The sequence below is a fragment of the Malus domestica genome, chromosome 06 (assembly GCF_042453785.1).
Source record: "Malus domestica chromosome 06, GDT2T_hap1".
Classification (NCBI taxonomy): domain Eukaryota; kingdom Viridiplantae; phylum Streptophyta; class Magnoliopsida; order Rosales; family Rosaceae; genus Malus; species Malus domestica.
In genome coordinates this window covers 7,752,808-7,813,284 of record NC_091666.1, presented here as the reverse complement: position 1 = coordinate 7,813,284, position 60,477 = coordinate 7,752,808, and the positions used below count along the sequence as shown (strand labels likewise).

General features: G+C 39.6%; 2 protein-coding genes, 1 long non-coding RNA gene and 1 pseudogene across 3 annotated transcripts in view; 3 read left to right on the top strand and 1 right to left on the bottom strand.

Annotated features, from left to right (window-relative positions):
* Positions 1-3,433: 3,433 nt before the first annotated feature.
* On the bottom strand, positions 3,434-6,380 carry LOC139196996 (uncharacterized). Its single transcript, XM_070823431.1, has 2 exons — positions 4,506-6,380; positions 3,434-4,383 (listed from the first exon to the last, which is right to left on the bottom strand). Exons 1-2 carry the CDS (start codon positions 5,160-5,162, stop codon positions 4,243-4,245), a joined length of 798 nt encoding a protein of 265 aa, XP_070679532.1. The 5' UTR covers positions 5,163-6,380; the 3' UTR covers positions 3,434-4,242.
* Positions 6,381-10,747: 4,367 nt separating this feature from the next.
* Positions 10,748-13,553, top strand: LOC114825615 (transcription factor KUA1). The gene is made up of 3 exons (XM_029104541.2): positions 10,748-11,320; positions 12,252-12,460; positions 12,816-13,553. Exons 1-3 carry the CDS (start codon positions 11,044-11,046, stop codon positions 13,314-13,316), a joined length of 987 nt encoding a protein of 328 aa, XP_028960374.2. The 5' UTR covers positions 10,748-11,043; the 3' UTR covers positions 13,317-13,553.
* A 1,864-nt stretch (positions 13,554-15,417) lies between these two features.
* On the top strand, positions 15,418-19,002 carry LOC114825435 (O-fucosyltransferase 30-like; annotated as a pseudogene).
* A 34,106-nt stretch (positions 19,003-53,108) lies between these two features.
* Positions 53,109-60,477, top strand: part of LOC139197256 (uncharacterized) — a 12,927-nt gene continuing 5,558 nt past the window's right edge. The window contains exon 1 of the long non-coding RNA XR_011582494.1: positions 53,109-53,377. This is a non-coding gene — a long non-coding RNA (uncharacterized lncRNA). The remainder of the gene's footprint in view (positions 53,378-60,477) is intronic.

Sequence of the window (60,477 nt, the reverse complement as noted above, 5' to 3'; positions counted from 1 at the left end):
TGGGTGAACGATGAACGAAGAACACTTTCTTCAAGGGCCGTCGGGGCTTGATCTTGAAAGAACGATGAACGAAGAACGAAGAAGGCTTTCTTGATTCTTCGGGAACCTAGATGCTTGAGAGCTTCGGAGTTTCAGAGCTTCAGAGCTTCAAGGTGTAATATGAATTGGTCCTCCAAATGAATGAATTGGCTTCTATTTATAGAATTTTCCAAGGCCTAATTTTGAATATAATATTCCAGATGAAATAAGTCGTTTCTGCCAGGTGTTGACACGTGTCCTATTTGATGACTTTTCCAACTTATTTCAATTTTCGTTGAGTCGCACGCTACGTGTAAAATTTATGTAATACATGAGCGTTGACACTTTAATTTATCGGTCAACATTTATTTACCGAAATTTCGATGTCTACAAATGCCCCAACTTCAAGGCACGTCGTATACATGTGCTTGTCACGTGTAGGAGATGCGTTTTGAAGTCCCTTACTGTAATGTCGATCCAAGGGCCGTCGAGGCTTGATCTTGAATTGGGCTGGAGATTTCTTCAAGGGCCGTTGAGGCTTGTTCTTGAACTTTTATTTGAAATTTCTTCAAGGGCCATCAAAGCTTGATCTTGAAGGTTGAAATTGGACCACAAGGAGCTTCATGTGGTAGATGATCTTTGGCTTTGGTAGTGGGTGAATCGGCACGTGTTTTGTTGCGCTTGTTGACTTTCCACAGCTTTGATCTTGAACTGGGTTGAAGGATTTTCTGGATTCCTCCAATTGTTGATTTTCCACAGCTTATTCTTGAACTAGGTTTTTGATTCAAGAGTGGTGGACACTTGATCTTGAATCGGACTTGTGATTTCCTCAAGGGCCGTCGAGGCTTGATCTTGAAGTTGGCTGGAAACTTCTTCAAGGGCCGTTGAGGCTTGATTCTTGAAGGTTGACTCGAACACATGGCAAGCAGGCACGAGGTAAATGTGATAACCTGTTTCTTTGTTCAATCTTTCTAATTCACACCTGAGCAGTTTGGTCAGCGGTATGATCTTCAAGATTGATGGGCTTTTCTTCCAGTTGGTGACTTGATCTTTAAGGATTCGATTCAAGGGTGGTGAATCGGCATGTGCAGCTCACAACGCCTAGTAAGCCGACCCAAGAATTTGAGGGTCAAAATAAGTTCACCGTCCTCAGGCAGATGCAGCATCTTCTCGAGTTCTTCATCTCAGACTCTTTCTGCCGAGTTGACTGAGCATGCTGCATTCTTCTCTGCTTGTTTCTTCAGGTAGATATGGTAGCTTCTCGAGTTCTTCAGCTCGGACTCCTTCTGCTGAGTTGACTGTGCAGGCCGCATTCTTCTCTGCTTGTTTCTTCAGCACGTTGTCTCCACATGCTGCAAGGTATCATTTTCACTTGCCTTATCTGTTCTCCAGGCAGATGTGACAGCTTCTATGGAAGTACAGCAGCAGTGGGAGACGAGTACTCGAGAGCAGTGCTAGGCAGGCAATCAGGGAAGGGTTCCAAGCAGTCGGTTCCTTACCCGAGTTTGAGTGGAAGTTCCGGCATATTGTTTTCTTTATCCTTGTCTTTGTAGGTAGGAGCAAGGACAAAGGAAACGACAGGGAGAACGCATGATATGAGATACTCTTGCTTTCTACCCTGGTGATATGAAATACTTTTGCTTTGAAGTTATTGGCTTACAGAGGTACCCCAAGGAATAAGGAACACTAAGTGACTCGAGAGGCTTCGTTGGGAAGGCATTCTCGGAGATGAAGAAAGGTTCTGTATGTCTGCCTTGCTATGGAAGGTGAAGGTGGACAGTTATAGGAGGTCCCTTAATACCTGTAGAGGTACTATTCTTTCACTTGTGTCGGCAACTAACGCGTGATTGAACAGTAAACTTTCACGTGCTTTCTCCTTCACCGAAAATCTTCGACAAATTGCCCGTGATTTGCGCAAAGTTGAGTGTGCATATGACAGGTGATGACGCGGCTGAAAAAGACTGGCTCCTCTTCGATATCTGGGATCAGCGCTTCGACAAATTACCCGTGATTTCCGCAAAGCTGAGTTTGCGTGTGACGGGTGCCGACGCGTCTGGAAAAGCAAGATGCTTCTCCGATTTCTGAGCTTGCCTCTTCGATTTTTGAATGGCCTCTTCGAATTCTGAGCTCGCCTCTTCGATCTCTGAAATCCCGTCGAGTGCTGATTTTTTATAGAGGCAGGCAGTTCATTTCAAAGCACACTTGAATTTTTTCTTGTACCTTCTTGCACTTCTAAGATCTCGATTTGTCCGACCTCTTCTTTCTTTAACACCTTTGAAAATGTCTGGCCCCTCCGATCGTCGTTTTGACTTGAATCTTGGTGAAGAGGCAGTCCCTTCTTCTCCAGACAACATATGGCGCCCATCCTTCATATCCCCCACTGGTCCTCTTACCGTTGGGGATTCAGTGGTGAAGAATGATATGACCGCTGCGGTGGTGGCCCGGAACCTTGTCACTCCCAGAGATAACATACTACTTTCCAAACGGTCTGATGAGTTGGCTGTTAAGGATTCTCTGGCTCTCAGTGTGCAGTGTGCAGGTTCTGTGTCTAATATGGCCCAACGCCTATTTGCTCGAACCCGTCAAGTTGAATCATTGGCGGCTGAAGTGATGAGTCTCAAACAGGAGATTAGAGGGCTCAAGCAGGAGAACAAACAGTTGCATAAGCTCGCACATAGCTATGCGACAAACATGAAGACGAAGATTGACCAGATGCAGGAATCTGATGGTCAGATTTTACTTGATCATCAGAGGTTTGTGGGTTTGTTCCAGCAACATTTGCCTTCGTCTTCTGGGGCTGTACCGCGTAATGAAGCTCCAAATGATCAACCTTTGGCGCCTCCTTTTCCTGGAGTTCCGCCGAGTGGTGTGGCTTCAAACAGTCAACCTCCGGCGCCTCTCATTTCTGGAGCTCTGCCGAGTGGTGAGGCAGCCCGCGAGCAATGAAGGCTTATTCCTGTTTGTTTGCACATTTTTTTGTAATTTTTTTTTTTTTTTTTTTTTTGCACGTGGAATGCGAATTTATGTAATTTTTTAGAGAAATAAATAAAAGATGGACTTTACTCCACTAACTGAGTTATATATATATATATATATTTTTATTATTATTATTATTATTATTTATTTTTTTATTTTTTTATTTTTTATATATGGTGCCAGATGCACCCAAGATATACATATATAATTATAATCTCCGCTATCTTTTGGGGCTGGATGACCATCCATTTTTTTATTTATTTTTTTATTTTTTTATATTTTTCTTTTCTTTTTGCACATGGTGGTGCTGATCCACCAAGATTTTTTTTATATTTTCTTTTCTTTTCTTTTGCCAAAAGCATCCCTTTTTTTTTCAGGTGGTGACAGCACCACTTTGCTTTGCTCCACCATCCTTTATTTTTTTATTTTTTTATTTTTATTTTTTTGTATAAATTTGGGTGATGGGTAGAGGAATTTGCAGGGAGCGGACGAAGACGGACGGAGAGTTGCAGTCGAGGCTTCATGACCGGCTAGTCGTTTGACGGCGGTTATTGAATGTGCTGGCAGCTGCGAGGTAAGAGACGGAGGAGGTCTTTGTGTGTGTATTGACAAACTTCGGTTTTGTCAATCTCATTCAAAGGCAGCAGCCATGGCGGAGGTGCAGAAGAAGAAGCTCCATCACTACCTTTACCGAGCACAGCCACTGAGCACAACCACTGAGCACAGCCATTGCACTGCCTGCCGAGCCCAGCCATTACACAACCGTTGCACTGCCATTGAGCACGGCCACTGAGCATAGCTACTGACCATAGGCACAGAGCACAGCCATTGCCCATTGCACTGCCTGCCATCGCGGAGGAAGGCGAGAGAGAGAGAGTGTGGAGGAAGAAGACTTTGCTGCTGTTTGTGGCTGAGAGAGAGACAGGCGTTGGTGACGCGACAGTAGAGGATGGCCTGGATCTGGATCGCCATAGGTGAGTAGTTATCGTCGACGGCGCGTAGAAATGTTGGGCCGGCGATGGAGTAGAGGACGGAGGTGGAGAAAAGGTGGAGCAGACTATAGAGCTTGTGTGCTTGATAGACGCTGCGCTGGAGGCTCTGGCTCGGGATTTTCGACACCTCCCATGAAACTGCTCTGGCTTAAGACACTGCGGCCCAAAATCTCTATGGTTCCGAGGCAAAGCTCAATTTACCACAGCAACGAGTCCCTTAATGTCACCATCATCATTTGAATCAACATCTGCAGAATCAAGTCGTTCCCTCGAGGAGGACATAGTGAGAATCTTGGCAGGCGGCGCTGGCGAAGACGTTCGGTCTCGGCAAAGATGGAGTTGAAGAGGTCCAAGAGCATGTACCTGTGCAGCTTCCATGGCGTATATAACCTGAAAGCTGCTGTCTTGTTGGTCAGAGATGAACAATTTTGACAGAGAAGTGAAGAGGCCGACTGTGAAGTTGTTTGAAAGAAGCATCGGCTTAAAAAAAGCAGGTCAAAACTCGAAGTCAGCTTCAACCTGCATATGATGATGATTGTGGACTTTCGTGCAACTGCTGCCGCTGTGCTGGTGGATAGAAGGAGAGGAGCAGCTTGGAGTCGCAGGGAGACAGCTATGGTACGATTTCGAGGTGCTCGAGTCGCTTGAGCGACGTGTCGTAGGGCGGAAGAGCGGTAGGTAAGCTTGGATGGTGTTTGTCGGTGGTGAGGCCTCAGGAACATTAACAATGGACCCCAAACACCCTTCTTCGTCCATAATTCGGCTTTTGTTTTTATCATATATCGATAAATTGAGCATTGCAGTCACAGAATTCTCTACATACTTAGTAGCCGATAGAGCTGCACTTCTCTTAATATCAGCTTCCTTGTGGTCTAGTTCTGCTAATTGTTGCTGAATCTTTTGCACCTGCCTTTTCTGATACGGAATCTCATAGTTCACATTTTGCACCATTATCTGAGCAGCCTCGCCGAGACATACATAATCCTTCTCAAATGAACGTACAATTGATTCCCAAGCACCAGCAGCACCCGATAGCCGGCCGAAAATATTCCGACTTTCTGGAGCTGACTTCACAAGAATATCATATATTTGTTTGGCCTCTAAGTAACCAATTCCATCAGATTCCAAGCTATGGAAATAGGGATTGATATCTTTGGGAAGAGAAGCGAATTCCATTGAAATTCAAGCTCTTACTGCCGCCAATTGTTTCCTCCAATCTCCGGGTATTCTTTTCCGATCAACCAGCCACTCTCCGAGACGAGAAAAGGTGATGTCGACTGGGAGCTTTCCGATGTCGTCGGGCGTCGGCATTTTCCGGGAAAAGCAGTTTGTTTTTTTCAGAATCTCAGGTTTGTTTGTGATTTTGAGAAACGAAGGGAGCGATGGTGAAGAGCTTGGCTCTGCAGTAACGATGGCGAGAGGCTCCTAAGATGTTGGGAAGGCGGGACTGGCTGGGCTATTCTTGAAGATGAAAAGCAGATTGTGTGAAGGCTACATGACGAAGAGGAAGGAGTCGACGTTGACCAGGCCGTCCAGCGCCATGACGTGCACGCTCGTCGTCGATGATGATGACATCACTCTCTGGCCGTCTTGGGTGTAGCAATCTTTTGGGTAGCCGTCAGATTTATCCCTATTCAAAATCCCTTCTTTTTCAAAACCAGAAGCCAAATCCGTACAACTTTCCGATCCGGATGCTAATTTGATCGGGTCCGAACCCCCTTGATCCGAACCCTAAGGGGTCACCTGAACCTGCCCGCATCGAAGCGGAGCCCGCGGTAGTGGCGCCTCATGGACCTTATCTCGGCGGTCTTCTTCAATTCGAAGGGGGACGAGGCTGTTTCAGAGTGTACCTCCACGTGGAAACGGGGCTTTTGCTCCATTTGGGATCTCGGTGCTTCCTCCTCTCCGTGCTGTTGCGGATATGCATGTCAACCATGGAAGCAATCTTTTCTGGGTTTTCCGCTGCATACCAATTGAATCCTTCATCATCTTCAGCTAGTCTTGCCGCCATGGACGAGTTGCTCGAGCTCTGCAACTCTTCTGTCCCTCCATTGCTGTTGCAAGAGATCTCGGAGACCATAGCAGCTGCGAAGCAACATACGGGAAGCACCGTCATGAACGCACCGACGCATTTCTTCTTCCTCTCAAACACCGCCATTGCAATTCATCTCTCTCTCTCTTCGACTCTCTTTATGTGAGCTCATATCTGCTTGACAGCTTCGGCGCGGGAGGACTCATTGACGTCAAAGAAGCTTCCTAGATCTGGAGATATCGGAATCGGCTTTATAATCCCGAGGATGGGCTTGGGCTTGGTCGAAAACCTGCTTCCTTGGGCTTAGCCTTTGCATTTGCCTTTCTTTTTGGCTTCGGAACAATGGCGGGCTTCGAGTAAAAGAGAGATAGGTGGAGAGGGATATATGGGTTCTTGGGAGGTGAAGCAGATCCATATCTGAAGATTTTTTTTTTATTATTATTATTTTTTTTGTAAACAAGTAAAATAACATATGTATTTCCCCTTTTTTTTTTCTTTTTTTTTTTAATAAAATTGATTCTATTTAATAAAACACATTTTTCTTTTTTATTTTGATGTGACTGAACTTGAAATTGAATATTCAAGCTGCCTACGTACCCTTCCAAAGAAAGAGATCAAGTCAAAACGTAGTTCAAATACATACATATATTTTTTTTTGGTATTTTCTTTTGGTGCCGTTTGCAGTTTCAACTCGTGCAGACAAGGAGTGTTGGTGTCGTTTGCAGTTTCAACTCGTGCAGACAAGGAGCATTTGGTGCCGTGTTGCAGTTTCAGCTCGTGCAGGCAAGGAGCGTTGGTGTTGCCTTTTATGCTCGTGCAGACCAGGAGCTTAGTGCCATGCAGTTTAGGCTCGTGCGGGCGAGGAGCCTTGTGCCATGCAGTTTAGGCTCGTGTAGGCGAGGAGCCTTGCGTCTTGCAGTTTAGGCTCGTGCGGTCAAGGAGCTTTTGTGAATTTTGTCAAGCAATCCGAGAGAGGCGTTCCTCACAATCTTCATAGCAAGGAGCTTTGACCGCGTGATTGAAGAAGTCTTCGGGAAAGAAATCGCGCATTGTGATGGCAACAGACGATCTTTGTGTCGTAATTTCATCATCCTCAACACTTTCACGTTGCTTTGAAGGTTGACAAGAGCTGCTTTGCCCCCTTTCCGATTGGCGGACTTGTGGAGGAGACGTATGCTTCTTGTGCAATTTCTTAGGAGTGACTTGAGTCCATCCTTCAATTTTGCTTGTCTTGGACGATGCCCCCAGCGGTTGAGGTGAAAACTTTGAGTCGGAAGAGCCAGAAGTGAAGGTGGTATAGTTTGACTTCGCCACTTCGTCAAGATCTAGCTCGATGATTCCTTTCTGAGCCAGCTTCATGATGAGATCTTTCAGCACGAAACATTTTTCTGTCGGATGACTGATGAAGCGGTGGAATTTACAGTACCTTGGACTGTCGGTGCGATTCATCTCTTCTGGCCGTTTGCACTCAGGCAAACCAATCACCTTCTTTTCTAGCAAGTCTTCTAACATGGCAACCACATCAGAGTCGGGGAATGGATAAGTCTTCTCCTCAAGCTCCTTTAAAGTGCGTCTACGCATATCTTGATCACGAAAAGCTTCGGTTTGAATCGCCTTGCCTCGTGTGGATATTTTGACGGGAGATGTGTTGACCGTCATCGCTTCCTTGGTGGGTTTCCATGCAGCCTTTTCCACCTTTGGCCCAAGAACTTTGTCGTTCTTGTAGACGGCGATCGGTTCCTTCTTCCCATGATGGGCGATGCTCAACTCCATGTCATGGGCGCGAGTGGCCAATTCCTCGAAAGTCCGTGGTTTAATGCCTTGAAGGATGTATTGCAAACCCCATTGCATGCCTTGGATGCACATCTCGATTGAAGAGGTTTCCGAGAGCCTGTCTTTACAGTCGAGGCTTAGAGTGCGCCATCTGTTGATGTAGTCAATGACTGGCTCGTCCTTCCATTGCTTTGTGCTCGTTAGCTCTAGCATGCTCACAGTGCGACGGGTGTTGTAGAAGCGGTTGAGGAATTCCCGCTCTAATTGCTCCCAGCTGTTGATGGACTCAGGCTCTAGGTCCGTGTACCACTCAAAGGCATTTCCTTTCAGCGAGCGCACAAACTGCTTGGCGAGGTAGTCCCCTTCGGTTTCTGCGTTGTTGCAAGTTTCAACGAAGTGGGCAACGTGCTGTTTCGGGTTTCCCTTTCCATCAAATTGCATGAACTTTGGTGGTTGATAACCCCTCGGCATCCTTAAGGCGTCGATCTTCTTTGAATACGGCTTTGAGTACAACCCGGAGGTATTTGAGCTCCCTTCGTACTGTGCCTTGATGGTGTTGGTGATCATCTCTTGCAGCTGCTGGATAGAAAGAGATCCCATGAGTGCCGCTGCTTGGTCTGGCTCCGGCTTCGCATCGTTTTTCTCCACCTGAGGCTCATCTTCTGGGTTAGGGTTCTCGTCGTCCTGTGGCTCCAGTCGGCTGACGAGTGCAGCGATTTGCAAGTCTTTTTCTTCCACAGTTCGGGTTAGCCTTGCGATTGCTTCATTCATCTGAGCCAGTTGTTCTTCAACGGAGGTAACGCCGATAGTCATGACTTGTGCGACCAATAGACGTGACTTTCCTTTAGACATCCAGGATGCTGATGAAGAACGTCGTTGGCTGCTTTGGGATGTCATCTTATGTGCCTCAGCATCATGCTTCGGTGCCCCCAGCGAGGTCAGGTTGATGACAGACTCAATCCTTGGATGCTCCCCTTGCTCTTTTAGCGGCACCAATTTTGAAGTGGCATGTTGAGGAGCGGTCGTGGCGCCAATGGATTGTCCGTTTGCGGCAGAAGTGCTTAGGATCGTTCCCTCAGTGGTTGCAAGAACGGCTTGTCCCTTGCTTGATGCCATTGACTTTGAGGTGTGCTTGGATTCCTTGAACGGAGAAAGAGATGAGAGGTAGAGATTGTCCCACTGGGCGTGCCAATTTGTGAACACGGAAAATTCCTGAAACGAAAGAGACAAGAACAACGTGCACAAACAAATATTTGTATTTGATGGTTTTGGGTTACAATCTCTCTCTATTTTGATCCTCTGATTCGATCTCCGTAAGGTGTGTATTTGTGGATGTGTGATTGATCCAAAGGGCCGTTGGGCTTGATCTAAGGATGAACGTTCTTCAAGGGCCGTGGACTTGATCTTGAAGGTGGCTTTGAGCGGATCTTCAAATGGGCTTTTGGGCTTGATCTTTGAAGAACAGTGATGAACGGATCTCCAAGGGCTTTTGGGCTTGATCTTGAAGAACAGTGATGAACGGGTCTTCAAGGGCTTTTGGGCTTGATCTTGAAGAACGGTTGGATGTATGGATTTGTCGACGTTCGTTGATCCAAAGGGCCGTTGGGGCTTGATCTTGGGTGAACGATGAACGAAGAACACTTTCTTCAAGGGCCGTCGGGGCTTGATCTTGAAAGAACGATGAACGAAGAACGAAGAAAGCTTTCTTGATTCTTCGGGAACCTGGATGCTTGAGAGCTTCGGAGTTTCAGAGCTTCAGAGCTTCAAGGTGTAATATGAATTGGTCCTCCAAATGAATGAATTGGCTTCTATTTATAGAATTTTCCAAGGCCTAATTTTGAATATAATATTCCAGATGAAATAAGTCGTTTCTGCCAGGTGTTGACACGTGTCCTATTTGATGACTTTTCCAACTTATTTCAATTTTCGTTGAGTCGCACGCTACGTGTAAAATTTATGTAATACATGAGCGTTGACACTTTAATTTATCGGTCAACATTTATTTACCGAAATTTCGATGTCTACAAGTTTTTCTCCTCTAACTTTTTTGGTTAAATTTTTAATCCAAGATTATTAAAGAATGAATTTAGAATAATTATTTTCTTAAAGTAACTTTTTTTTCAAAAAAAAAAAAAAATTATGTAGACTATTCTAATGTAATCTTATGAACATTTTTACCTAAAAATATTTAGATTTCGATAAATATTGAAAAATCACTAAACAAATACCATGAAACTTATGGAACACTACAAAATAATATGAAACAAGTAAATATTTTTTTTAAATTATTTTAGCTGTTGGATTTAAATTTGGACCGTTAAATACTTTTTTTTACCGTTGAATTTGATTATATTATATCTTAATCGTTGGATTCAATAAATTTATAAATATAAAACTAAAAAAAAAACATATATATAGTGGGGCAACTCCACTAACTTAGGGATAAATATACATATTCATGTGCTAAATTTACCCTAGAAATGAGTTTTAAGTTTTAACTCACATTTGCCCAAGGGTTGAAGTAAGTTCGGGTAAGTGTAAAATCTAAAATTTGAGTTTTATTCTAAGGGTTAGAGTATGTCTTATCTTTCTAGCCTAGGAAAAAATATAGATTGAATTATTTATTTATTTTTACAAATTATATTATCTACACTAAGGAGGTAGAGTTTAATCTCACAAATTGCTAGCAATAATATGATTTAAATTTGTTTTGAATGAAAATAGAACATAAATTTTTTTTTTTTATTTTTAACAAATGATATTATCTACACTAAGGAGAGAGGGTTAGACTAAATCTCACAATAAACTAGTAATAATATGATTTAAATTTTTCTTTAACGAAAATCAAACTTAAAATCTTTGACTTATAAATCAATAAGAAAAAAAAAAAAAAAATCCTACTGAACTATAGTAAAATCTGCCGCACATATATTCTCATATTTATCCACCCCACGATACACATGTATAGTGTTTTTGACTCATCGGTATACTTGTTCTTTGTCTTTCTCTCCTCCCTTTCTCTCTCTCCCTGTCTCTCTCTCTGTCTGTGTCTCTCTCCTCTGATCTGCGAAAGAGAAGAAGAAGCCAAATTCACAAAACGATATAGCAAATCGACACGAAACCAAACTCTAAATCCTCGCGCAGACCCACAACCCAACCACACCCACTTCTCTATTTTCGGGTCACGTGATCCGGATCCTCCGATCCGACCAACCCAACTCGCCCGATCCGATTCCATTTTCCGCATTGCCGATGACTCGGAGGTGCTCGCATTGCAGCCACAATGGCCACAACTCCCGGACGTGTCCGAACCGAGGGGTCAAGCTCTTCGGCGTTCGCTTGACCGACGGCTCCATCAGGAAGAGCGCTAGTATGGGCAATCTGACCCACTATGCCGGGTCGGGTTCGGGTCTCCTCCCCAACAATCCGGATTCTCCTGGCGACACCACCAACGACCATGCTGCTGCCGACGGCTACGCCTCGGAGGACTGCGTGCCCGGATCGTCTTCGAGCCGCGAACGCAAAAAAGGTTGTGTTCTTTACTTTTTATTTTCATTTTCATTTTTTAATCCGTAATCTTTGAATATATCACTTATTTTTGGCTTAATTTTAGATTTTGAATCGGATTTCTTATTTGATATGTGTTTTGGTTAATTGTATGGGGTTTAGCGGTGGAATTGAATTAGTTTAAACATAAAAGGTTATGCTTTTCGGGGAAATATTTGATTACGATTCTGTATAATTATGTTCGATTAATGTTATTTTTGGTATCGCTGTAATTGTAGTTTTGGAGTTTACTGTTTTATTATTACTGTTTAAATTAGCAAAAATGGATTATTCTTTTTGCTAATAATATTGTTGGATGTTTGCATAAGTAGCTCTCTGAATTTTGGTTCTCTAGAGGGGGCGAAAGGCCGGCGAAGCTATTCCAGTTTTGGTAGGCGAAGCTACTTATGGTAGTTGGTTAAGTTATATGCAAGTTTGCAGCACCAACAGCGACTGAAACCAATGGCTTTTAAGAAGTTCTCCCAACTGCGAGGGTGCTACCTTTGCCATATTTATAGTCATTAAGCTTTAGGGCTATAGATACATTGAATTTCCTTACGCGGATATTTTGGATTTCATTTGGTAGACTGCCTGGTTAAATCATCTCATAGGTCACCCTCATTCAGTATGAGAGGTCACTTGATATGCAATAGAGGCATTGTCAACTTTCAGGTTTATTGCAATATCCTTTCCGGGATGTTCGGCCATGTGGTCTAAACCACCATTTGATTGTTCATACGGTTATTTATTTTCCATTCTTCTGTTCCTTTTTGTATGAAGATGATTTGTTTATAACACAAGAATTATTGATGGTAGTTCTTAACTTTACGTCATTATCAAAGTTACATGTTTGCAAGAGAACCTAAGGATTGTATTTAACAAGTTGAACTATGTTTTCCTTTTTTTCCTTGTAGGCACTCCATGGACTGAAGAGGAACATAGGATGTTTTTACTCGGACTGCAGAAGCTTGGGAAAGGTGATTGGCGTGGAATCGCCCGCAATTACGTCATATCAAGAACACCAACTCAAGTGGCTAGCCATGCTCAGAAATATTTTATTAGGCAGACTAATGTGTCAAGGAGGAAAAGACGTTCCAGCCTCTTTGATATTGTAGCAGATGATGTAAGTATCTTTTCCGTCTTGCATAACCAGTATGTACATGTGTTTCACACTCGAGCGTGCAACATGAATCATTTACTGCTTTGAACTTCTTCCGTCCTATGGTTAACACTGTATGGTGTGCACTGCAATTTGTGTTGACTTTATTTTGATTCGTTAAAAGGTCATGTCCATTGCATGTGTAGAAACAACCTATACTTCTCTCTTGAGTCTCTTGATACTTGAGTGCAGTATTTGTCGGGTTTAAACAAGGTCCATAGTTTAATTAATTTTCATCGCATGGCATATTTCTCTGGCTTTGTTGTTGTTGTTGTTGTATACAATTTTTACATATGCTATCTTGATAAATTTTCTGCAGTCGGTTGAAACCCAATTGGAACCACTGGACTTCTTACATGGTAACTATCCAGAAGCTGAAACTCAAAGCAACAATCCATTGCCTGCTCCTCCGCCTTTGGATAAAGAATGCGAATCAATGGATTCCACCAACTCAGATGGAGAACAGGCCACTCCAAATCCCGATAGCTCAGAGTCATATTACCCAATGGTATATCCTGCGTATTTCTCCCCTTTCCCAATTCCTTATCCCTTGTGGCCTGGATACACTACTGAGCCCACCATGACGGATAAACATGAGGTTCTGAAGCCAACGGCAATACATTCAAAGAGCCCGATAAATGTTGATGAGCTAGTAGGCATGTCAAAACTGAGTTTAGGGGAGCCTCTAGGTCATTCTGGTCCGTCCTCGCTTACGCTAAAAATGGTTGAAGGGTCGTCTAGGCAGTCTGCTTTCCATGCAAATCCGGGTTCCGGCAGTTCAAGCATCAATTCAGGTGGCAGTCCTATCCATGCAGTTTAGAGGGCCGCCGTGCCTTGGGATTTCACAGGTTAATGTTAATACAAGACTAGAAATGTGCAGTCTGGTTTGGATTTGAGTTATATCTCTGTGGGTTTACCTTAAAATCTTGTCAAAATTAATGAAATCTTTAGCATATTGTATTTTTGTCTTAATGTTGATTATGTTGACATTCTGGAGTTAAGCAACCCTTACCTATATAATAGGTTTTCACTTATAAATTTGAATATATTTTAAATATGTGGAGATTTTTAGTTCATTTAAGTTCAAAACTTTGGCTGAGTCTTGCAGTGTAGGCTTGCAACTAAGCAGGGTATTGATGTAATTGGATATATGGATGAATTAAGGGAAATTTAGAAAAATAGCCAAAATTTTGACCATAAATTGAATTTTAACCAACTATTATAAATATTTATAATTCTCATAAAAAAAACTTGGCACGAAAATATCATGATGCCCTTTACTGGAGTGCACGGTTCCTTGTTCTCTGCCTTACCCTTTTTCAAGTAAAAACCCTTCCCCATTTTTCTCATTTCCTTATTTTCCTTGCTTTTTATGCAATTGCTTTGGAAAATTACGAACAAAAGGCAAAACTGAGTTAAACACAGTTACAGAGAAAGAAAATGGCTTGTCACTTGTGCTCTTCACCCTCATCTTTCTTCCACAACCCCCAAACTCCCTCTCGCTCTCTCCCTTCTTCTTCCCCAACTAATTTCCGACTCAGAAGCTCTACAATTAACACCCCCAGACTCAGTTTTCCTTCACTGCAATTTTAGTCGAGAACCTCTAAGCAAATACACCATGTTTATTTTCAAAACCCATATTTTACTTCAAATAAACCGGGCACGGTTGGCTGTTGCTACTGCTGTTGAATAAGTAGTCACAGACGAGCAAATGATCATTAGAAAACATGACTGTAGTTGCATCACATTGTGTAAGAAAAACATACAATCGGAAAATTTAAAGACAAAATATCTTGGCGGGGGCAGGGGCTGGAGAGGAGGAAGGCAGTTCTTTGGCCCTGGGTAAGTTAAAACCATCGAAGCTGCGAGGGTGCCCAACGAGCAATACCAATTCGTACAATAACTCCAATTAACACCCCCAAGACTCAATTTCCTTCACTGCAATTTCAGTCACAAACTTCTATGCAAATACATCTTGTTTCTTTGCAAGACCCAATCGCAGAAGCAACACAGCACTCTAAAGCTCCAGAAATTGAAAATATTCAGAGCTTCGTTGGAAATTCCGGCTCTTTACGAAAAGCTACATTTGGGTCAGAAGCTTTAATGGTTGACAGCCCCACAAATGGTGCGACCTCTAGCAAAGCAAATGGGTGTGAACCACACACTAGATGGCATTATAGTATTTTTATGTCAAGTTTTGGTTAAAATTATAAAAATGTATAATGGTTGGTTAAAATTCTATTCATGGTCAAAATTTTGGCTATTTTTCCAAATATCCCATGAATTAAGTCAAGCAAGTGAGAGATCATTATCACCTGATGCCGATGTCACATTAGGCATGCTCCAAGCACTCGACTTAGTGGATCATACCCACCTCTGATAGGTGCATAGCAAATTAGAGCTAAGTACGTTCATGAATCGAATTTAACGAGTAGAAGTTAATGAATCAAATTTAAATGGGTGAAAGTTTAGGGTTTTTTTTGCTTTGAGTATAAGGATATATTTTACACTAACCTGAGGGGGGAGTTCGGCTAAGCCACACAATGGACAACCTAATTTGATATTGTATTCATCATCTACGAGATTCGAATATAAGACCCTCACTTACAAGTGAAGGAGAATACCACCAAATCGTAGTACTGGTGACAAGTTTAGGGATTTAGATGAAAGGGAAAGTTCATGAACCAATCGTGGGTTATGTTCCTTCTAATTAAACTGACTAAAAATCTCAGAGTAACCAATAGTGCATGTTTTGTTAAATACAAGAACATTAATAAACAAATGCGGAAAATCTCTCTTTGGGTGTCACAGTGCTTCACCAAATTGGGAAGCAGCGGCAGATGTGCCTGATCCAATTCGGCCTTCCAAAAAGTGAAGAACCAACTTCCAATTTGGTAGGTATTAGTTGCAGAAAAGCAACCATGAATCTCTTCACCAGAAATAGACCCACAACGAGACCATGGCCTCTCAGAAAACACTCATACGCCTCCTTCCCCCTCCTATACCTGACCCTCCTCTTCCTCTCTTACTTCTTCTCTCTCACTCCCGATTCCCTCTTCCTCAAGACCTCACTTTCTACTTCCCCAAAATGCCCCTCCCTTGGAGGAGAGAAGTTCCTCTGGTACGCTCCCCATAGTGGCTTCAGCAACCAGCTTTTCGAGTTTAAGAACGCCCTTCTCATGGCCGCCATTCTGAACCGGACCTTGCTCGTCCTTCCACGTCGTTGCTCTCGGTAGTTGCCCAAAGTTTCGGGTTTTGAGTCCCATTGAGATCAGGACTTCGGTTTGGAATCACACGGTTGAGCTCATTAGGAGTGAGAATGTTGTGGGTTTTCCTCTGTTACTCTTTTTGTTGACCTAATTTGGGGAAAAATTGTTGAATTTTGGAGGAATTGTGTTGACCCTAAAAACTACCAAGTCTATGTGGTGCACAGGCTGAGTAACTAATGAGCTAACTACATCCTTCGGTTGATGCGGGGCATGCCAACTCGTCGGCCGAGGAGTAAAATGTGTTGATGTTGCATTGAGCACTCTCGATCTTGCGATTGCGGCCGAGGAAGGAACACGTCCCGGCTTTTGGGTTCTAGAGCCTGAAGACAAGGCTACTAGTTCTGCAAAGTTCACAAATCGTCGGCGTCGGATTCGGTCACAGTGATTATATTCGTAAGAGTATAAGTACGCCAAATCGACACTAGAGTATAGGGGCACAAATACTCAAAACAAATATATGTCTTGATGGTAGATGTGGTTTGGCCGTCAGAATGCCGAACTCTAAAGCCTACTTGTGAGTATCCAATCGTAAAATAACTCGGCGTTCAATGTGCCGAGCCCTAGTAACACCTCACTTGGCCGAGAAGGCTAATGAGATGACCCCTGTCAATAAGGATTTGAAAATCCTTCTCGATCGAGACTTAGATAGGTAACTAGTCGGCCTCGATACAGTGCTGTTTATCCAAACTAAAGATGCTTCTCGGCTGATTCTACGGCAACAGTGCTGTTTATCCAAATTGAAGATGTTCGTCGGTTGCCTTCACAGTGCTGTTTATCCAAACTGAAGATGTGTTGGCGAAAAAGAAAATAAAAATCTCAAGATGTTTGAGAGGTTTCGCATAGAACGAGGGTTTGCGCAGGGCAGTTTGTTTGTTGAATTGGAGGGGGCTTTAATGATGTCCTCCTCCCTCTATTTATAGTAGTCAACCTGCTTCAGATCGAATCACAACCATACTCGGACTAGAACTCCTTCCCCCGATCTAACCTTATCTCGGCCAGTCCTACTCCTACTAGGACTTTGAACTCAACCTTCATATCAGGCCGTATTCAATCCCAAACTTCTACATCCTTATCTTGTCAAAACTCCTTCTTGTATCAGGATTCAACCACCCATGGATTCCTAATAGGACACGACCGGCCTTGGCTATGTGGCCCATAAGCTGGATGCCCCCAACGACTCCTAAGCATGGCCTCTGGGCCGAGAACAATTCTAAACTTGGCCCAAAACCAATATGGCCCATAAGCCGGATGCCCCCCAACGACTCCTAAGCACAGCCTTTGGGCCGAGAACAATTCTAAACTTGGCCCAAACAAATATTTTGGGCCCAAACAAATTGGAATGTGGGTTTAATTGGGTTTCCTTTTGTTTCTAAGTTAATTGCACCAAGTTGTGATTTTTGCTTGACCCATTTGTCTAGTTTGTGCTTGAAAGATATTCGATTCGATTCAATATTTGTAGGATTTCCATGTGGGTTATTGGGTTTGTTTTAGTTTCCATGTTAATGGTTAAGCAGAGATTGTTGGGACTCAAAATATAATGTAATCACTTGATATACAATGTCTGCAAGCTTCTATTGATTTGTTAAATAATAAAACTATGCTTCTCTCTTGTTTCAGGTATGTTTCCATGGCTGACAATGTTGGTATTTCATCATTAGTTTCTTCTTCGTTAGCTTGAGTAGTAGATTTCAGGGTTTTTATTTCCTCATGGTGCAGTGTGAATGTAGATTTTACTTGCTACAATGAGTTGGATGCACATGCCTCTGTGCTTTATAGACTAAAGCAATGTGGGTCTCTGCTATCTGGGATGGATGGGGATGCAAGGTGTTTATATGCTGTTAATGAAGACTACAGAACTACTGTGTGGACGTACCAAAATGGTAATGAGGACGGGGCATTGGATTCTTTCCAGCCCGATGAACTACTTAAGAAGAACAAGAAAATTTCTTATGTTAGGAAATGCCGAGATGTATATAATGCTTTTGGACCTGGTTCTGAAGCTGAATCGGCTACTCTGCTGGCATTTGGGAGCCTTTTCACTGCACCTTACAAAGGTTCAGAGCTACACATTAATATCCATGAAGCTCCGAGTGATCGAAGGATACAAACTCTGATTGACAAGAGTGGATTCCTTCCTTTTAAACCGGAAATCATAAGTGCAGGAAAGAAGGTTGCTCATGATATTATAAAGGCTCATTTTCTTTGTGCACAGGTCAGATTGCTAGATGGACAGTTCAAGAACCATTGGAAGGCTACTTTTTCGAAGCTAAAACAAACTTTTGATGGCACGGAGCCCTCTTCCTATTCCTATTTTTATGATGACTGATCTTCCTGAAAGTAACTGGACAGGAACTTATTTGTGGGAATTGGTTAAAAGATTCGCATCAGTTTAAATTGTTTTTCCTGAAAGAAAAAGACGAGTTGATAATACAAACTGGCAAAAGAATCGTGGATGCAAGTCATGGCATGAAGTTTGGGACCCTTCTGAAGAATCATGATCAGACTGGTCAGGTTAAGAAGGGTTGCCCTCCAGGATTACCTGATGTTCTTCTATATATAGAGAAAAATATTTGTAGTTGTGCTTCTCCTGGATTTGTTGGGACCGCAGGGTCAACTATTGCAGAAATTATAGAGTCGATGAGGAAGTTTGGTGCATGTTATAGCTAATTTCTTATTGTGAAATCCCTATCGACACGAGAAATTAAAATTTGATCAAGCTGTTCCTTTATACAAAAGCAATTATGGTTCAGAAGCATGCTGGAAACTGGTCCTTTTTCTTCCACCATGAATGCTTGAATTCTGAACATGTACCTGAGTCACAACTTAACGACACCAGTAGGCTGTCTCAACAGTCCAGGCAGGGTGCTGTGGACAGCAGGGGATTTGTGTTGAACAAGGTGGAATTCAGAAACAGTTGCATTCTTGGTGAAGGTAATACATATCTCATGCTCCGGTTTCTCATCAAGATTTGAGAAGCAATTTTGCAATCATCACGTTCACATCATTAATAGTTCAGTTTTGAGTCTTGACTCGATAACGTTCTTCTTTTGGCTTGTCGATTGGTGCATGGTGGTTCTTTGAGTCCAATTTTTGGTAATGCCATTGAGTATAAAGACTGTTTAGATGCATATTTGATTCTCTAATTCAATTTAAATTTTTTATATGAACCTGCTGTAATGTATAAATTTCTTGTTAACAGTATTGTAATCTGTATATCAATTCCAAAGTGCTTAAAAACGGTTCTTCATTTCTTCTCTCACTGCAGTTGTTTTATTTATTCTACTATTTTTTATTTACATTAACTAAACGTGGCTGGCGGAATATAGAAAGTGGACTGTTGCTGCAACCCAACCATCCTCCATTCGATTACTTCGTTGACAGCCTCCTGCTTCTGGGTGGATAAAATGCAATTTTGATGCTGCATGGGATGAAAATGGTTCAATTGGAGGTTTTGGCTTGGTAGTTCGTGACGCGGAGGGTGGCTTTCTAGCGGAGCAGGTGGGTAGGGAGGTAGGAGTGCGATCTGCACTACATGCGGAAGCTGTTGCTGCAAGGGCAGGAGCATTGTTCTTGTGCAGGTGGAGTACGAAGCAAGCCCAGGTGGAAGGGGATGCGTTATTGGTGACTTTCGCAATTCAGAATGCAGGTGCAACATACAATGGTCATTACGAGCATTTGTTCGAAGATGCCAGGAAGCTACTACAAGAGTTCAGACAATGGAAAATTACGTTTGGTCGAAAAGAGACGAATAAGGTGGCTCACCGCCTTGCGAGGTTTAGTCTAAACTAGCAAGTATGCCCACATGTTACTGTGGGTTTTAAAGCAATATATAACATGTAAAAGGATACATATATATAATGAGGAACAAAATAGGTGTCCAGGGATGAGGTACTATTTACATAGATATGAAAATTCATTTTCAACCCTATTTACAATGAGGAACAGAATAATCCAAAGGTGGAGTAATATTACATACATGAGTGACAAAATAGGTGTCCAAGGGTAGGGTTCTACGTTTCTTCTCACATGTAAGTTTTCTTTTGTCCGTTACATTACAGATTGGGAAATTGGAAGTTGTTAATGTAAATAAATGAGAGTCTTAAGTATTAGTGCAAATGAGAGGACAAAATATAGGCATGGTTTGAACTACATATAAAAACAATGAAAATAAGTTGAAGAGTATTGCCTTATTTAAGACAAAAGGTCCTAAACTTTAAATCCTATATGAATCAAGTTTCCGAAACCATTCATATTCAAACCAATCAATTCAATCATGCTTAAACCAATTACGTGTAATACGTAAGGAAAAGTTAAAAATTATATTTGGCACGTATAAATTAGCTCTATTTATATAGGTTAGAGTTTTTATGTGAGTTAGAAATATCCATTTGGTCGTTTCTTAGAAAAAAATGCCCCCAATTCCTCACTCTTACACCTTAAATCTTATGTTTGTGTTCGTGTCAGGAATTTCCGTCAGGGATGTTTCCTGGCCGAAGAGCACACAGCTCCCCTGGAGGTTGGCGTCGGTTAAGGGCTGCTGTCGGGCTTCTGCTTCACTATCGGGCGTTGTCAGGCAAGTCTCGTCGGGCAATACTCTTCGGGCAAGACTCTTCGGGCAAGGCTGAAAGAGAAGGACATCGTTAACTTTGAGAGGTGCCTTTGTGGGGCCTTAGGTGTAGGCCTTGAGGCTCACAATCAAGGTTAACATTTAAGTGCTCAGGCGTGCCACTGCCATCTTTAGCATGGCAGATGTAAAATGGTTGTCGTGCTTTAGTTGTGTATATGTATGTATCCAAGAAACCGTGTTAGTTATAATAGGTGCCTTCGTGGGGCCTTAGGTGTAGGCCTTGAGGCTTCCCATAAATAACTAAACCAGTGTTCGAACACATCATATTTGTTCTCGTGATTGCAGGAGTTTTCTAACTATTATACTTCTGATTACCCGAATCTAAGAAGTAGAATGAACCCAAATAGGTGCCTTTGTGGGGCCTTAGGTGTAGGCCTTGAGGCTTCCCATCAGAGTTCATTCTTATACTTAGACTCTTTAGATCGATGAACGGAATGAATCCAAATGGATGCCTTTGTGGGGCCTTAGGTGTAGGCCTTGAGGCTTTCCATTAGAATTCATTCCATGCTCAAGCGCTCTATGGTACTCATGATATAATAGAAAGAAAACTAGAAGGTAGGTTGATTACTTGCACCCCAAGTAACTTCGGACTTCTCGTTTATCAAGGACTGTCGTGGATGGGTTAAGTCCACATAAAGTTCTTTTTTATGCCTTGAGGCCAAGGACTTTTAACTGATCAGATTTACATGCCCGAGGGCTTAGGACTTGGATCTGGTTTGAACACTGACGATATATTCAAATCGGATTAAAGTACTGAGAAAACCTTTTAATAGTCATGTTGCTAGAAATAACTTGCATATAACTGGAAGTATACAACATATTGAAAAGACAAAACCAAAGCAAAGAAGGTCGGGCAAGGTTAAACCTTATCGGGTAAGGTTGCTCGTCTTGCAGGTTCCTATCTTTGTAGTTTTGTCAAAGGTCTGAAAGCTTGGAGGGGTAGAGAGAGAGAGAGAGATTACAAAAGATGAATCGATACTACAACAAGGTTGAACAAGGTAGCAGAGCTATTACAAAGGGTTGAAGAGAGGGTTATCCCGAGAGGGATGAAGGTTTGTCCCGAAAGGGATGAAGGCTGACTACAACTTTGTTTTGAAGGCAAATCTGGCTTTGAGCAGAGTTTGTGCTTGCATTTGTTTGTTTGATTGAGTGTCCTTAATCCTGGATTTTCTTTCTTCTTATATAGACAACTCGGCTTGGCCTTTGGTAGCAGCAGCTTTGCCCGAATGCGGTTTGAGGGTGATGACTCATCAGCTATTTTACATGTAATGCCATCATAAAGTGCTTTATGGGCTCTGTAGCTGATCAGTCTACACTACTTGGCCTTTGGGTAGGTAAGCAAGTGGTCTTCATGAGCTGCACCAAGTCAGAAAAGGCCTTTCCCGGCCTTCTGGGCTTCGACTGGGCTTCGGCTATCTTCCCTTTCGGGCCTCCTTTTGGGCCAACTCCTTTCTTGAGCCCAAAGTTCAAGTTTTGATCCAAACAGTTTGTACTCCTAAATTGTACAGAACAAAAAAAAAAGGTCAAACCTACGTACAAAAAATGTTATAAACTCAACAGTTGATATTTCTTTGTTCACACTATTTACCATGACAAAGTTACGAAACTTGAACAAAGGAATAGTACATGCTGTGAAAAGGCTACAAAACTTGTAATAGTAGAAAAATTAACTTGTTTCATCAACTAAAGGATTTACTACTTAAACATAGTTTGTTGTAACAGGCACATGGACAAACTCAAAAGAAAATTCCAAGTAAAAACCTAAAAAATTTTGCACAATCCAGCGCAAGCAATGAAGAAAGTTAATAATGTAGGACATAAATATATGAAAAAAGAATTAGGAAAGATTTTTAATTTCGGTGTTATGGTGGAAGAAAAAGGAAAAAGATTTGAGGAGAGGTCTGATGTTTCTAAACATATTGGGGAGAATAAACAAAGACAAACAAAGAAATACACATACAGTTCGGAGTTGTATAGGATAAAAATTGGCAGAAATTGATGAGTAGATACCTTAGATGATGATATGCAGAGTAACCTTGGGCGTTGATTTAATATGAAAGCTACAGTTTGCAGAAGTCACTAAAGTCAAATCCTTACTTGATGTTTGAAGTGGGAAGTACATGAAAAATGAAACAAAATTTTGATTAGTATTAAATGGTGAGAAAAAACCCATAAGAGAGACATAATTACAGAACCAAAAAGAAGACAAATAAAAAAAAAGGCTGAGAATTAAAAGTTACTAGGTCGTACCCAGTGCACAAGGCTCCCGCTTTACGCAGGGTCTGGGAGAGGTGAATGTCGGCTAGCCTTACCCCCATTTATGGAAAGGCTGCTCCCAAGTCTCGAACCCGAGACCTACCGCTCATGGGCGAAGGCACTTGCCATCGCACCAAGTGCGACCTCTGAGAATTAAAAGTCACTATATAGGAAAAATAATATGCAGCCATAGATAGTATCAAAGATGTAAAAAGTCCAGAGACGCTACCTCCTCCACATGTGGTGACATTCAACCCGTTTGAAGTGTCAATTGTTCCGCAAACATAGAGTTATTTGTAAAGCTAATATCCTGAAATTAGGAGAATATTCAAATCACGTGTGATTTGAATTGAATCATTATATCCATCTAGCATCAAGAATGCAGACATATTAGTATTCTCCATATTGCAAATTTATATAGTGCAAAGTTGATAACACTTGTTGAAGCACTGGAACACATTTACGCAGGCAATAGATCATTTTCAAAGCAACGCCTTATTCTTGTACCAACTTGATTTCTCATGAAAACAAAGAAAAGACAAACAGAGGTATAAAAGTACATTATTGTTGATAATTGCAAATAGGGGTGTGTGGAGAGGTATAAAAGTACATTATTGTTGATAATTACAAATAGGGGTGTGCTATCCACATACCCATTTTTACTTCTCACACATCCCTTGTTAATTTCTGTCCGTTGATCTTCTTTAATTCATCCGATCCGACGGCCGAAAGCCAAAAATGTGTGAGAGAAGTAAAAATGGGAGTGTAGATATCACACCCCTTGCAAATATTATGAATTCCGAAAAGAAAAACTACAGATAACACTTCAATCACAGGCCTAAGCATCTAAAATGCTGTAGCTAAGATACCAATCGAGATAGGGCTCAACATCATGGATGAACTAATTTATCTGTGTCCCTGAGCTTGCTGCATGTCATATGCACCTGACAAACTGGGCAAATGAGCATACTGAGGAAAACTTTCAGCACCACTCTGTACCTAAAAAATAAGGGAGGATTTAATTAAATATATCCTCACTTAAAAGAAAATAATGCATGTATATTAGCCACATCAATTCACACGGATGTACCCAGTTAGTTATTCAACTCTGTACCCAGTTAGTTTGTTCAATTTATCTTTGCTTTAATAAAGCCTCTAAAAGTATGTTTAAGGAGTGTAGTTCATGCTTTATGTCATATGAGAGAGAGAGAGAGAGAGACCTTGTTTTGCATCTGAAAATCCTCCTTTGGCCCCTATTTATTGCCTTTATGTACATTTTCTTCTCACAGACATATATATATAACTGAGACGCAAATCGGAAGGAATGTGGATCCTAAAAAATTGGAATATACAAACAGAAAAATTCAAACACAAGAAACCAATGAAATGCGAAGAGGAGGATGGTCAGTATATGTGTTTAGTAATTAATCTATATTAGAAGCGATGAAAAAAATAGCCTATGACATGAGGTATCATAAATTAAAATTATCAACAATCTCCTCTATTTTGCTCAAATAATATGTATCTAATAACTTTAGAATACCTATTCCCATTACGAAACATAGAGAAACTACAACCATAACAAATACATTTAAATACACAAATATGCAGCAAATCCCTAACACCATTGCAAGCAATTAAGAAAAAAGTGCCTCTTAAATGAACCACCAAATTCAAATTAACAATTGTCTCCATAAAAGAAAAACATACCTGATTCGGTTCAAAGCAGTTCAAATTCCACAACGTGTAATTTGATGTAATGGGATGGCTGCATCCAAACGAAGAGCTTCAATCAATTCAAGTCAACGAAATATCAATAATTTATAAAAAAAAAAAATTGAAGCTTTAGAGATATTTTTATTGGAATCAGATTCAAAACGCCGAATGGTAGCATAGAGGGTTTAACTATTCTTACTCAGGGATGGAATAGAAAGTGCTAAGAGTGGTAGAGGGGTTTAGGCGTCCGATTTGAAGCCAGAGCAGGAAAAATGGAAGCAAACCTCCTGCAATTCAGAAAACCCAGATGAAAAACTGAAAACAGTTTTTGATGATGAGTCGTACCAGGTCCGAGAGAGGAGTAATGTTGGCAGAGATCTCTGGTGAAAATACTAAAGATGGACCAAACCATTGGACAAAGATAACCCATATTTTTAAAATTAAAATCACAAAAATTTGAGCAAAGAAAAGAGAACCCACAACCAAACCCGAAACAAATATGTCGGAGAAGCATTCATGCAAAGGAAATCCGAATGTGAATTCAAAAAAAAGATGTCAGAGAGATAGAGACAGAGAGAGAGCGGAGAACTGAAGAAATATGTTCTAGAAGCAAATGGAAGGGCCCTGGCTTTTCCATCCTTCTTGCCTTCATGATGAGCAACACGTGTATAGGAGGGGTAAATAAGTAAATTCAATGTGCAACACATGCTAAAAACCTTAGAATGAGCGGCAAATAAAGGGCAACTCGTCAAATCATTGTTAATGAACAGTGGTGGGGAAATTGAGTTATGTTCTGGAAGCAAATGGAAAGGCCCTGGCTTTTCCATCATTCTTGCCTTCACGATGAGCAACACGTGTATAGAAGGGGTAAATAAGTAAATTCAATGTGCAACACACGTTAAAAACCTTAGAATGAGCGGCAAATAAAGGGCAACTCGTCAAATCACTGTTAATGAATAGTGGTGGTGAAATTGAGTTTTAGTATATATAATTTAGATCACCTAGTCTCTTGGTTCGAAGAGTCCACTGATGTAATTTCTAAATTATTATTGGAGGATAGTATTAGTAGTTAATTGGTGTGACACTCTTTTTCCCTTCAATCAGGTTGAAAGCCCCATAAGGTTTTTATTGAGGCCCACTGTAAGCACCCTATATTCGTTTTGTATGTATTTCAATGTTCAATGAGTATCGTACTTTCTTCAAAAAACGCTATTGCTTGGTATTAATAGTATTAGCTACAACTGACACTAGTATTACGATTTAGTGATATTCCTTTACGTGAGAGTTCTTAGGTTCGATTCTTGCTAAGGCCGATGTTGAACCATATTATTATGACAAATCCATTGTAAGGTTTAGCCCACTCTCCTACCATCTCTTAGTGTAGATACTATCGTTAGTTAAAAAAAAACAAAACTATTACTTACGACTACAAGAAAGATAACATCACAAGGCTTAGACCAAAACTTCTCGTTACATTCAACTACTAACAACATATCTGCTTATTACTAAAGCTTGACCAAAATCCTTGACCTTGACCAAACTTAATTAAGAAGTTTTGGTGAAACTTTCAAAATATGGACAAAATACTTCTTGGAACCCGTTTGATTTCATAAATTAGAAAGTTGAAAATGTAGTACCTATTTACTTGAGTATGCTTTTGCCATGGAGAGGGGGAAATTAATTTTCTTTTCTCAACCATTGATAAAGCACTTATTTCATCATGACTTAACTAATATTAAATCTTACTCTATCTTCTTTTAACCATTGTTCTTGTAGGGTGCTGACACACCTCGACTCAAAATCGAGGCGTGTTGTAAGATTCCACATCGTCCAGGAGAGTAGATCCTGTAAGCCTCATATGTATATTCCCATCTCTACCTAGCACGAGACCTTATGGGCGCTCACTGGTTTCGGGTTCCATTGGAACTCCGAAGTTAAGCGAGTTCGTTCGAGAGGAATTCCATGATGGGCGACCCATTGGGAAGTTCTCGTGTGAGTTCCTAGAAGCAAAACCGTGAGGGCATGGTCGGGGCCCAAAGTGGACAATATTGTGCTACGGTGAGTCGAGCCTAGGATGTGGTGAGGGCCTGGGTTAGGATGTGACAATTTGGTATCAGAGCCAATATCTGGCTGGAAGTGTGCTGACGAGGATGTCGGGCCCCTAAGGGGGTGGATTGTAAGATTCCACATCGCCTAGGGGAGTGGATCCTGTAAGCCTTATATGTATATTCCCATCTCTACCTAGCATGAGGCCTTTTGGGAGCTCACTGGCTTTGGGTTCCATCGGAACTTCGAAGTTAAGCGAGTTTGCGCGAGAGCAATCCCATGATGGGTGAACCACTAGGAAGTTCTCGTGTGAGTTCCCAGAAACAAAACCGTGAGGGCGTGGTCGGGGCCTAAAGCGAACAATATCGTGCTACGGTGGAGTTGAGCCTAGGATGTGGTAGGGGCCTGGGTCGGGATGTGACAGTGCTGTGAGTATTCAGCCTGGGATGTGACAGTGCTGTGAGTATTCAGCCTTATCATTTGAGAGAAGTATTTTCCCCTCTCTTCATGCATGTCAAGGATTATTTTTGCCTTATGTGGATCTAAGATCTTGTTCAATCGGCCGAATAAGGTTGGATTGGAATCTTGATATGTCATATGAACTTCGTCGTTTTACCATTGGGTCCCATTGAGCGTGCTAAAATGCTACTTAGCCAACGTGGCGCACATGCCAAATAGCTGATGAGCTAACTACGTCCTCCTGGTGAATAGGGGCTTGCCAACTTGCCAGCGAGCTTTGTCAGTGAGTAGAATGAATGTGGTGATGGTGTCGAATGTTTTGCTAACTTCTATATCTGAGCAATCATGGCCGATGAAGGAATTCGTCTCGGCCTCTGAGTTCTAGAACTTGAAGACAAGGTTGCTTAATCCACTGTGAAGTTCAGAATCCCCTGCACTGGGTGTGGTTGTCTCAACTACATTCATAAGAATATAAGTGTGCCAAGTCGGTGTCAAACTATATGAACACAAGTACTCAAAGAAGATACGTGTCTTGATTGTAAACGTGGTTTAGTCGTCAAAATGTCGAACCCTGAAATGTAATTAAGAATATCCAATCTAAAAGGCTGAACACTAGGTAACTCGGTAGCACTTCAATTCCTCGAGAGGCTAATGAGATGACCTCTTTCGACAAAGACTCCAAGACTTATTGTTGGTAGAGACTTGGATAAATAGTTAGCCGAACTTGAAGCATTGCTGTTACTCCAAATTGAAGGTGCTCCTCGGTCACCTGGCTCTACGGCTTCAATGCTGTTAATCCAAATTGAAGGTGTCTCCGGTTGTTAACACAGTACTATTAATCCAAACTGAACATGCATTGACGAAGTTAAGAAGGTTAGTGTTTTGTCAAATATCACCATTCATCTTTACGGCCGCACTTTGCTCCATTTACTGCAAGCATTACATTGCAAATGGAATCCAATTTGCTACCTATCCTATGCATACATGAAGACCATCACGACCAATTCACCATCTAATCATGTTAATCTTCCCTTTTTGCTAATTTCCACGTGCTCTATCATATATTTCCATCACAAAGGCATGCATGGAAGATAGTCTTCCATCAATATCTTTTCAAACTTGTTTTTGTTTTACCTGACCACTTTTATTCCTAAAAAGGATAATTGTGGTTTGACCTCCTGAATTATCAACTCAATTGAAATTGACCATTTAAACTATTTTTTTGGTAAATTAACTCAATGAACTATTTAAAATCAATCAATTAACCCATTGCCGTTAGATTGCGTAATCAATTTCATCAAATTCAAGAGTAAATTAGTCATTTCATCGTCAATTGTTACTTGTCAACTCTAACTACCAATAAAATTTTGACACAGGGACACAGAATAATTAAAAAACATTTAGCATAATGACAAAACATAAAAAAAACCAAACGTTTACATAATGGATCATCTCATAGTGTCATTACACATGATTTGTTTTCAAATGTCATAAGTTCACTGGTGGTTATAGTTGACAAGTAAGAATTGATGAAAGAAAGATTAATTTTCCTTTGAATTTGACGAAGTTGTGGATGAAATCTACTGACAAGGGATCAATTGGCTGATTTCAAATAGTTCCGGAGGTCAACTTACCAAAAAAATAGTTCAAAGGATCAATTTCAACTTAAGTAATAGTTGAAGCAGTCAAATTACCCCCCCCAAAAAAAAAAAAAAAACAAAAGGAAAAAACCAAGTTCACATGGACTATCACTTAATCATCATCGCCATCCAAACCCACGTGCAGCTTTTATTTTAAAACAAAGCCGGATTAGCAGTTGGCTAAAGATAAGCCATGCAAACCCATTAGTCCATTGAATACCATGTCTTAACTTCAATTCAATTCAATGTCTCCATGCTCATAAAATACTTCCACAAGATAATTACCATAAAAATCAATAGTACTATCCATGAAAATATTAAAATCCAACGGCCTCAATTAAATAGGCCTATGATGCAAAATCAGGTATAAACAGTTCTTTGTTCGAAATTTTTTCATCTTCTAAATTACTATAATATTTTGGAACTCTCATCCTCTTTTAATAATAATTGTTGGGGCCAAAAAATGTCACACACCAATCCAACCAAGTCTCAAGGCCCAATTGTCATGCAAAGCCTACATTCAAGCCCAAACACATGCCAAGGTAGGGGATCGACGAGGAATATGTTTGAGAGCCCAAAGACTTTGGGCCTATGTGAAATCGGGATCATGGAAGACTTCGGGTCGCTTGAGAGCCCAAAGATCCAGGCCCATACCCTTTGTATTTCATGCAGGCATCATTGAGAGAGAATTAGCCTAGTTTACCCATTTCCTTAACAGGCCAACTCCCTTAGTTAGGATTAAACTAGATTCCTGCATTAAATGCATGATATGCCCAGCAAGTCAGGCATTTAATGCTGACTTTCCCTTCCTAGCTTGCACAGACAACCAACACGCAAAAGCCGAGAAGCGCGCTACTAGAATTAGTGTCTGCGGAAGGCCACCTTGGGAAAGGCGCGTCTCGGGAAAAAGCAAACTGCAGGTCTCAATAGTGTTGTTATCTTACACCAAAATAGGAATAGTAGGAGAATTAGGGAGAAAGGAGGGTAAGACCAAGCTATAAAGGGAGGTCTTCTTGAAGCCTATAGAGAAATCCTTCACTTACATAAAGAGGAGCAAGCCGTTACAGAGGGGGAATACTCAGATGAACACATAGGGAGAAATAGAGAAAACGTAGTAAGAGCGAACCACCTAGGAAAAAGGCCATAGAGTTCCATTTAATCTAGAAGCATACTCCAAGTCTCAAGCATCACCATCCATGCAACCTTAGTAATTCCCACAACCTTCCATCAAACATCTCAACCATTAGAAGCTTATTATCACCCTAGGAAAACACAAATCATGCAACTAAGAATGCCATGCAACCATGCAAACTGATAATTTTCTAACTTCCACACCACACTTCACTTGAGCAAGTCATTATCTATATCTTTCATGCTATCTTCGAGTTGTTGATGTTACCGGGGTATTTCCAAAGACAAGCTATCTCTTTCAAGATATTCAGGGACTTGTTACGAACTTGCACCATGGGAGACAAAAGGACGTTCTCAAAGCCTAAGTCCATCTCAATCTAAAAGTCCCCCAACATAAATTGGTGACTCCATTGGGGACTTTTTACAATCTTCATTCAATGGCTCTGAGATCCAGAAGAAACACTACCAGGAGTGGCAACACCTCAAACATAGGCAAGGCTGCTTCCCGACTTAACGGGTCTTAATGTGAAGGCTAGCACCAGGAGAGCCAAGAAAACTTGGACGAATATGACATGCTAGACATCATCGCAACCATTCATGCCTTGGGTGAAGCCTAAAAAGAAATTGCTGGGTCCATGAAAGAGTTGAAAAACTCAATCCCAAAGCCAATCGAGAAGGCAGTGACAAGGACTACACGCCCATGGAAAAGGCTTCTCAGGAGGAGTTAATTGCTGCTACTGGCAAAGGTCCTGAGAAAACACCATCATTTGTCACTCAGGAAGACGTCATCGCCATGCTCGAAAATGAGCTGCACATGAGTTTGGAGGATTGGAAATATGTTCCTGAACCACCATATCCAACCAACGTTCTCCACATGTCATATCCTAAAGGATACGAGACTCATAACCTTGTTCTCTTTAATGGAAGGAAGGGTAGCCCTAAGGAACATATAAGCTATTTCATTGACGCTTTGGGTTCTCATGCTGGCAATTGTAACCTATGTCTTATGGAGTTCTCCAAAAACTTAATTGATCATGCCTATACTTGGTACACCACCCTCGCACCAGGTTTCATCCTGACCTAGGAAGAGCTGGCAGACAAGTTCTATAAAAAATACTTCCAACATGAGGAAAGGGTCATAATAACTCAACTCAATAATACACGCCAAAAGCACGGGGAAGATCCGGTGATTTTTGTCAAACGTTTCTGGGACCTCGCCCTTGACTACTATGATGAGAAGGACGAGGAAGCTGTCATGGAGATCTGCATCAACAACATTATAATTGACTACGGGGTGTACTTGGAAAACATCGGTACCAGCCAATTCTCTAGGCTTCTAGAAGCAATAAAGAAGACCAGTTTATCAGTTAAGCCTTCCAAGGGGAAATCCTGGAGGACTGACAAGAAGGAAGCTCATTATTCCCTAGCCGTGGATAACAGATATGATTACAACTCACGAAAAAAGAAGGAAAGTGAGAGCGATGAGGCAACCCATCCTTCACTAGCATGTAGTGATGATGAATTCCAAGCCATCCTCGATACCATGCTAGCAGATAGGGCCATCAAGCTGCCTTGACCATACAAAACCCCATCCAGGGAAGATAGAAATGATCTTAAGTATTGTCGCTACCATCAGTATGTGGGACATCCCTCTATTGTATTCCAAACTTTGCGAAAAATTCTCCATGCAAAAATCTATGAAGGAACGTCAGAGCTACCATGTAAGACGTAAGCCATAAACATTGACCTTCTGCCAAAGCGTCGAGAAAAAGAGATGGCAGTTGTCATCATATGCTTCAGAGATGACGATGTCTACCAACCATAGATCAACGAACCCAAGCCACCAGAAGCCATTTGAGAACCTTACTAGAACATGGAGAAGGCTTATTGGTGCAAATACTCCAAGTCGTAGAGCTATGATACTTCATGGCCTCAAGCTGAAGGATGGGGAGATGAAGATACAAATCTCATGGATTTTGCCCCTGAGCCTAAGTGAGGAAGCCTTCACAATCGACATACTAGAAGAATACAACGAGGAAGTCTTGGAAGGGCAATGGCCTATTGCAGCGTAGGTGCGCTAGGAAAATCCGAAGTTCAAATCCCTTTTTGACCAGCTTGAATACGGCCTGGAAGCAAGGAATGCTATTGCTAAGGCTCTTATGCATGTTTCCGAGGACTATGGCCCTCAATGTTATACTGCCCAATCGCAAAGGGCCCTTTTTGAGAACAAAAACACCATCATCTTCACTGACGAAGACATGGAAGTTGTTTTCCTTGATGACCGAATGCCACTATACTTGGAAGGACAGATCAATGACATCTTCATCAGGCGAACTTTGGTTGACACTGGTTATTCCTTCAACATTCTGCCTTTGGAAGTGCTCACTGCAGCAAGCGTCCCAATGTCAAAGGTGGTAAAGTTTAAAATCTCTATCAATGGGTTTGTGAATAGCGGTGAGGAAACTATTAGATATATCAAGATTGACTTGAAGATCAGCCCTACCAGATCTTTTACTAAGTTTTATGTGATGGACATCAATGTAGCTTACCATGCTTTACTCAGAAGGCCATGGATAAACAAGTATAGACTTGTAGTCTCCACCTACCACCAGTGTGTAAAGGGAAGGATTAGTTGAGGCCTATTCGCATCCCAGGAAACTAGATGCCATTTAACTTATATGAAGTTCACTATTCTGATGTTGAGTTCTATAATGATTTCTTAAGTACCAAAAGTGGGATATCACAGGCCTCAGGGATACCTTTACCTCATTTGGAAGAAGTCCGAGATCTCAGTGACCAAGAATTCCTAGCCACTATGGGAAAAGGAAAATGCATACAGTCAGAGGCCAATGTTCTTGCCTACACTCCATGTCAATGCTCTAAGGTTGTGCTTCCCAATGGTCGCGTCGTCTACCGCTTATGACAGGTTAGGGGGCCTAACCACATTGTGTGGGAAAACCTCGAGTATAGAAGTGCTGCACGCCAAGCAAGTGAAGTTCCAAAGGAAACTGAAGGCATGCTTGCACCTATTGCCGAAGACGAACCTCTACAGAAAATCATGCCTGCGCCAAAATGCATGCAGGATGGATCCACTGCAGTGGTGGAAAAGCTTGAAGAGGTAAACCTAAGTGATGATCCCCATATGCGAAAATTGGTTTCTATTAGTGTTTATTTAATTGTTGAGGAAAGAAATAATTAGTCAGCCTGCTAAAGGAGTTCAAAGACGTCTTTTCCTGGAGTTATGAAGAGATAACATGCCTTGATTCGAACTTAGTGTGCCACATGCCAAACACACAGCTTGGGATCAAGCCTATAGTACAACAAAAGAAGAATTTCCATCCAGAAATAAAGGCTAAAATCAAAGTTGAGGTAGAAAAGCTCATAGCGGCCAAATTTATCAAGCCTATCAAGCACCCTCTTTGGTTGGCCAACATTGTCCCAGTAAAGAATAACACTGTTGAAATATGGATTTACATCGATTACTAAGATCTTAATGCAGCATGCCCAAAAGACAAGTTTCCATTGCCCAACATAGACATCATGATCGATTCAACTTAGGGCAAGGCCTGATGTCATTCATGGATGGTTTCAATGGGTATAATCAAATCTAGATGTTTGCCAAAGATGTTAAGAAGACAGCTTTTCACACGCCATTTGGAAACTTTTACTACACGGTCATGCCATTTGGACTAAAAAACGCAGGTGCCACCTATTAACGATCAATGACAGCAATCTTTCATGACATGATAGGGAATGAAGTGGAAAACTATGTGGACGATCTTGTCGTGAAATCCAAGACCAGGGAAGGGCATCGGGAAGTGCTAAGGAAAGTGCTGGGAAAATGCTGAGCATATGGGTTGAAGATGAACCCCAAGAAATACACTTTTGGTGTTTCCTCATGCAAGTTCCTGGGCTTTCTGGTGCATTACCATGACACAAATGTAGATCCAGGCAAGGTGTGCACCATCAGAACACTCATGCCCTTGACAAAAGCAAAGGAGCTGAAAAACTTGATAGGGAAGCTGCCCTACTTTCAACGCTTCATCATAGGATTAGCAGTAGCAGCATGAACCTTTCACCCCACTGTTTAGGAAATGGAAGGAATTTGTGTGGACCAAGGAATGTAGTGAAGCTTATCAACAGGTCCAACAACTAGTCACCAATATCCCTACCATGAAGGCACCAATCCCATTTATTTCGCTCAAGCTCTACCTAGCCGTAACAAGCACTGCCCTCTGACAACTAAGAAGCACCGAAACGCGCTATGAGAAGACAAAACGCTTCTTCCTAGCTCTTGTCTACGTATCATAGCTGCTACACCAATATTTTCTAGCCCACAAGCTGCACCTTATGGTAAAGTCTGACCTAGTAAAGTACTTGCTCACTAGACCTATACTATTTGGCCGTTTAGCTTGTTGCTTGCTCCAACTTTTAGAATTCGATATTATATGTGTGACACCTAAGATATCAAAGGCCAAGCTGTGGTATATATGCTAGCATTGTTCCCCGAAGAAAAAGAGGCCACCATTCCAAGAAAGTCCTTGGTGTGCTGCTAGAGATAGCTGTAACCATTGTGGAAGAGAAGCCATGGGTTATGCATTTTGATGGTTCTTCTACAACCATAAGAGGATGAGCTGGCATTGTACTTGTCAATCCAGAGGGCCAAGCTACTGCCCTATCCTTCAAGCTAAGCCTTCCATGAACAAACAACATATCCAGGTATGGAGCTTTCATCATGGGCTTTTCCACAACTAGGGAAGTGGGTGCAAGGAAAATACGAGTCGTAGGGGACTCGAATTTGGTGCTGAGCCAGGTCCAGGGAAGCTTCAAGGTGAAGGAAATAACCTTGGCACCATATCGTATTATGGCCGAGAAACTCATGGCAAGCTTCAAGCAGGTGGTGTTGGAACACATTCCTGACACAACTAATAGATATGCAGATGCCCTAGCCATAATTGGAGGGAAACAGTCAGAAGGGAGCTTTCTAAGCCAAGAAGATAGCTCAACATCAAATGCCTTAAGGAGTACATCAATGTTACTGGGACACTCTATGGGTGTGTTTGTTGCACCGGACTGTCTCAGACTGGACTAGCTGCATGGACTAAGCTGGCCTGACTTAGACTAGACTAAGTTGGACTAACTTAGTGAAGCGTTTGGTACAGTGTCAGACTAAGAAGCAGGATAATGAAAACAGTACTGTTCACCAAATTTGTGTTTGCTTAGACTAGGACTACATTATTGTTCTATTTTAATAGCTCTAATACCTGTGCCCAACGCCCTAAAATTTTTACCATTGTGTAATAGAGTAATGCTTCAAATCTCATGATCTGGGTTAATTGGAACATATTTTTGCCATTTATATTATGAATCTTAAAAAAAAAAAGGACAATTGTTTTGTTTTTAGTACCTGCTAATAGAATTGGGACATATTATAGTTGAGTTTAAGATGACAAATTGGTGGTCAAATATTTATAAATTTTCAGAATTTTTCAGCTTATCATATAATGACCAACATTACATTTCAAGTGGATGAGACTCCCCACCCTTTAAGGCACATTTAGGCAGCAAAGTGAGTGTTTGGGAACTTAAACTATGGAATTTCTCAACTCTATTCTATATAAAAGTTTTTGTAGCTAAGCTCTCACTGGCTTATGGGATCCGTGTACACAAACCCTGAGCTCTTTTAATCCACATCCCTTCTCTAAGCTCTTTTAATCTGCAAATGTGGCTTGGTTTAAACTTTATCACCCAAAAGAAGAAAAAGAAGAGTGCCCAATACATGCAACTTCAACAAATGCAAGTACATAAGAAGATACTTGTGATAAGTCAATCTTTGCCATTGATTGACTCTTAAAACATCATTCACTAAACTTTCATCGAAGATATTTTACAAAATGCCAGTTAACTATAGTATAGCATTCCAAAGTAGATCTCCATAATTTACAAAATCCTAGTTAACATTAGCCAAAATACTTCATAGTGCAAAGCTAAGTTAGAAGCCATAACCTAAGATTGTACGATTAATAAAATACATCTATGTCAAAAGGCACCACATAATATACTCATCCGCTTGCTTTGTCGCTTAAAAGCCTTTGGACTAACACTTTCTTGAGTTCCGAATTGATTGCCTTGAACACTCCCACATTTTGTGGTTTTTCCAAAATAAGAGTCAATGCATCAATTTGATCCATAGGAGAAATACCCATTGCTCTAAGTTCGTTAGCTATGTCACTATGATCTGCAGTACCTTGAACTAAAGCTTCAGTTACCATTTGCATCCTTTTCCCACTTTCAACATAAAATTCATTCAGTCCACTAATAATTGCCTCGGTTCCATCACTTGAACTTCCCATAGCTCTTTTCCTTTTTCTTTGGCTATTTTCAGATGGGATGCTTTGTTGGCTTTGTTGGTTCATTGAAAAAACAACATTTTCACCTCCAATATCACTTGCACCAACCTGATCATGACTTTGTTCCTCCATCATTTCAGCAGGGGTTTTAGCTACATTACCCGTAGCCCAATATTTTCCAAATATATATGCAAATCTATCATACAGTGGAAAAAGTTTGCTTATCCATCCATCGGCTTCTTTATTTTTCTAAGATTATATCAACATAGCAAAACTAAAATTTAGCATGCATAACAAATACAGCAGCAAGAATATAACTAATGTATATATAAAATAGGATATGAACCTGCATATAAGTTTGCCATGCCTCATCATTGTCAACTTCAACGCACTTTTTGACATCATTCCATGCAAATCCATTTGTGTTTATCATGTCAAGTACCAAACTATATGTTTTTTTTTCCATTTCTTCAACTTTGACTCAATATGTGGAGTTGCCTTTATCTTTGAATTAGGACATAAAACATTGACAACTTTTGCTATTTCAATCAAAGTACCTTGTTTGGAAGCACCTGTGTCACACCGTTGCTTCTGAGCAACAAAATCCTCAAGAACGGATAGTAATACTTCTTCCTCAAATGCTTCCCATTTACGCCTTCTTCCCTTTGGCTCTTGAGCAGCATTCAAATTATTGTCGTTATCCATACCTAAACAAAAAAATATTTGAATGTACTAAAAAATATTTGCATAATATCCAATCAATTTGCATAATATCCGATTAATTTGCATACCATCCAATCAATAAATCGAATGACATTCATTGATGAGCAATCTAATCATTTTGCTAATATCCAACATATGCATGATAAAAAGGAAAACTAAACTAAAATGTTATCATTAACACATATAGCTAGTTCAGTTGCTAGTTCTTAATTGTTCTCCACTCATTATACATTTCCTGAGCCATGGCGTTCCTCTTTGCAGTCCACTGGTAAGATGTTTCAACACTACCAACATATTCACCTTCTTCTGTATTTTGTCCATCTTCTATTATTGGCAAATTCTCCATTGGATCTACATACATCTCTTGCCTAATAAGATTGTGTAGTAGGCAACAAGCGGTAATTATTCGACCTTGTGTCCTTATCGGATAGAAAGATGGACTTCTTAGTATCCCCCACCTTCCTTTTAGCAAGCCAAAATAGCGTTCAATTACATTCCTTGCCTTAGAATGCTTCATGTTAAAATATTCTTCCTTATTAGAAGGTGTTCGTCCCTCCCATTCAAATAAATGATAAGGTATTCCTTTATAGGGTGCAAGGAATCCTTCACCATTTGTATAACCACCATCTACAAGGTAATAATAACTTAATAAAAAAAAGAAGACCTTATTGGTATTTTGTAGTTCACAAACAAAACTAGACCTAACTTACAAAGTTGAGACTAACTAATAATCTTACCCGCTGGTACCTTTAAACCATTAGGCCTAGTAATTGCATCATGTAGCACTTTAAAGTCTGATGTGGAACCCTCCCACCCCGGAAACACATATATGAACTGCATATCTCATGAACACACACCTAACACATTAGTTGCAACTTGACCTTTTCTAGTTCGGTATCTTGGTTTGTCAATTTCAGGTACATGCACATCAATGTGTGTTCCATCTAATGCTCCCAAGCAATTCTAGACAAAAAATAAGCTTTTGTTAATTTATACAAAGGGAATGAAGAGTTAAAGCTTAGGGAAAATGAAAAAAATTATCAACATACCTTAAAACATCGCCACTTAGGATCTGTAGAATCAATAGGCATAGGCTGAGGGACTTTTTGTAGGATACCTTGTAATCGCAAAATTCCGTGCAATACACTATTGAAATACCTACTTATAGTCTCTCCCGACCTATAAAATCTACCACCAACACTACGATTCTTAGTATGATGTGCTAGTATTTGTAAAGTTATACACACTTGCTCCTCTACAGACACCAAACCATCTGTTTTTACCCTCCCATTTTGACGAAGTAAGTCATATGCCAAAAGTCCTTCTATCAATTCTCAATTTGTTAACACATTCAATATCAGTATTCCCTATTATACCATTCAGATAATACAAACTAATCTCTCGTCTAACAAGTGAACGGTTAGTCAAAGTGAGTCGTTCAACATGTCTCTGTTTGGCCCTTAGCATCAGCAACACAAGGAAACCCGACCGGGTCGGGTTTGGTCACCCGGGTCGCGGGATCCCCCGCTCCCCCATTCTCTCCTTTCCTCTCCCGGTTCTCTCTCCCCATTGGTCATCCTCTTCTCTCCTTTTCTCCTCCCTCCTTTCTCTCCTTTATAATCCATCTCCACCGCCCATCTTTTATGTCTTTAAATCTCGGCCACACACGTGGCCTTCCAGATTTTTCTTCAAAAATCTGGAGTTATCTTGAACTCAACTATTTTACTAAAATGCCCCTAACTTTAAATATTAATAACTTCTTCGTTCTAACTCCGTTTCACGAACGGTTTGCGCTTACGCGTTCGTGAGGTCGAGCTCTATTCAAAAATATAATTTTTGACCTCGAAAGGTCTACGTATTTTAAATAATTAAGGTCCAAACTTTAAACCTCGTAACTAGTTTAATTGAAAACTAAACTTACACAAATTATTATAATTTCTTGAAAAATCATATAAAAGCTCAATAATACAAATACGTTGATTACTATCTAACTTACTAAAGGATTTTGAAATTGTAAATAAGCATAAGTTGTGTTAAAATTCTTGATGTCAGCTGTTGGGAATGTAAATGCTAATTGGAAGAGTTAAAGTTTGAGCTTGTCACTAATTGTGAAATCAATATAGTAGATGCTACTACTATTAAGCATGGTCAAAGCACTTCAATGGTTATGATTTTTTCACTAGTGATTAAGTCGTTTTGTTCAATTGTGTATGAATTGTACAAACATGTACGGAGTCTTACTATGTTATGCACTATAATTATAGAGGGCTGCTTTAGTGTTTAGTTATATTGGGGGTAAAGCTAAGGATGCTATGTTTGTATTGTGTTGATTTGATTCTGAACTAATTCTTATAGCAATTGCTTTCTTTAATAAGGTTTGCTATCCCATCAAGAAGGATGAAATACATGTTTTACAAGCTGTCATATTCATGCATTGTTATATTTTTAGTTTAACTGATTGAACACTTGGGCAAAGAATACTACTAATTGATTGAACACAAGGATGAAATACATGTTCATATTTGTGTTGCCTTTTTTAATAAAGTTTCGTGTTGCTTTATTCCTCATCATTTGTTATATCCGTGCATTGTTATATGGTCACACCCAATGGTGTTATGCACATTTTGCCCTAACAAAAAAAAAAAAAGATAAAAAGTATAAAGTGAGCTTTCTTCTTTCTTACTTGTGTATATTAGGTATGTCTACTTAAGTGGAACTTTCCCAATTATATACGAATTTCATCATGAGGCTTCAGAACTAGAATTGTAATAAGAGCATCCATCATATTTATATCAACTTTATCCAACTTATTGTCATACATGAAGCATACTTCTCTACATTGAGAATAAAGGGAAGTCCTTGCTATTTTTTGTTGGCGATTTTCTAGCAAATATGGTCCTTTGAGTTGGCAATTTTCCAGTTAATATAGTCCTTTTAGTTGGCCATTTGGCATTCCATCTTTCTTACGCTAAGATTCAAACTACTATGCTAATTTTAATTTAATGAGTTGATGGTTAATCTGCTTGTTTTTACTATTGTAGTTGCTTGATTTTAATTCAAACAACTATGATGCTTGGTTTCAAAGTCTTGTGAAACCAGTTCCCCTGAAAACCTCCTTAAGGTATAAATGGCTGATTTACTTGGGTGCATCTAGTAAGTAGGCTTTTGTGGCTTAAACCCTATGTGCCTTCTTTCTTTCATAATTGATACATTGTTTTTCTTCTTTAACACAAAACTTTATTGTACAAATTTCCAATAGAACTAGAATTTTTCTTATGTCCTTGATTCAGTGTTATTCTTTTTATTTATTATTTTTTAAAGTTTCTACTATAAATGGGAAAAGCTTATATAATTAATTTGATAAATACTATAGAAGTTTTAGATGGATTATGACTGGTTGCTTGTACAACCAATAGTCGAGAAAGCAATTTAGTATCTTCTTATTGGGCATATGTCGCATCTAATTAGAAGTCATAAGGTGGTGTTGAATGCACCCCGTTCGATTCCCTGGCCTCCTATTTCAGCCGCCACTGCTCCAGTAGAAATGGACCACAGGCCGGTTAATCCAGTCGATCTAGTTGATCTGGTTGGTCCCGAGGTCTCTCAGGTGTCGGCGTCATTAGCCTTTTCAATGGCGCAACCTGTTAGTGTCAGGATTGGTCACCACCGCCCCCACACGCTCGACACATCGACATCCACTACTGATGCCTCGGGGTCCCAACAAGGTAAACATATGATAAACGCTGAGAAGTGAATTTTTCTATAGTGCCTTTGTGATTTTTCCATATAGATTGTTCCATCTCATACAGGAAGATCCATTAAGCTTTGCAACCTGAAAGTTTATCATTTTGTTTCCACTAACTGCTCGAATAAATCTCTTATGCTAAATTTTGTCAATATTTATATTGCTAATAAAATTTGCCGTATTTTGTTATGAGTGTTTCATATAAATGATTCTATTTGTTAGAGAATAGAATGGGAAGGTAAATGTTCCTCATGAGATTAAAAGGTTTAGTTGGCTTTTGATTCTGGATAGGTTACAAACTAGATATACACTATGTAATATTTGGCATCCTCTACTTGAAGCATTTAACTATTGTGATTGTTGTTGGATATCATATATTATTCATTACATTGTCCAGGGTTTGGGAATTGTTATAACTTTCGAGAAGGTTCTGCCCAAATTTCATTTTACTTTGTTGTGTTTGTTCAATTGTTTTTTATTTTTTCTAGCAAACAAAAATACCCGTGGACCTTATCGCCAGTTGAAGATGGTGAAGGTCACCTGGGTGACCAATAGATGTATCATGATCTGATACGACGACGGGCATGAAGGAAATATTTGAGCAACATCTATGCATGCAATTAACAATTAAAAGGCGGAATCATGCTTGTACGCACTCAAAAACAAAACTTTACCCATGAAATTCAAGGACTAGTGAGTGTGGTGAATCAAGACTCAACTCAAGAACAAAGTGAGTTGAAAAATATTATACCTTTGTTGATTCCTCTTTGCATAAGCAAAGGCTAATCACCCAAGAGATAAGGCCTTCATTCCTTACTTCTTAGCTCCATGGATTTCTTGGACAAGGATGGTAGAATGGATTCTCCAAGTTCCCAAAATAGAGAACCTCTAAGTCTCCACACCAAGGAGAGACTAGAAGAAGAGATGAGTAACCTTGGAGGAGGGAAGATTGCTAGCTAATCTCCTCCAAGGGGCCAGCCTCTTAGAGAGAAAGAGAGAGACTTGTTCTATCCAATTTCCTCTAAAAGAACTCTTTATGAATTTTGGCTATAAAGTTCTTTATATAGTCACTTCACTTAAGTGACAAAAAAAACCAAAACCCTATTTCATCAATATGGCCGGCCTTCTATGGTCTTTGGGCTGTTTGGGCCCTCTTGAATCTTTATTTATTAAGTTGTCATACAACTTAAGTCAATGGGCTTGACATTCGAAGCCCATTAGGCCTTGAGGCCCAAAACTAACCCGAGGTTTAAAACGAACTTATTCATTTAATTAATTACCATATTAATTAATCCTAGCCATAAACAATTAAACCATTTAATTGTTCTTACTCAACTCCGTTGTTTATTCAATCTCTACCTTACATGATGTACGATCTAGTAGGTTTCTTCAATCTCTACCTTACATGGTGTATGATCAATTTGTAAGTGAAGAATCATGGCACATAAAGTGTCCATGCCCTTGTCCTTACTTCTCAAGTTCCTTGTTCATTTAACAAAGAAACAAGCACTAGTGTTTGTGTTAACTAAGGGTTGTTCAAAGCAACTCTTATTTCTTCATACAACGATTTGTAAAGGAAGAATTATGACACTAAAAGTGTTGTCCTCGTTATGATAGACTTATCTAACATCTTCTTCCAATGATACATTATCAATAGGAAGATTGTGAGGATGAGACTACCTAGGTACATATACAATCCATTCAAGACAATCTATGGGATTGTGGCACCAAGTTCGGAAACTAAAGCCTTTGGCTTTTCTTTATCAAGTTTTGGATAGCGTTTGCAAATATATCGGTAAACAAATACATAACAAATATATCTTGATTGATTTTAAGCCATTTGATCCCAGTCTTTAAATCAAATAGCACCACCCACTATTTTTGTTAAATTCCATTTCCCTTATCGGAATTTGAGAGTTTTAGAGGAAATTCTTAGTAGGGTATGGGAGGCTCACTATTACCAAGCCCACCTCACAATGATATGATGTTGGCTAGCATCAACAATAATGAGAGAGTACGCTTACTCATTTGCATCTCTTGCAAGTACCCATCTTATTTGGCCTCTAGAGAATGATGCCTCATAATGATATGATGTTGGCTCCATTGCACTTAGTTAAGTCATTCCCACCATACAAGTTCGGGTAGGGGTTCAAGAACAACCTCACAATGATATGATGTTGATCATTCTCATTGCCTATCTTCACAACATCATGTATGCGTATAGGACTCCTCCTGAGTGTAAGCACACACTTTGTACTCCCCTATGATAGGGTGAAGTCGGTGTACGAGTCACAAACGATCGGAGCCTACCACGGTGGAAGGCCACGAAAGTGTTCATAGCACTCTCACGCTTGTCAACTTAATAATTGTTTGGTTGAGGGTTTTTAGGTCTCATCACATATTATCATGCATTTTAATCTTATTAAAACAATTTGGTCTTATTACAGCTATTGGTTCATGTGATTGATTTAGTAGTATATGATACTCCCACTATGCTTGTAAAACGGTTTTTAAAGCAATAATATACGGTACTACTAACATAAGCTTTGCATTCATTGATAGACTATATAGTTTCCATAGGGCCTTAGGATGACTATGATCCTTTGATTCGATCCAACACGAGCCTAGTGTTGGATCTCGGTCTAGGGATGATGATTGATTTTAGTTATGCGTTTAATCACATTAAGTCGTGCTTTCTTATTGGGCGTTGGACCCTACTACTCCAATTTCATGCATATCAAATAAACACAAGAAAGGAGTACTTCAAAGTAAAGAAGAACTTATGCTCTTTTACAACATTTGATCAAAACAAATTACTTTAAAGTAAAGAAGAGCTTATGCTCTTTTACAACATTTGATCATATCAAATTACAACCAAAATCTAATTTACACATTCTCATGGTTCAAACAAATTTGAGAGACAGCATTTCACATAGCTCCATTATCGTAGGCTTATGTTCATAATCACTCTTTCTTTAATTAATTAACGCTTTAACTAATTAAACTTGAATGCAACATTGTCATTTGGTTTTTGTATCCATAGAATTGATTTAGATAGAGCTAAATGAAATGAAAATCCAATTCTCATTTAAAGATACAAAACTATTTTGTTCTCAACTAATTTGGGCCAAAATGCAATAACCTCAACTTTTTAGGCTATATTGCAAAACACAAAACTCTTGAGGTCAGTTTGTAAAAACACAAAAGTCCACTACTTCATGTAATTACAACTAGAACCCAAAAATTTCAACAAATGAAAAAACTTTATTAAAGGAGCAAAACAATTTGTCCTTTAGTGTTTTTAGGCCTTTACGTAAAAACGTAAACTTTCGGGTCAATGTGCAAATACACAAAAGTATCAAAACTTTATGTAATTGCATAAAAGCCCCAAAATTACCCTACTTTAATAGGGTGGCCGGTCATGGTAGTGTGAGGGAGTGGTTTTTGATGAAAGACAAAGTCAAGTAAGTTGAAAAATAGGTAAGGTGTTGAAATAAAATAGGTATGGGTGTGAAAGCAAAGTACACACCAACAAAGTACACACCAACTATGACTAACATCATTTCAAATACTCAATCTTCCAATCACCTTTTAAAAAAAATGTCTTGTTGATTGAAAAGTCATACCAACCAACACAAAACAAAAACTTTATGTAATCAACCAAAAAATTGAATTAAATCACCAAACTTTTTGTTCTTGGTATGAACAAAGCAAGAATATTGAAGAACATCCATGAAAAACCCATAAGAGCTCCATGAATGTTTTCACTCAATAAAGCTCAAATTTTCACTACTCAAAAGGGGTTAACATCCTAGGATGCTTAGGGGTTCCAAAAGTCACTTTAAAACACTTTTAACAAGACAAACATGAACCCAAAAATCCACCCTTTGGATTTGGCCGAATTTCCCCATAAACATCGCACCAAATTTTAGCTCCAAAATTCATGCTCATATGAACTACATCTACAACATTTGAGATGGCAAATTTTCTAACAAAATTTACATTCAAAGAAGCAAGAATAAAGCTTGTAACCATTACAACATTCAAATCAAAGACTATTAACTACAAAACCCAAAAGCATTCACCAACTACTAGACCTAGGCTTTGATACCACTTGAAGGAAATATTTGTGAAAACTAGTTCATTTGAGTAACATCTATGCATGCAATTAACAATTAAAAGGCGGAATCATGCTTGTATGCACTCAAAAACAAAACTTTACCCATGAAATTCAAGGCCTAGTGAGTGTGGTGAATCAAGACTCAACTCAAGAACAAAGTGAGTTGAGAAATATTATACCTTTGTTGATTCCTCTTTGCATAAGAAAAGGCTAATCACCCAAGAGATAGGACCTTCATTCCTTACTTCTTAGCTCCATGGATTTCTTGGATGAGGGTGGTAGAATGGATTCTCCAAGTTGCCAAAATAGATAACCTCTAAGTCTCTATGCCAAGGAGAGACTAGAAGAAGAGAGTAACCTTGGAGGAGGGAAGATTGCTAGCTAATCTCCTTCAAAGGGCCGGCCTCCTAGAGAGAAAGGGAGAGACTTGTTCTATCCAATTTCCTCTAAAAGAACCCTTTATGAATTTTGGCTATAAAGTTCTTTATATAGTCACTTCACTTAAGTGACAAAAAGAACCAAAACCCTATTTCATCAATATGGCCGGCCTTCTATGGTCTTTGGGCTGTTTGGGCCCTTCTGAATCTTTATTTATTAAGTTGTCATACAACTTAAGTCAATAGGCTTGACATTTGAAGCCCATTGGGCCTTGAGGCCCAAAACTAACCCAAGGTCTAAAACGAACTTATTTGTTTGAATAATTAACATATTAATTAATCTTAGCCATAAACAATTAAACCATTTAATTGTTCTTACTCAACTTTTTTGTTTCTTCAATCTCTACCTTACATGGTGTATGATCCATTAGGTTCCTTTTAGAGAGGCAGTGAGCGATTGTTACTCTTAACGATCGATTGTGAATTGAAACAACATTTCAATTCTCCCTTTGATGAAGATCATTAGGGCTTCCACAAACCATGAGTGGCAGCTAGCAGTATATGATGGCTACCCAAGCTAATCAGAAAAGGTGGATAACCTATTCAGTTTAGGATTACAATGCAATACGGTATTTCTCTAATACAATACTCTTGACCACATTGTTTGGTTTGATGGTTTATTCATGTCTACTATCCAATGTGATTATTTTACTTATATGATTACCTTGATTATGATTTGGAATGACTTCTTAAATCTCATTCATACTATGGCCAGAGATTCTTAGTCATATCATAGAGTATTATCCCTCAAACGGTTTGAAGGTTAGAGATCCCTTGTTGTGCATTCACTTGCCTCCATGGCTAAGTGGCTTAACCCCAAATATGTCGTGGACACCCTCTGATAGAGTGACTTTGATATAGTTAAAGATCAAGACCTAATCACAAGACAACTATGATGCCTCAAGTCAAAGGACTACTTTGCATTATCCCAACCATGAGTTTTCATGTGACATGAGTGTGGATGCAAATTTTCTCCTCCTCGATCTTGGATGATTTTGCACCTACAAAACAACTAGCACCTTAGGTTAAGGCCAAAAGCCTCACGCGCCCACGATGAATGGGGGGGGTTTGGCCAAAGAACCTTCGATGCCAAAGTTAGAATTTTAGACAGAAATAGTGTTTAGAGTATTTGGGATTTTTTGTAAAAGAATTGGAATGAGTGTCTGGTGAAAATAGGAGCCTATTTATAGGGCTAGGAGTGGCCGGTTTTTCAAGGGATTTTGTGGTTATGGTTTTGGCTTAATTAGCCAATTTATTGGCTAATTAAGTATGAAAGAAGTAAATGGGAGGTTACAAAATTATTTATTTGTATAAATGGGATAATAAAATGGAGAAAGGTGAGGATGAAAAGGAAGTGGCTGGCCTTTTAACAATTTTTAGGTTAAATTGTATAATTTAATAGGTAATTAATGGATTAATTGGGTAATTAATCTATTAATTTACCAATTAATATTATTTTGGAGGTTACTTTGCAAAAAAAGGGAATTTGATGAGATGAATATTGAATTGTTACCTCTTTGGAGCATTTTTTAGCTGCTCACGTGTAGGAATCCCGGTGTGCCTCAAGGGTAGTTTGGTCATCTTTTACTAAAAAATCCACATGTCGCCTTATGATTATTTTTGGCTCCACAATGAGTATGAGAACTTCTTGTTGATCATGTTCAGTGGATTCATTCTCTATTGAGCACCTATATGCTTGTCTTGGTGTCAATCACACCAATGACTCAAGACCAGTCAATCTCCCTATAAGAAGACATATCACGTACTGATCTTAACAAACTGTCAATGCCCAATTGGCAATCCTATGATCAGGAACGTTTAGGATATGTATACGAAAAAGAATGGTCTCATGAATCTAACTTCTTTAGATCACATTCTCCCAACTGCATATTCCTTGGACTTATTGTTTAAGCATATAACATTTATATGAGACGGCTTAAAACAATAATCTTTGCCCTTTATATTAAACTAGATTAGTTTAACATGTGAAATGTTCGTAAAGTATCATCATATGATTGGTTTTAGGGCGTATTTCGAAAAGGGCATCGGGGTTACACCAACGGCGGAGCAGCATAGCGCATTGGCCCACAACATTGGTCACGTTGTTCGGACTTATTGCCCTATGCAATGGAAGTCTTGGAAGGTGATGCCAGACGAGGTGAGGACAAGGTTGCGCTCATATTTGTCGGTAAGTGTCCTGCCTTTTTATTGTTGTTCCTTTAAATTTTATAAATTTATATTACTTAATGTATATACTTAATTTCGACGACATCAATGACGATATGTTGGCGTACGTTAACAGGCTCTTTGCTGAACGGTACAAGCAGTGAAAGAGCGACCTGCACCAATATTTTGAGACATTTGATGATTTGCTCTTGAGGAGGGTTGCCCGAAGGAGTTTGAGGACCGAGAGGAAAATTGAGTGTGGCTGTGCAGTCATTTTCAGGAGCCGAACTATGTGGTACGTTTTTATATTAAGTCTTAAAGTATTATACGTTTCTTACTAATGTTTATTGAATTTTTTATATTTCATTTAAATTAGAACTCATACGTTTATTTTTTGTATAACAGAAAAAGGCAAAAGCCAACAAGGTCAATCGGGGGAAGAAGACTCTTCTCCACCATTCGAGTTCGAGGCCTTTCTCATATAGGATGGAGGACCGGCTGCAGGTAATGATAAAGCTTTTCATATTCAATTTTTAATATGTCAGTAATATTAATTTTTTCTTTTGTACTAAGGGGGGTGTAGTCAAACTAAGATTTTACAATATTTTAAAGGACTTTAATAGTGATAGATTTGATAGGATTTAAGAGGATTAAAGACTCCTACAAAATTCATATGGATTTTTAAAGAATTTGAATGGATTGTAGTGGAAGGATTTGAAATCCTAGGGGGTGAGGTTGGATTCTTTTTAATCTTGGTTATATATACTTTTGGCTCTCAAATCCCACAAAATCCACAACTTATTGAAATCCTCCAAAATCTTAATTTTTTTAATACACTTAGATTTGGATGGATTTTAAAATCCTTTAAAATCTTTTAATTGACTACACCTAGATTTTAAAGGATTCTAAAATCCTTTAATTGACTACACCAAGATTTGAATGCATTCTAAAATCCTCTAAAATCTTTTAATTGACTACACTAGGATTTTAAAAAATCCTCTCAAATCCCAGTTTGACTACATCCCCCTAAATTTTTCTTATCTTGTTCTATTCAGGGGGGGTTCAAAATTCCCAGAGATTGATGTCTTTGGAGACGTTTACATTCGACCTAGGGATGAGCTGGCTGAGTCTCTTCATGTAAGTATTCTTCAATTGTAATTACTATCTTATGCATTCAAGTATCATGGTTATTATTTGAATGTTATTATTAATATTTCATGTTATATTACACAGACGACGATGATGGAGAAGAGGCATTTGGTTCTTTAAGAGGTTGCCTCCCAGCTTCCTCCCGAGACTTCGATCAAGTCGGTGGATCCCCCTAAGGATGCGGGGTTTTAGATCCTTACAAAAACCTTGGATCAGACTCTAGGGCGGAGGCCGGGCACATATTATAAAGGGATGGGGAAAGCCCAGTGACTGGCACCTAGAGCCTCTTCCTCATCGTAGTCCAAGGGCGAGGTGACAACTTTGACAGTAGAGGTGGCTGACCTTAAGACTGAGCTCGCCTCATATAAGAACCAGATGTCCCTGATAGTACAGGCCCTCAGTCAATCCGACATTTGTTTTCCGGATATGTATCCTCCGTCAACGTCCGAGCCCCTCTAACCCGAGCATGCCTAGAACTTTGCCCCTTCGACCTCTGAGCCTGTCCCTAATCCTGAGATCGTCTTGCTTCAAAATTTCCAACCGCGAATGACGACCCTATGGAATACTCCGCATTATTTTCTTAGTTTTTACTCCTCTTGCTTATTAAACATTTTCCTTGTACATACATTTTTTATTTATTTAAATAAATTAATTTTCTTTTCATTACATTTGTATTATTTTATTAAAAAATTAAAAACATAACCAAAATATATATATATATATATATTCCTTTTTACACCACGAATATATTCGTCTCGCATAGTTCTTGGGACTAACAAAAGTTCGTCGTGCAAGAACAACATGTCGTCCCGCAAAGTTTTTAGAGACAATTATTAGTTGTCCCATATATGTATCCTGGCATTTTCATTCCTAAAAATTTTGTGCGACGAAGGCCAAACCGTCGCAGAATGTTCTTACAACCAATTGTATTGTTCGTCGTACAACGTCTTTCTTCACGCCCTTTGCACAATGAAGTTTCCGTCACACAGATGTTTGGGCAATGGAAATACACCTTGCGCGACCAACTTATGTTCGTCATGCTAAGGGTTAAACGTAGTAGTAAATCCTATTAGGGTATGGAATTAACCTTCCTAGGGCACAATGGGGTGATATAACACACACCTCAAAATTACACATCTCTGTCTTCTCTCTATGTGCCGCACCCCCTCTCTCTATGGCCTTAGTAAATTATTCCTACAACATTTACAACCAAAAACAAATTGTTCATACAATTATAATTCAAAAAAAAAAGGCTGGGAGAATGACTGCACAAGCTCAAATGGCTATGGAATCATATTGCCAGAAGCTAACAACCAATTGGCTAGGAGAATGACTGCACAAGCTCGGCCAATAGCTATGGAATCGTAGTGCCAGAAGCTAACAACCAATTGGATATGGCAATGAAGTACAAGCACACTAATTCCCTTTGGCGTGCCAGCTCCATCTTCACCTGCTGAAGTCTGGAATTAGTCTCGATTGACAGAGTGGAGTTGGATGAAAAAGAAGACCCAACTTCCCAAACTGGACCCATTTCAAGGTCGTGAACTTCCTTGCCTTTCCTTCGCCCAAACCCATCCATTAGCATATGGAGAAACACCTTTGGATCAGGACTCAGTTCCTCCATTAGGACTCCAAATCGAGCCGTGTTGGCCGACACTTGGAAGGTGACGAAGCCATAAAGTATAATGATGTGGAAAATGTGAATAAATTAAAACCTAAAAGCACTTAAAGATAAGAGTGCGCTGTGAGCGAGGATGAACCCATTTCACACTCGACGTCAGAGCATAAGTAAAGTACAGTAGTATGGGTAAGGATCATACCCTCGAAGGTAGCCACCTATACTGAGATTCGTCACGAATCCTCGTCGATACGAACTTTCAATAGCTAAAACCTGGAAGGGCACAAAAACAAGGGTGAGTGGGCCTGAAAAATAAAGTTTTTAAATAAAAACCTTTTGAAAACGTTATAATCCATCATTGTAAAACCTGTATAATTTCCTAAAAAATAATAATATTTACATATATAGAAATCATGCTCGAGAGTAGTGAAAACCAAGTATATGCCATGTCAAGTATCTCAACAATGAAATAAGTAAGCCAGGTGAAATAAATCAATGTAAAATGATATGTCAGCCAGAGTCACCTAACGTGACCTATACGGCTAAACCTATAGCTCATTAACCAATTCTTGCACACGAGTTGGAACCACCTAATGTGGTATGTACGACAGGATGAGTGTAAATAAATAGCTTAAGTGCTACGATCACGTGAAGTTTCAGAGTGAAAAGTATCAAGTAATCAAATTTTATTTATATTTATATTTTAATTTAATTTTTATTATTTTTTACTTACGTTGAATTAATATTTTTGTAATGGACTGAAAAAATTAGTGGCAAATAAAGGAAACCAGGAGAAGAAGTCGTACGATCATCACTTCGGTTCTTTACCGGGTCAAGGAACATGTGGGAGGTTGTGGAAAAGTTCCTGAAGGTGGTGGTTTGGGAGATGCACGCCAATTATGGCAATGAGATCGCAAATGGAATTTATGTAAATATTTATTCATATTTTTCAATTATAATATCATTACAATAATTATGGTTTAAATTATAATTGATAATCTAACTTTGTATCCCTTATTTTCTTATATATTATAGGCTTATGTAATTACCAATCCCCAATTATTATAATTTTTATAATTTTAAAAATGAATTTACGAAAATGCCCTTCGAGACAAAGTGTTGACTTTTGTTGACTGTCGTGTCACATCATGTAAGGTTCATTTTGTTGGCGTATCCTCGTAGTACTTGTCACTACGGACGTGTGGGTGCAAGCGGATTGTGATTTGGAGTTATTAACGTTTACAATTGGGGGCATTTTAGTATATTAATTGAGTTCAAGAAAACTCCAGATTTTTTTAAGAAAAATCTGGAAAGCCACATGTGTGGCCCAGATTAAAAGGAAGAAGTGTTGGGCGATAGAGATGAAATATAAATGAGAGAAAGGAGGGAGGAACCAGACTAATCAGAAAAGGAGAGGAAAGGGTGACCAATCAGAGAAGAGAGAAATGAGGGAAATGAGGGAAGGGAGAATGAGAGAACAGGCCAAACCCGATTTCTCTACCCTACTCGCCAACTTGACCTACTTATATCTCATTCGTACGAACTCTATTTTGGGTGATCTTGGTATCCATGGAAATCCCTTGACGATCCCTACATCTCTGTAGTGTTAGATTTCCAAATTTCTTACCCAAATTCACAAATCGAAGCCATAAACCCACGGAGGCATTCGACATTTTTAACCTTTTCCGGTGACTTCGGTGAGTTTCACATTCGATGATCACCACCAAAAGACTCCTCTCAACCCTAGGAGCAAGGCCTAAGCTTTGGTGGAGGCATCAGAGTTCGTTTTGGTGGCAAATCAACAACTACCCAATTTTAAGGGTTTCCGACGGGTTTTCATGAAATTGAGGCTTTTCCCGACCAAAGTGGCCTTAGTCACAGGTATAAAACTTGTTCTACTCGTTGAGATCTTCATTTCTATGAAATTTGAGAATTTTTAGAAATAGTTGATTTTTTCGGTGAGTCAGGGCGGCCAACCGCCACTTGCGGCGGTGCGTGGGCCAAGATGTCCCCTGAACTTCCTAGGCTAAATTTGAATACCATGATTCCCTTGGTGAAGTCCGATTGACGAATTTCCATCATTTGAACGTAGTTCCATTAAGGTCTGCTGCTTGATTATTAGAGCAATCGACGATTCGACCATTGGGTCGTCACCAAACTTTGATACGTTATACTACGTAATATTTGAGGATATTAGAAACTTACGAATCGGGAATCTGACATATGGATCTTCACGAATAGGATATGTAAGTTATATGTTCTATTGATAAGAATTCTAAGACATGATTTGATAATTGTTCTAGGCGCCAATCGTTCGTGACGCCTTGATATTTGTGCTAGGGAGTTGTAATGCGGACTCCAGGTGAGTGGGCTTTTGGTTTTCTAAATATACATATATATGTTTTCTATTTTTCCCAGAAATTTTTTTATGTGGATTTCCATTTTTAAATGCTATGTCATGCTTGCATTTCATTTTATTATATGCATTGGTATGTATATGCAAACTCTTGTATATGCTGCGGAGGCTAGGTAAGTTTCAGGTGAGTACTGTATGATGTTAGTGGTTGCATTGGTCATGGTTATACGTAGAGGCATGTAGTGCTCATTATCCTGCACCCCGGTGTTAGTGCTCTACCCGAGGCCAGGACTAGCCTTCATGTGATCGTTCACCTCCCGCACCACACACTCACCTTGGATCCAAGGCAAGTAACAGCCTATCGTACAGACCACATTAGGTGGTTCTGACTCGTAGGTGACTTACAATACTTCAAACAATGAGTGGAAAGCCACTCCCACTCGGCCACCCTCTTTATAAACTTCAGGGGTGGTTCTAGAAGTGCTGCCACAAGTCTCGACCAACTGTCACAGTACTTATGCAGCTCGTACTTTCACTCCTTAAGCCTGAGGCTCCACACTTGGCCGATGTAATTGGCATAACCTTTGTCCCGCTTGTTCCAGTTGAAGTTGGACTGCAATTTCCAAAAAATAAAAATAAAAAAAAATAAAATTGTTAGTTCATGTAGAATTTATACACCCAATTTAGGGTGTGTTATCGATGCGTGGTATTTGTTCGACATTAACATTTCCCTTTTCTCTCTTACCTGCTAGCCACTATATAATGAGGGCTTTGGGAAAGGAGAAAACACACTAACAAAAATAATTCTCTTAGCTCTAGAGAGGAGAGATAATGCTCTCCACTCTCAGTAATCTTTTTCTCTCTTAGTTTAGCCTCTAGGGTATCACCTTTGCCCTAGGATAAGGATGCTAAGAACTACGACAGTTTGATCCCTGTGCATTGGCATAAGGTATGTAGGCAATCCAATGGGGTTAGATGCAACTAAATCCTCCCTTTGATGATGCTCTCCTTCTTGGTTCGTGCAAGGGTACGTAGGAACTAGACGACGATCCAGAATTCGTTAATTCCGCAAGGTATGTCCTATATCGAATTCCTTATATTATTAGTACAAATTCCCAATAATGGTATCAGAGCCATAAGGCTCGTTCCTTGCCTTACAATTCGATGTAAATTGCGAAAACCACAATATCCACCATGGTTACATAAACCCAAAAAAATTACGTTTTCATTCATTGCATTTTTTGAGGATTTCTTTTGAGAAATATGTTATCCTATGTGTGAGAATCATTCCCTCAAAACTTCGTGCAAATATGTGCCACGGTTTGAGAGAAATCGCGAACCCTAGTTTTGTGATTTCTTGAAAATTTTAGTTTTTTCAGCCGTATTGCGGTCTGAATTTAGGGCACATGGAGCTGATTTTTCTGTAGGTTTTTGCTTGGGGTTTGTAGTTGGCCATATAAGATTTAAAACCATATAAAATATATGTCATTTGGACGAGTATTGAAGAAGATATTACTTCGCAAACATACCTTAGCGAATCTGTGAAATCTGGGATTTCTGCAGAAACATTGCAGAAAGAAAAAAAAAACGCGATTTTATGTTCAGATTTGGGAGCTCTTTTTCATGCTATTAGAGTCAAGTTTTGGAATTTGTTCTTGAAATAGAAGTAGTAGCTCGTAACCTGATCTTTCCAATGGTATAATATACGTATCAAGTGGATGTATATCGAGGGAGATACAGTCTTGGGATATTGGCCTTATGAAATTCTAAATCTGGGATTTCAGATTTCTAGGAGGAAGATAATCTCTAATATTTTGAGATATTGTGTCAGTTTAAATTACTCGTCTCGATTAAGTATTTTAAACGAGATATTATATCATTTAATTGCTCCTTTTGAGACTTGAGCATTTAAATGGAGAAAAATATTCTATTGTAGAATATTATTTTATGAGATTAATTCTAATTAGTTGATTTGATTTTCATATTATCCTGATTATCAAATTAGAATTAGAATTACGAAGAGATTATCTCCTATTATCTCTTTAATTAATGTGGATTGATTATTTAAGAGATTATCTCCGTATTAATTATTTTAAATTGATTATCAAAGTGATTATCTTCTAATTAATTTATATATGATTGTTTATTCTTTGTTATTTAATTATGAATGATTGAATATTGTTGTTGGGCTTATTATGAGCATTGCATTTAAGAAAATGCTCCACATTTGGGATGTTCATCAAACATGGATTGGGGTTCACTAATGATCACCTCTTACTTGATGTGGTGTTTAGGAAAAATCTTTAAGGAGACACTTTGGGTGTCAAAAGGGTCAGTTTTTTAAATCTTAGCGCTGTCACCCCACCCGGATTTGACCTGGCCACACTTACAAAGGCCCACTTGTCGAGCACATTGTCTAAAACTCAAATTTAATCCCAATGAAAGGCCTATTATATGCATGAGTACTATATGATTGTTTAAGCCTTTGCACATAATTATTATTTTTTTTCTTGCGTTTAATTGGATGTAGCATGAAAAACAAAATGGAAATGTGTTTGGAAAAAATGTCTGGACCAATTTTTTCAAAAATAAATATTTGTTTCCAAGATAATTAAAACTGTAAACTCAACCTATAATATTGGGTGGTAATTACAAGCGACTTAGTAGATTTTTCGATCTTAATTTATAGGATAGGTTCATATTTCTTAATTAAGACTTGTGAAACAAATAAGAAAAATGTGTAGTTAATATATATACATGTTTATATATTATTTTTGTGCATAATGATATGGCTTAAATTTTCAAGAGTTGCAAAATATATTTTTAATGCTTAAGTAGATAAGGATTTTGATGTGGCCTATATTTAACTGACTTGGAGAGGGGGCCGCCTACACAAAGAGAAATAGAGAGAGATGTGTTTGTAGGATTGTGTAGAGGATGTGTTATTTCCCCTACGCATTGCCTTTATTTATAGTAATAAGGGAGGGAATAATCCTTCTCCTCCAAGGAATACAAATCCTAATAAGGAAGAAAAATTAGAATCAAATCTAATCTAGGATTTACACAATCACACTTAAATAAGAAGTTTATAACACTCCCCCTTGAGTATGTAAATACTCAAGTCGATTCAACATCATGTAGGGTTGAGGAAGTCGATTCGTTGGCACTGATTTTGGCAACACACTATTCTCAAATATGGTAGGAACTTGCATATGGAACTAAGTCTTAGGAAATTGCATATGGAACTAAGTCTCACAAAAACCCTAAGGCTATGGTAAAACCCGAGTAGGGACAAAAACCCATAGGCTAAGGAAACATGTGTGAGAAATGCAAAGTCAAATGAAACGTCTATGCGAAATCATTAGTGATATGATCAACCTAAGGTGGGTGCCTCACCAAAATCTCGTTATGTAGCAAAATCCCAATGGGAAATATGCTCCTAATTGTAAGGAAAAATAGTACATTAAGATCAAGCAAGTATACTTCAAGATACTCCCCCTGGGTTTGACACAATTCCAAAGAGAACAAACAATGTTACACTAAAAAAGTTTACGCATACCAATTCCTTAAACAAGCTTCTTGAACTCACCTTCGGTAGTGATTTGGTGAAGAGGTCGCCTAAATTGTCTTGTGAATGGATTTGCGTGACTTCAATCTTCTTATGCTCTTGTTGTTGATGTGAGAAGAAGAACTTCGGCGCGATGTGTTTAATGTTGTCGTCTTTGATGTAACCATTCTTGAGCTATTCGATGCATGCTGCATTGTCTTTATAGATCTTTGTTGGGATGTCAACAACAAGGTAAAGATCGCAAGAGCTTCGAATATGGCCCACAATTGCTCACAACCAAAAGCATTCTTGAGTTACTTCGTGTAAGGCAAGAATTTCAGCATGGTTAGACGAAGTGGCAACTAAGGTCTGTTTAGTTGACCTCCAGGAGATTGTGGTGCCTTCAACGGTAAAGACATAAGCCGTTTGAGAACATGTCTTGTAGGGATTAGATAAGTATCAAGCGTTGGCATAACCAATAAGGCGAGAATCGACTCAAGATAAAGGGGTACGACATCACTCGAGGATTTGTAGGGATAGAACAAGTCTAGATCTGTGGTACCCTTAAGGTAGTGAAAAACGTCTTTAACACCAGTCCAGTGTCTGCATGTTGATGCATTACTATATCTTGCCAAAAGATTAACAGCGAAGGAGATGTCGAGTCTTGTGCATTGAGCTAAGTACAAAAAAGAACTTATCACACTTAGATAAGGAACTTCAGGCTCCAAAATCTATTGATCATCCTCCTTCGGACATAAGGGATCTCATTTTGAATCTAGCGATCGAACGACCATATAAGTGCTCGAAAGCTTTGCTTTATCCTCGTTAAAGTGGCACAACACCTTTTGGGTGTAGTTTGATTGATGTACTAAGATTATATCCAAACGGTGCTCTATCTTGAGACTGAGATAGTATAGAGTCTTTCCTAGATCTTTCATCTCAAATTTCGACTTCAGGTGTGCGACAGTTTTGTGGAGCTCTTCAGGAGTTCTGATGAGATTCATGTCATCGACATATACTACAACAATAGAAAAACTGGAATGTGACTTTTTAATTAATGCATAAGGGCATTGTTCGTTGTTCACATATCCCTGACTAGTCAAATGCTCACTCAAACGATTATACCACATTCTTCTGGATTGCTTCAAATCTTAAAGTGAACACCTCAACCGAATTGAGAGCGTGTTCCAGGGTTTGGAAATATTTGATCCTTCAAGAACTTTCATATAAATTTTTGTATTAAGATCCCCATAGAGATACGCAGTTACTACGTCCATCAGCTGCATACTTAGTTTTTTAGAAACTACCAACCTGATAAGGCAGCGAAAAGTAATCACATCCATAATGGTCGAATAAGTTTCGTCATAGTCAATCTCGGGGTGTTGTGGGAAGCCTTACGCAACAAGATGAGCTTTGTAATGCACAATTTCGTTTTTCTCATTACGCTTCAGAACGAAAAACCACTTGTAGCTAATGGGTTTCACATGTGGAGGAGTAGGAGCTACAAGTCCAAACACCTTACGTTTCGCAAGCGAATCGAGTTCGACTTGGATTGCTTGTTTCCATTTTGGCCAATCAATTCTACGTCGACATTCATCAACAAAATGAGGATCAATGTCATCGCTCAACATGATCTCAATAGCTATTGCATATGCTAATGCATCGTCGATGATCATCTTATTTCTACACCAAACATCATCCAAGCTAGCATAATGAACCGAGATCTCACAATTCTTGGGAGGTAGATTCATCTCTTCAAGGATGTTTTCGTAATCTAGAATTTCCTCATGAGTTGGATAGAGTGAGTAGGCGATAGTCGGATTCATGGTAGGCTTTTTATGGGCATGTGTCATGGGTTTCATTTTCTGCAGGTGTGAATTCTTTGAACTAAGTGGTCTGCCACGGTTGTGTGTAGGGGCAGATGATTGGCTAGCCGCTAATGTATATAGATCAACCAAAGTGGCATCTCGGGCTTCCAGGAGGGACGTTTGTTGTACATTTGGTACATCCATCTTTGTAGGCACATTCCCAACTAGAATATATGATCTTGTCATTCGTGCTAGATCGATGAAAGCATCTGGCATGCTCTGAGCTATGCTCTAGAGATCTAATATGCACTGCATTTTTAGTTTCAGACTGAGCGGTGCGGGGATCTAAATGAGACAAAGTGGGAGTCATCAAAGATAATTTGTGTTGTTCTTCAGGAACGTTGACATTCTTATCTCCCTTTAACGATGAGAAGATTGTCTCATGGAAGTGACAATTCACAAAATGAGTGGTAAACAGATCGCCTATCAAAGGTTCTAAGTAATGAATGATCAAAGGAAAATCATATCCGACATAGATTCCCATCCTTTGCTGAGGCCTCATTTTTGTACATAAGGTCGGTGAAATAAGCACATAGACCATACAACCAAAAATGCGCAGATGCGATATGTCAGGTTCATATCTAGTAACCAATTGAAGTGTGTTATATGGTTCGGTCACAATAGGCCTCAGGCGAACCAACATGGTTGTGTGCAATATTGCATGGCCCTAAGCAGCGATTGGAAGCTTGGTACATATGACCAACGATCGAGCAATCATTTGTAAATGCTTAATGAATGCCTCTGCCAGGCTGTTATGGGTGTGAACATGGGGTATTGGATGTTCAACTTCAAACTGACATGCGATAGTTATCAAAAGTTTTAAATGTGAATTCTCTAGCATTATTCAATCGAATAGATTTGATCGGATAATTAGGGTGGTGAACCTTGAGCTTGATAACCTGAGCCAACAGTTTGGAGAATGCAGCATTCATTATGGACAAAAAGCACACTTGTGACCAATGTGTGGTAACATCAACCAAAACCATAAAATTTCTAAATGGTTCGCAAGAAGGGTGAATCGGTCCACAAATATCCCCCTGAATCCTTTGTTGAAAAATATAAGGATTTGAGCAAATCTTGTCATAAGAAGCCTTAATAATAAACTTTCCCATTGAGCAGGTTCCATATGCGATTCCTTGAATCGAACCTAAATTTCGGGTTAGTAGATGCCCGTGTGATGATTTGAGGATACAGCATATCGCTGCTTGTCCAGGGTGTCCTAAACGATCATGCTAAAGTGTAATTTTGTGCACAGTCTCTAAGGTAGGGCCGGCCACATAGTGGCTCTCTATAAGGCGTATGGTTGTAGTATACAGACCACTTGGGATATGCTCCATCTTCTCTAAAATAAGCTTCTGGCCATATTCGTAGGAAGTGATGCACATAAATTCAACTCCATTTTCTACATAGGTTTTAGCATGGTACTTATTATCTCTAATGTCCTTGAAACTTAACAACATTTTTTTCCGGAACGTGGAGAATAGAGTGCCTCATCAATGGTCAAGATTGTACCATTGGACAACATTATACATGCCTTACTGTAGCCTTCGATCAAGTTGGATGGCCTTGAGAGGGTTGTCAAAGGTGCATTCTTAGGTATGAAGTTAGTGAAATAGATGTGTTCACGTAAAACGATGTGCATGGTTGCACTATCTACCAGACAACTAACATTCCCACTAGTCATACCTAAAAATAAAAATTAATTTGAATCGGTCACATGCATAAAAGTTCTAAGAAAAATCCTTTCAATATAATTTAGGTATTCGAGGATGGGAATTAATAAAAACTTAATATCCAAAAATTAAAAAAAAAAAACAAATCACCAACAAATAATCCAAACATAAAGGAAAATTGTGCAAAATTAAACCAAAAAACAAGGGGGGGTTCAGCCACTAGGTGGAGTTTGGCCCCCAGGGTTCTAGATTCAACTAAAAATAGTTCATGTCTAAGATTCTAATCTTCCATAGGGGTGGTATCCTCCTAAAAGTCAGAAACCTCTATCTTGGTACTCTCTGGTTCATCCACTTGCACGAAGTTTGATTCAAACATGGGACCAATGGTCCTTTGAACCACAGCGGTAGCACATGTTCACATCCATGGTTTCAGGTGCTTTACCTTTATTTTTGAAGTTTGAGGCTTTGTAAGCTAAGTTAGGGTACTTCTAGGCTCAATTTCCTCCTTTAGGTGGGCCTTGGCTCTGTTGACCATGACAGAGTGGCTTCTGACCGCCCCTACCATGCATATGTTGGCGTTTTGGGCGTTGGTTCATGCTATAGTGTGCTTCAGGCACAACAATCGCCCCAGTAGGTTGAGCTTAATGACTCTTCATCAACAAATGATTCTACTTTTCAGCGAGAAGTAAAATAGAGATCAAATAAAAAAACCTAGTGAACTTTTGAGCCCTATATTGTTGTTACAAGACAATATTGGTAGCAAAGAATGTCGAATAGGTCTTCTCCAGGAGATCCTTTTCAGTCAATAACTTCAAAATTATATTCTTTCACAGACTTAAAGTCTTGGCAGCGTAGATGTTGCTAGTCATGTCTTGCTTCAGGCAAGAAGATGTCCTTTCGGTGATCAAAACGATCAACCAAAGTGACCCAAAGTGCTCGTGGATCTTCCTTAGCAAGGTACTTAGTTTAATGTGTGTCATGAATACATCTTCGATGAAGATCATGGCAGTGGCTTTCTCAGCTTCACCAACCAAGTTGTCAATCTCATCTTCAATGGCGGTGAAGTCGAGTTGAGGTAGTTCCTT

Bases quoted from the DNA above. Each gene is read 5' to 3' on its own strand.
- LOC114825615 (XM_029104541.2), top strand. From the start codon at position 11,044: ATGACTCGGAGGTGCTCGCATTGCAGCCACAATGGCCACAACTCCCGG. The intron at 11,321-12,251 runs GTTGTGTTCTTT...TTTTCCTTGTAG, and splicing joins GAGCCGCGAACGCAAAAAAG to GCACTCCATGGACTGAAGAG. The intron at 12,461-12,815 runs GTAAGTATCTTT...AATTTTCTGCAG, and splicing joins TTGATATTGTAGCAGATGAT to TCGGTTGAAACCCAATTGGA.
- LOC139196996 (XM_070823431.1), bottom strand. From the start codon at position 5,162: ATGGAATTCGCTTCTCTTCCCAAAGATATCAATCCCTATTTCCATAGC. The intron at 4,384-4,505 runs GTTGAAGCTGAC...ACAAGACAGCAG, and splicing joins ACAATCATCATCATATGCAG to CTTTCAGGTTATATACGCCA.